The 72089-nt window shown below is 32.6% G+C and overlaps 4 protein-coding genes and 1 pseudogene across 4 annotated transcripts; all 5 read right to left on the reverse strand.

The window, feature by feature from the left end:
* Positions 1-9630: 9630 nt before the first annotated feature.
* LOC125830496 (uncharacterized) lies at positions 9631-10165 on the reverse strand. Its single transcript, XM_049509692.1, has 2 exons — positions 9968-10165; positions 9631-9837 (listed from the first exon to the last, which is right to left on the reverse strand). Exons 1-2 carry the CDS (start codon positions 10163-10165, stop codon positions 9631-9633), a joined length of 405 nt encoding a protein of 134 aa, XP_049365649.1.
* Positions 10166-10716: 551 nt separating this feature from the next.
* On the reverse strand, positions 10717-11288 carry LOC125830379 (putative F-box protein At1g49610). Its single transcript, XM_049509561.1, has 2 exons — positions 10855-11288; positions 10717-10783 (listed from the first exon to the last, which is right to left on the reverse strand). The coding sequence occupies exons 1-2, from the start codon at positions 11286-11288 to the stop codon at positions 10717-10719; spliced, it is 501 nt and encodes a 166-aa protein (XP_049365518.1).
* A 16456-nt stretch (positions 11289-27744) lies between these two features.
* Positions 27745-28822, reverse strand: LOC125830382 (uncharacterized). The gene has a single exon (XM_049509565.1). The coding sequence runs from the start codon at positions 28719-28721 to the stop codon at positions 28077-28079; it is 645 nt and encodes a 214-aa protein (XP_049365522.1). The 5' UTR covers positions 28722-28822; the 3' UTR covers positions 27745-28076.
* A 33897-nt stretch (positions 28823-62719) lies between these two features.
* On the reverse strand, positions 62720-63288 carry LOC125830480 (uncharacterized; annotated as a pseudogene).
* A 4986-nt stretch (positions 63289-68274) lies between these two features.
* Positions 68275-68867, reverse strand: LOC125830472 (uncharacterized). The gene has a single exon (XM_049509667.1). It carries the CDS (start codon positions 68833-68835, stop codon positions 68275-68277), a length of 561 nt encoding a protein of 186 aa, XP_049365624.1. The 5' UTR covers positions 68836-68867.
* Between the last annotated feature and the right edge of the window lie 3222 nt (positions 68868-72089).

The raw sequence follows: 72089 nt of genomic DNA on the forward strand, positions 1-72089 counted from the left end.
ACACCATGATCATGCAAGGACAAAGCATATCGACGTGAGATATCACTGAATTCGTGAAAAGATAGAGGATGGATCTATGCATGTCATAAAGATCCCTACTAGTGAAAACCCTTCGGATATGCTGACCAAGGTGGTATCAAGAGACAAGTTCGAGCTATGCAAAGAACTTGTCGGCATGCACTCAAGCTAGAAACTTAGAGCTACCTCTTTTAGGTGAATGGGTCTGGAGGGGGAGATTGTGGGGTCCATCCCCATTTGCCAAATCTCACAATGTCAAAAGGTTGGCAGATTTGGAAGATATTGGATATATATGTGCAGATTTTTTCAAAGGTTGGTAAGCTGCAAAGAAGAAAACATTGTTTTTCTTCTGTAGCATAGTTGGAAAAATACTACACTTGTTATCTATAAAAGGAAAAGTCTTCTTCATTCTCAAAATGCACCAAAAACAAAGGAGAGAAAAGAAGAGTGAGGCATCACAGAGGAAATTAGTCTATGAGGAAAAAATAGAGAGTGTGAGCGATATTGTAGTGAGGTGGAAAAATCAAAAGAGGGTTATTACTTTTGAAGTTTGTAGTGGTCTTTGGAGTTTTTACTCAGACCTACAAGTGTAAAAATCCTTACTATTGTGATATCAGTTGCTCCTCTTGGGCTGTGGTTTTTCCCTTATTCAGGAGGGTTTCCACGTAAAATCTTGGTGTCATTATTGCTCTTTTTATTCTTGTTGATTAACCGCATTGTTGTGTTCCGCTTTTATTGCTTTTATTACCGCAAATATTATTTCTGTTGCGAGTTTATTCCCAACAAGAATATCTAGATATTTCTGTGCTTGAGGGTCACTGTTTTATCTGGTAGTAGTTTTCAGTTTTCTTTTTCTCTGTTTTAATTTGTTCATCAATAATTACCCTTTGTTTAGTATCTATTACCTGCGACTTGAGAGTTAGATGTGATTTTTATCTATTCTCATGGTGTGAGAATTCATGTTACTTTGCTTCCAATGATTTTCTGATCACTATATGTTACTTTGATGATTACCCGATTGGACTCCCCATCTCTTGCATATTCCTCTCATCGAAATTAATCTCAATCTTTACTAAAATAATGGGTAAGGCCCTGAATAAGATCAATGGTTGGCATGCTAAACTTCTATATATTCTCAGGCCAAAAACATGCAATTTGCTTAATTATTCCCTGGCAAGAGACTAGATTTAGAGTCTTGATGAACGGGCATCTATCGATAACTCCTTGCAATTGAGCATATGAAATACAGACTCCATGAAAACAAAGATGCTCAAGACAACAAAATCTTATGTGAGTGGTGCATCAAATCCAAACTTGCACTTGATTAGCCACAATGTTTTCAACTTTTTAGCATCATAAATAACATTAGGTTAATAAATCGGCTATATGTCAAATTCAACAAGATAAAAGAATAGAAAGTCAATTTATCGATATGAATTTAGATTAATCGTCAAATCAAATTCATATACCTAATGCTTAAAAGGAAAAAGAGAAGGGATTTTTACAAGACTACTCAAACGGGTAAAAAGAATTATGCGTGTGTACTTATTTCACCCGTTAAAAGAGAAATTCACAAGGTAAAAATTTATATTTTTGTATTATAAATAATACAAGTTATGTTTTGTTAGACATAACAAATTATTTCGCTTTAAATCCTAGGGAACTTATGTCCTTAAAGGCATAAATTATATTACAATTCATAAGTAGTTTCTACTGAACTTATGCTGATAGATGCATAAATTTATTTTCAAAATATTATGCATGTCTTAACTCTTAAGAAGTTCATAATCCACTTCTAAAAATAAATTGCCGGATAACTTTTTACCACCGATTTGAGGGGTAAAAGTTAAAAGACCACCTTAAAATAATAGCAATTCGTACAAAAACTTGATATAAATATAAAATAATTATTGAAGTTATTTCATATTGTTTATGTCAATTTTTTTTTTTGAGATGTACCATTAGGGGTGTACAAAATCGAATAAAAAATCGAGCCAAACCGCAAATTGAGTCAGATCGAAAAAAAATATGACTAGTGGTTTGGCTTGACTTGGTTTGGTATTGGGGAAAAAACCCGACTATATTTGGGTTGGTTTGGTTTTAACTAAAAAAAATCAACCCGAGACCAAACCAACCCGACATTATATATGTAATTTTAAAATTTTATTTTATACATAAAAATATTTACTTTGATATAATTTTAAAATATTTCTTATACTATTTCATAGTTTTTATCTTTTAATATATTATTTCAAGTTTAAAACTTAGAATTCGGAATGATCCAATAAAGATTAATATAGTTCATAGATGTTGATAATTATAATAAAACTTAAATCAAAATCAAATTAATACTAATGCAAAAAGAAAATCAATTCAACACTAAGAATGACAATAATATTGAATATTTGTTCTTTAGTTTTACATTGGTTTAGACAATTAAAATACATAATCTAATTTTAATTTTCCTTAAATATTTAGTAAAGTAACTAATACTTATTAAACATATTTTAGCATGATTTAGTTTAAATTATGATCATTTTCATTATGACTTTGCAATATTTATTTTGTATGATGATTTCATTATTATTTTTTATTGAATACTTTAGTGTCATCAGTACTCATCTCATATTTTGTGTTATTTTCTTAAGAAACACCTTAGATAATTGTATTTTGGTTGGACTAAAGAAATATTTGGAGCACAAGTTAATTATATGTTTGTAGGCAAACTTTACCGAAAAAACCCGAGATTTATTAGTTTGGTTTGATTTATAAATTTAAAAATTCAACACAATGGCTTGGTTTGATAATTGAAAAATCCGAACCAACCCGAGGTTGAAAAACCCGAATTTTATTAGTTTGGTTTGGTTGATAAATTTAAAAAATTTACACAAATAATTTGGTTCGATATTTGAAAAACCCGAACCAACCCGATCATGTACACCCCTATGTAACATCTTCAAGTAGTCTTTGGGATTATCTTACCTTTTTCCAAAAAACATTTCCCTAATAATATACTCAAGTTGTCATCTCAAAATGCATCAATTAATTATGATTTTAAATAATAAAGTAGTGCAAATCTCCATTTTTTTTAAAAAACAAAACAATAAAGAGAGAAAAATAATAATTTATTAGTGCAAATCTATAGGTGTACAACAATTGAGTATACCGAGTCTTCCTTTAACCGACTGTGTATCTAGATGGAGCCAAGGAGTTCATTTCAAACTTTTTTCTTTCGAAAGTTACATTATATTAGATTAATTTGAATTTTATGGTTATATTTTGTTCGTTTTTATTTGTTATATTTAGATGTGATATATTTATTAAGAAAATAATAATTAATATGGTTATTTTATCACACTATTTCTATTAATTGATGTTTATTATTATATTTTGAAAAATAATTTGAGAAATAAGTAATTAATGCATTGGATAAAACATAATTTTTTTGTTTTTGTTTTTTCTTGATATGTTAAATGTGATAAGTAAAAGTAATTTATGTAAAATACATTTAAAAGTTTATTAGGTCAATTATCAGTTGTTCTTTTTTCTTACTTGACTATCTCCATCTACTCAAATAAGTGTGTTTCAATACATAAATAGTGATAGTTCATGTAGAAGAAAAAAACCAATATATAAATCACAAAAAAATAGTAATTCAAATAATTTTTTAATCATTAATTATCTTTTATGCTAAAAATAACCTTAGGATAGAATGAAATAACCTGAATGTTAATAATTGTGATTATTTTGCATAAAGGCTCTCATCATATTGTCTTGTAGACTATACTTTCATACCTTATCCTATATGAATTTACTAGTATAATTTTTCGAATGATGTCCACAAAATTCCAAGTAATAAAGACAAAAAATGTTATAAACTTTGAATGAGTAAACGAAACGTATTACTAGTAATAGTAGCATACTTTTCAATTTTCTGGAAAAGGACATAAAATAACATTTATGAAATTATTGAACTTGAAAAATAACCAATGGTGTATTGACAAAGTTTGCCACTTGGCTTCTTCAAAAAATGTAATAATTGCACCTTTAGTTTTTTCATTTGTTTAACTTGTCAATCAGTAAGATTATTGGGGTCAATGATTAGTTTTTAGGACCCTTTAATTTGATCAAATCATATACTCACTTCGATTCATATTAGATTCATATTAGATGGATATTTTTTATTTGATACAAACATACAGTGATAAAAAAAATGTTAATATAGTAATAAATTTTATGATTTTACCTTTTATTCATATTAATTAGTCTCTTGAAAAAAGAAATTTTGAATTATCAAAATTTATTTAAATTTTTAAAAGCCATATTAATTGTAGGAGTAAAATGAGAAAAATAAATTAATTATATCTTGATTTAATAAGTAATCAAGTAATATGAGACAAATATTTTCATTAAGATGCACATTTAATATGAGACGAAAGGAATACTATATTCGTGACCCAAGTAATATTATCTTTTCTCTTTGTGAGACGTTTATCCAATTTTTGATTTTAATCATTACTCATTAGAGGCTTATCTAAACTTCATTTCTCTTGAGTGATTCTTAATCAAACACAAAGTAAGCTTAAAGTAAATGTTTTTTGCATTTTTGTTAGAGAGTGTTTTACCTTTTAATATGAGATTTTTTATACGAATTTAACTTTAGCCAGACTGAGTCTAGAGCTGTCAAAATGGGCTGACCCAACTCAATTCTAACGGGCTAGTGAGTTAAATGGGTTAGGACGGACTGACCCTTTTAATTAAAGGGCCTATAAAATAGTAACTCAACCCAGCCCTAAGCGGGCCACGGATTGGGACAGGTTGTCCCTTCAACCAAAAAATGAACAACATTGGTGTCTTAGAAAGAGTATCTAAGAGTGTCGAACTTTGATGTCTGATGAACACGACATCAATACATATAAATATTCATTTATGAATTACACACTTCAGTGAATACTTACAAAAATACAGAATAGCCAAGATACAACATCTTAAGATTCATCCGAGCAAAAAAAACTACATGATCACTTTTTTTTATGAACAAGACAACAAAGGGGAGATGAAAAATTAGATATAAAAACAAAACTAGACTTCATTTTAGTGGGCTAATGGCCCTAAAACGTAAAAGAACAGAAAAGGAGTTAGACTTGATTTTATATTTTTTAAATATTTATTGACAAAATCTTTACAAATAAAACACAACTAAAATATATATAATAAATATTTTTAATATTCATAACCCACGGACTGGCCTCTAAGGCTTGCGGATTGGGCCTATGAGGCTAGCGGGAAAAGATGTTGGACTAAAAAACCTCATTCCTAAATGATCCAAAAATATTAGGCCCAACCCCCCTTAATTCAATGATTGGGTTGGGCCGACTTAATGGGTCAAACCCATTTTGACAGCTCTCTAATGTTGATATGCCAAACACTAGGTGAAAAAACAATAAATAAGTAAATAAATGTCTTTTGAAACTTAATCACTTAACTAATTGAAAGATGAACTAGGGTAAGGGTCAAATGAACATGTTGGTCTGGATTTAAACAGATTAAAATAAATTAAGTCATAAATAAATTGGATTAAAATTGATCTAAAAGTTACTTATAAATTGAACTGGACTAAAATTGAGTTAAGCCATAATCCATCCAACTTGATCCTATTTTTTTCTGAAGAGTTTTTAACGCTAATTAAAAAGAATGCACTAATTAAAAAAGTCGCTTTAATCAAACAAAAGGTAAGCTTTAAGTAAATGTCTTTTGAAACAAAATTGAAATGTTGGACTAGAGGGCATCAAATGGACATGTTGTGAAAGATGACCTAAAATAAATGAAAATTGGGTCCAAGAATTGGGTCGTCAATGCAAGATAGAAATATTGGCCAATCCACTTTGCATTATATAAAGGAAAAATTATATAATTAGACATGTTTCACTGTCATATATATTATTATTATTATTATTAATTAATAGTTTTTTTATTATATATTGAGGAAAATACATTTAAATATATGTATTTTTGCTACCAGATAAACAAAAATAGGGAGAGATGCAAGCAAGATGGGTATGAAGGCGAGCGAGATCGGGAGGGAGACGAGCGAGATTCGTACTTATCGCAGATTCATATGAATCACATTAGATAAACACTCGATATATATATATGTAAGTATTTGGTGTGATTCACATGTATTTGAGATACCAGATACATGAGAGAATGGCCAGCAACATAGGAGAGAGGCGAGTGAGATTTATTATGTATCCAAGATACATGTAAATTTACTTGGATACAATGTATATCGAACAAATTATACCTAATTTTGACTCCTATACATATCTAGACATACCAAAATCTAATAAGATACGTAATATTGCAAATTAGAGTGTACCTAAATAATTAACTCCTAAACTAGTGGGATTTATTTAGTTTTCCAAAAAAACATATTATTATGCAATTTTTTTACACAATTAGTGTACCTCTATGAATTAATATCTTTAATTTATTGTTCATTATAAAGAAAATCAGTTCAAGTTGTGTTTCTTCTTTGGCAGGTCGTGACTCCATGCATAAATTAAAAAATATAACAACTGTTTGAACTAGTATTAGATGTGCCAAACATAATTAGCTCATAACATCCAACATTATCTCACAATTTCAATAGTTGCCTCTATTTAAGAAAAATGCCCTTAGATAGTCGAATCGAAACGAGATTATATAACTTGAACAATCCTTTTATTTTTGAGCTAATTTCTTGAGTGTAAATTAGGTTCAAGATTCATTTTATTAGGATCGGAAAAATCAAAACGTCATGCATAAGCTAACAATTGTAAATTATAACGGCGATAAATCAAGTAAAAAAGAAATCATACTTAAAAATGCATATAATTTGATATGATTTGATTAATTTAACAAATCTTCAATTTATAGATATCCAAAAAAATTCTTCCAAAATAAAGAAAAACCAAATGAAAGAAATTTGTATTTTCATTTTTAGAAACATAAAGATAATTATGATAATATTTTAATTTTAATTGATATGACGCGTGAAGCATGTTTAACGTTTGAAAAATGAAAAAGTAAGTTCATAAGTTGACAAGTGTCTGCCAACTTTAATCATTTTCATCCTTAGCCAAATGAATTACCTAAATTTTTGGCTTGTATAGTTAATCAATCAATCATGGAATTAAATGCATAGGAAAAAAGAGTTATTAGTAACTTTTAAAAATAATATATCTTGCCCGCAATAACTTAGTTAGAGCTAACTAAAGATTTTGTCTGCCAAAAATCACAATGTCTTAATCACCCACCACACCAGGATTGCGATGGAGTGATAAGTACTCATACATTCTTAATCAGAGATTTTGCGTTCGAGTCTCTTTGATACGAAGTTATCTTTTTTAGAAAGTATTTTATCCCTCAGTATGAAAATTTCTAGCAAAAATTCAAATTTAATCGGATTCACCAAATATCGGATGAGAAACCAACAAGAACAAAAATAATACGTCTTTATCACACATGTTTCAAATTTAAAAAAGAACATCTCAATAATTTTCCAAGTACATTAACAGTAATAAAACAAAGGTTAACTACACTAAACACCCATATATAGAGTTGTCAATATAGGCTAGCCCCCCGTCCGGGCTACCCATATATACTTTGAAATTTGACGGTCAGATCGGGCTAACCCATTTTTGGTGTGGGCCAGAAAATGGTCAGTCCAACCCATAAGTATGTGGGCTACGGGCTTTTCCGGGCCAATCCTTTTTTAAAAAAAGTATATTTTTATATTTTTTTGAATCATATATCATTTTATATAACTTAGGCCCGCCTACGTGGCGTCACCACAAACCAAACTACGTGGCGTCACCACAAACCAAAACTTTCTTTTAATTAATTTATTTAAAAAATTAGCCTTTTTTTTTATGAAAAGTAATGACATTCATGAGAAGTTGCGACTTTTATGAAAAGTTGCAACCTTAATGAAGAGTTATGATGAAAAGTTATGACTTTCATTAAAAATTGCGACTTTAATGAAAAGTTGCGATTTTAATGAAGAGTTGCGACTTTTATAAAAAATTGTGACTTTTATGAAAGGTTATAACCTTTCCGAAAGGTTGCAACTTTTCCGAATAGTTGTAACCTTTCCGATAAGGCACAATAAATATTTGTTCACACTATCCTTTGTTGTCTATAAATAGAGGGATTTCCTTTCATTTTAAAACAACGAAAATTCTTAACATCCTCTTCTTCACAATTAAATATTTGTGTACTTTGCTCATGTTGAGTGGCTCAGTGACACAATTGCTTATCTCCAGATGTACTGGGCCAGAAACTTGCAATTTGTTTATTCCTCGGCAATCGACTAGGGATAGATTCCTGATGGACGGGGATCTATCCATAAGTCTTTGCAATTGAGCATCTGAAATATGGACAGCAAGATGCAAATGAAGAGTCTCAAGACAATCAAAACTTATGTTGTCAGCTTTTTAGCATCATAAATAACATCAGGTAAACTATATGAACTTAAGAAGGGAGGGCAAATGTCCAGTACTGTGACGTTAAGTTTAACCGCCAATTCAATCCAAGTATCCAGGTGGGAATTCACTTTTGGATCACAATATTCAAGGATGAGCTCTTGAAGATGTAAGTTTTGTTCGATATGGGATCGGAGGGATTGATCAACCAACTTGACAAACTTTTCGAGGGTGATATAGGTATATATAATTGGTATTATAGTTTTGTGATTGATGGAATATGAGATTAGGTCTAGAAGACCAACAATAGTACCATCTCTTGGACAAGATACAACTCAACTTCTCGCCGCCGAAACTACTGCGGCATAAGATTTGATGAATGATATGCACAGGTAATTCTGATATTCTGTCTTGTCCATAAACTATTTTCGCCATATTGCTTCGTTTTGCTGGTGCCGTCGTATGTCCTGTTTAAGGGTTTTACTAGTGAGAATTGATGACTAAAAGGCTCCTAGTGGGAATTAAGTCTTTTAACATGACCTATTGTCAAATAATAGCCACTATTTTTATAAGCTATTAATATTCAGTCACTCTTTTGAAACCAAGCCATATTCTTTCTTGTTTGAAAAAAGTTGCTTGATGTGCCTATTGATTGAACAATCCTAGATATAATATCCCAACGAAAGAAATGCCATGGGAGTTTATGTATGAGAATCCAAACCTACTCGAGAGGATCTTGATTCTAAAGAACTTTGAAGAATAAATGAAAACTAGAGTTAATAAGATTTTAATTCAATGGATGCAAAATCTTTTAATGGAAAACGAAAACGACATGTTAGTGTGGAAGCTGTCCTCTTCAGATGAGTTATTGTTGTTTACAGACAATCCATCTGCTTCATTTTGGTTATTTGCATGAGGTCATAACAGAGTGTTACTTTCCATTTTTCAAGTTATGTTCAATTTCCTGATTTCTACATACAAGGAAGGCGTCTATCTGTCTACAAAGCTTATACAACTCCAATTACGTATATCTTTGCAGCCCAGAATATTATATTTTCCAATTCATATACACATTCATAACCATTGATACTAAAGATAGACCGCAAAATATATGCTGAATTCGCCAAGACTCTTTGGTCTAAGCTTGTTATTTCCATTTTAACATGAAATTATTCACTTGGTCAATTACAGATGTAGATTTCAACCAGAGATACCACATGGAGGCGGCCATTCCCTCCTCAGGTGTCCCAGTACAACTGATAACTTCTTTTAAGTTACGATGCCACTTGGTATTGAATGGACATTCTTTACCACAATTTTGCTTTTGTGTACACCCTTTTAGTGTAGACATCGCCTGCATTTAAGCAAAAACATAAGATATATTATACAATAATAATGCTTATGAGACGAGCAATCAACATTTAACAACAAATTTTCTTCTCAAATTAATGTCTTAGTTTATACAAGCACAAGGGACGTTTTACCTGTAGTGCTTTGCTATCTGTACATGGAAGTATGGATATGATATAGGGACTTCCGAACATTATTATTCCAATGATCGATTCAACACTCAGCATGGATGCAATGAATATCTCGACTTTGTGACTTGGTGGAATAACAATTTCTCTTAGATTTTCATAAATAAGGATGCTTTTGGTCTGCAAGAATTTAGTCAATGCCATAGTTTAAACCAAATTCAACAAGTAATGCATAAATCAATGACATAAGCATAAAAAGAATGTAAACTACCTGGCGACAAAATATTATTAATATCAGTCGGGCACTTTCTAGGGAAGAAGTATCCATATATGTGACGGGCATTTTACTACCATGAAAATCAAATTCCAATAAATTTGGAGCTTGAATCGTGAGTTTTTCCAGACTCTTCAACTCTAATAAGGTGAATTTCTTGAGTTTTTCACTCTGAATCTCTATATTTTTCAGGTTATAGCATGATCTTAGATTCAATTCTGAAATATTTGGGAACTTATAAGATACATCTCGAAACTGTTGGTCTGTGATGGTGGCACCAGTGAGCTCGAGTGTTTGTAAAGTATTGTAACCATCCAAAATAGCAATTTGGCAAGGATGAAGATTACCCTGTTCAGTAGGTTCTGTATATCTAAAGCATTGAAGATATGGAGCTTGGACTATCACACTATGGAGTTTGCAATAACTAGCATCGAAATACTTGAGATGTACTAAGCCAAAAATATGACATTTGCTTATACCCTCACAACACTGTAACCTTAGAGTCCTGATAGATGGGCATCTGTTGATAACTCTTTGTAATTGGGCATCTGAAATATGGACATGATTCAAAGAAAGAGACTCAAGACAAGAAAATCTTTTGTCAAATTCCAAATTGCACCTGCTTAACTGCAATGTTGTCAGCTTTTTAGCATCATAAATAACATCAGGTAAGTTATATGATGTTAAACCGAAACGGTGAATTCCCAGCTCTGTGACATTGAGTTTAACCGCCAATTCAATCCAAGTATCCATGTGAGAATCCACTTCTGGATCACGATAACTAAGGATGAATTGTTCAAGATGTAAGTTTCGTTCGACGTGGAATCGCAGAGATTGATCAACCAACTTGACATAGTTTTCAAGGGTCATATCAAATTGATAGAATATCAAATTAGGTCTTGAAGTCCAGCAATCGTACCATGTCTTGGACAAGATACAACTTCTCGCCGCCTCTTCAACGCCGAGGTCAGTGCGGCATAAGATTTGATGAATAATATGCACAGGCAATTCTGATATTCTGTCTTCTCCATCAACACAAACTCTTTTCGCCATATTGCTTCCTTCGTTTTGATTTCTTGGTGCCGTTGTATATCCTCTTTTAATGGTTTCACTTTCATGCTCCATCAAGGTTAATAGCTTAAAAGATCACTGAACTATTAGAAATTATGTAGAAAAGTCATTGAACTTTCTTTTATATCAATAAAATCTCCATTTTTATTTTCAAAAATCATTCTATCATTAAAATAAAATCCTCAACACACAAGAGACCAATATTTATACCTCTTATAACTTGCTCTTTGATCATATGTTACTCAACTTTGGTCTAAAAACGTGACTGTCTTCCCCTCACTCCACAGTTGCCATTCCAGAGATAATTATTTTATATGCGAACAGGAAAAGATAAATCGAACAACTTTTCTGCTTACAGCTCGAAATGTTTAGTCAATTTTTATAGCGTTGGTGTTTTTTTTTTTTTTGGTGCTTAGACTATTGAAAAAATATTTCTTGTATTGCATATTCAGGCGACATATGACCACTGCATTGGAGATTATCTGATTATGCAGTCGGTGTCATATTAGACACAATGACATAATTTTCAAGGTAAAAATGAAATACATGCATAAATTTTGTGGGGTAAATTAATTTTATAATTTTGTTTATTTATGCCATCCATGATTACATGTTATAGAAAAACAATTTAATTTGTCATGGCAAATTTATTTCAATTATAAATATAGTTGAATGATTTTTGAAGATAAAAGTGTTAAGTTGAGAGATTTTATTGATATAAAAAATAGTTTAATGACTTTTCTAGATAATTTTGCATAGTTCAGTGATCTTTTAAAATATTAACTCTACTCAATCATATATTTGGGGTGAGTTAAGTGAATATCCACTTTTTATTTAATTTTTTTACCCTAAATTTAAAAAAAAGGGAAACTAAGTAAATACCCTATAAAAGGGTATAAAATGAAATTTATTTTGAGTCAATGGGAATTAGTTTGAATTCGGCTATGAAAAATTACTTGGATGAGTTCCTTTTAATAAATAATTACTGATTTTAGCGATATTTTTTATTTATTACCATTTATAGCAATACATAGCAATATTATGTTAAATCTGTAATATGTATTAAAGTGAATTATGTATGCAATATATATGTATTATGATTGTTTTTTAAAATATATTATGCTTGTTTGGTAAGAAATTGACACATTGTATTATAAGTGTATTAAAATGTGTGATAAATGTATTATCCATCAATAAAACTTATATTATATGTGCATATAAATTGTTCTTTGTAATATGTATTAAAATTGTATTATAAATGTATTAAAAGTGATCAAGTGGAAAAAAAAAAGTTATTTGCTATAAATAGTAAATATATTTTTAATATGATATATTTATGTAAGTCACTACTAAAAAAAGGTAAAAAAACGACGGACTGCGTTGCTTCAAAAAAGCGACGGCAAATGCAACACTGTCCGTCACTTTTTTCATTTTTAAAAATTTTTTCTACTTTTTTTTATAAAAGCGACAGACAGGGCCTCTTCGTCCGTCGCTTTTTTTCTTTTTGAAAAAGCGACGAACAGGGCCTCTTTGCCCGTCCCTTTTTTTAAAATAAAAAATACGCCAAAATTATGTATAAATAATTTATATTCATATTTAATAAAAGCGACGGACTGCATTGATATTATTTTAAAAAATAATTTTCAGAAAACAACGGTGTCCATCGTTTTTAATGTCAATTGTGTGTGTATTTTTACTGTCATTCTTTTATGGATGTTTTTACTACCTTTCTTGTCAAAAGATTGATGATTTATGTGTGTACATGATTTTGTATGTGGAATAAAGGACTATTAATTAAATGTATGCATATTCTCTGTTTGTATAAAAAAGAAAATGCAGAAAAGCGATGAATTGTCCGTTGCTTTTTTGAAATTTTTAATGATTTTTTCTAGAAAAGCGACCCCGTCCGTCGCATTATTTTTTAAAAAATTAAAATTTAAAAATTACGATGTTGCCCGTTGCTTAAGAAAAGATAAAAAGGAAAAGACACCGCCCGTCACTTTTGAGCGACGCAGTCCATTGCGAGCGTAAAAGCAACGAAAGTGACTGAATCGTTTTTCCGTCGATTTTGACAAAAAAACGACGCAGTCCGTCGCCTTGGACCGTTGTTTTTTGACATTTTGTTAGCAGTGAGTTTCCCAATTATAATTATATTTACAAATATTAGCCACTGTATTTAACAAAAGTGAAATGTGAAATAGATGTGATTTTTATCTATTCTCATGGTTGAGAATTCATGTTACTTTGCTTCCAATGATTTTCTGATCACTATATGTTACTTTGATGATTATCCGATTGGAGTCCCCATCTCTTGCATATTCCTCTCATCGAAATTAATCTCAATCTTTACTAAAATAATGGGTAAGACCCTGAATAAGATCAATGGTTGGCATGCTAAACTTCTATATATTCTCATGCCAAAAACATGCAATTTGCTTAATTATTCCCTGGCAAGAGACTAGATTTAGAGTCTTGATGAACGGGCATCTATCGATAACTCCTTGCAATTATTAGTGGCACCTAATATCAAATTCAAACTTGCACTTGATTAGCCACAATGTTTTCAGCTTTTTAGCATCATAAATAACATTAGGTTAATAAATCAGCTATATGTCTAATTCAACAGGATAAAAGAATAGAAAGTCAATTTATCGATGTGAATTTAGATTAATCGTCAAATCAAATTCATATACCTAATGCTTAAAAAGAAAAAAGAGAAGGGATTTTTACAAGACTACTCAAATGGGTAAAAAAATTATGCGTGTGTACTTATTTCACCAGTTAAAAGAGAAATTCACAAGGCAAAAATTTATATTTTGTATTATAAATAATACAAGTTATGTTTTGTTAGACATAACAAATTATTTCGCTTTAAATCCTAGAGAACTTTATGTCCTTAATGGCATAAATTATATTTAACAATTCATAAGTAGTTCCTACTGAACCTATGCTGATAGATGCATAAATTTAGTTTCAAAATATTATGCATGTCTTAATTCTTAAGAAATTCATAATACTTCTTTAAAAAAAATTGCCGGACAACTTTTTACCACCGATTTGAGGGGTAAAAAGTTAAAAGACCACCTTAAAATAATAGCAATTCGTACAAAAACTTGATATAAATATAAAATAAATATTGAAGTTATTTCATGTTGTTTATGTCAAAAATTGTTTGAAATGTAACATTCAAATAGTCTTTGGGATTAGCTTACCTTTTTCCAAAAAAACATTTCCCTAATAATATATTCAAGTAGTCATCTCAAAATGCATCAATCAATTCTGATTAAATAATAAAGTAGTACTGTAAAATAGGCATATATGCCCTACACTTTTTGTTTGTTTGTTTGCTTATTAGTTGGGATTTGGTTTTGCTTTAGTTGATTTTTCTCTTCTTTCTTGTATGAGTAAAGGAATGCCAGAATATTCAAAAGATCACTTGACTTTTAAAAAGATATATCAATTAAAAAAAAAAAGTTGTTGAACAACAGCTTCATGAAAAAAGTGTTAAAAAATAGATAGTACTATCTGAACTTTCATTTTGTTGATGAGTATTATTAATTATTACTTTTTATTTTTTTAATTAATAAGAGTCCGATTTTTCACTTTGTAATTTTCTGACTATTTTTCCTTCCCAAATCTCCAATTTTCTTTTAAAAAAAAAACAATAAGGAGAGAAAAATAATAATTTATTAGTGCAAATCTATAGGTGTACAATAATTGTGTGTACCAAGTCTTCCTTAAACAGTCGATGTATCTAGATGGAGCCAAGGGGTTCATTTCAAACTTTTTTCTTCAGAAAGTTATATTATGTAAGATTAATTTGAATTTTATTGTTATATTCTCTTCATTTTTACTTGTTATATTTAGACGTGATATATTTATTAAGAAAATAATAATTAACATTGTTATTTTATCACACTATTCCTATTAATTAATGTTTATTATTAGATTTTGAAAAATAATTTGAAAATTAAGTAATTAATGCAATGGATAAAACATGAATTTTTTTTGTCTTTTCTTGATATGTTGAAGTGATAAGTAAAAGTAATTTATGTAAAATACATTTCAAAGTTGATTAGGTAAATTGTTCTTTTTTCTTACTTGACTATCTCCATCTACTCAAATAAGTGTGTTTCAATATATAAATAACGATAGATCATATAGAAGAAAAAAACTTATATATAATTAAAATATAAAATCACGAAAAAATTAGTAATTCAAATATATTTTTAAGCATTAATTATCTTTATGTTAAAAATAAACTTAGGATAAAATGAAATAACCTGAATGTTAATAATTGTGATTATTTCGCATAAAGGCTCTTATCATAATGTCTTGTAGACTATACTTTCATACCTTAGCCTATAAGAATTTACTAGTATAATTTTTCGAATGATGTTCACAAAATTCCAAGTAATAAAACAAAAAATGGTATAAACTTTGAATGAATAAACGAAACGTATTACTAGTAATAGTACGAGGATGTATCACGTCAGGATCCGTTGCTTAAATCGAATCACGCCAACGTTATGGAAGTTCCTGGATTATGTAAAATAATAGTAGTACCAAAGACTTTTCAATTTTCTGAAAAGGACATAAAATAACATTTATGAAATTATTGAACTTGAAAATAACCAATGGTGTATAATTAGGGGTGTTCACGGGTCGGTTTGGATCGGTTATTGGTCAAAATCAAAATCAAACCAACTTAATCGGTTTTAAAATTATCAAAACCAAACCAAACCAAATATAATATACATTTATCGGTTTGGTGGTTATCAATTTTCGTTTGGTTTGGTTCGGTGATTAACCATACACAAAAATAAAATAAACAATTCATTCAAAATGTGAAAAAGTGACAACAATCCATTCAAAACGAAAAATAGTTAGAATGACTTAAATTATTGAACTTTTGATCACTAAATTTACTATCAATAAGCTTTAAAATTCACTATATTGGCATAGAGGAAGAGACAATAACATTTTCAGTCCCACAAAGAATTGTCATAGACACTCATATACTTGAAATCAATAAAATAAATGTTTTCATCTTGGACATTTTTGCTTTCAATAAGTAAATTATAAAGAAATTTTAATGAAAAAATATATAAGTTCTTTAAAGTTGTTTATAAAAACAACATATTAAGTATGTATATTAATAAAATATATGTATATAATTCATCGGTTCGGTTTGATTATTTCTTTGGTTTTTTTAAAATAAAATCATAACCAAACCAAATACTACCGGTTTTCAAAAATCTAAAACCAAACCAAATCAAACCTAAATAAAATCGGTTTTATTTTATCGGTTTGATTCGATTTTTCGGTTTAAATCAATTTTTATCCAAACCGTGAACACCCGTAGGTGTATTGACAAAGTTTGCCACTTGGCTTCTTCAAAAAATGTAATAATTGTACCTTTAGTTTTTTCACTTGTTTAACTTGTCAGTCAGTAAGATTATTGGGGTCAGTGATTAGAATTTAGGACCCCTTAATTTGATCAAATCATATACTCACTCCTATTCATATTAGATGGACAATTTTTATTTGATAAAGTGATTAAAAATTAATAGATTAATAAATTTTATTATTTTATCTTTTATTCATATTAATTAGCCTCTTGAAAAAAGAAATTTTGGATTATCAAATTTTATTTAAACTTTTAAAGGCCATATTAATTGTAGGAGTAAAATGGGAAAAATAAATTAATAATATCCTGATTTAATAAGTAATCAAGTAATATATTGTCTAAATGATCATAGTATTCTCTTGTTATTTCTCAAATATATTGACTTCTGATGTGCTCCTTCATGAAGTGTCTTTATTCAAGATTATCTATTAAATTGTATCTCTTTACTCTACCATTTTGTTTCATTTTGGTCGGATTGTATGCTAATCTTTTGCCATTTTGTTTATCATGTGAAATCTGTCTGAGTCCTCACGGACTCTACTCTTGCATTTTCCTTGGGGCCATGGAGGCCCAATTCTATTTTTATCCGAGTCGGCCAGCTATAAAACTCGACGAACAGGTCCTAGAATTGAAAGAACATTGCAACAGATTAGAGAGTCAAAATTGGGCCAAAGGCCCACTCTTTATTTCGAAAAAAATTGTATTTTGTTATTTATTGGGCCTAAGCCCATTTAGTCATTATTATTATCTCTGTTAGAAGTTTAAGACAGGTGAAAGAATTGGGTCCAAGGCTCAAAGATAAAAAAATATATTTCTTTTATGTTAGTTTAGGACAGGTGCAGATGACTCAAATGGGCCAAAGGCCCAAAACGAAAATGGGCCCAAATACTGGCCCAGGCGGACAGGAAAACCAGATTTGGGCCCAAGTCTCTTTCCCCCTTTGCTTTTATTGTGTTTATTTACTTATCAATATCTGCTACTTAATCTAGAGATTTTTAAAAATTCAAATCCCCGAAAGGCACTCATTTTGAACTAACTACTTAACTAAATTACTCATCTTTTACATGACTTAATAAATAAATAAATAAGTTTACAAAATATTTCGCTTAGATAATATTTCAATATTTTTCTTTTTCTCCCTTAAAATGGTTCTAACTATAAAATTGTTCAATTCAAATTAAGTCAAACGAATTTAGCCAAATAGTTAATTGTCGGATAACCGCATGTTAGCGGGCATTTCGGGTGCTTTCAAACCCTTCCCGAAATGCTAATATGAACCTCGAACCCCTTAATTATTCTTCATTAGATTTTCTATTTTTAATCTTTTGAAAAAATCAGTTTTCTTAATTTCCCTATAAAAATTAAGTGGCGACTCTAAACCAGTCTAATAATATTTTTAAATAAAACATTTGTTATTGCGTAATCTTGTATGTAAGTTAATATAGTATTTTAGTTTTAATGACCGATAGGTTTTAAGTATTATTTTATAAACTAGTGAAACTTGTCCGCGGTTCGCGCGGTTGTAAAAGATGATAAGTCACGAATAATTTTATTAAGTATTGTATAGATGAAGATGTATTTGCAATATAATTGTTAGACCTTAAATTGTCAAAAAAGAAGAATAAAATACAAATTCAATGCAGTCATAATACATATATTGGACCCTAAACTTGGCTTCAAATTTTAACTTTGACCTTCAACTTTCATAGTGCACAAATAGGCACTTTAACTATCCAACCTTTTAATAAATAAGCATGTGAGTCCTACCTGGCAAAACGTGTGATGTGCACGTATTCTGCGCGAGTTAGGAGTAATTTTCGAGGCCCACAACAGTAAAAAAAATGTTGAAATGACAACTCTATCACCCCGAATTTCAGCCAATCTCCGGCAACCCAAAATCCCCATTCATTTTCTTCTTGTTCAGGCAAAACGCCATCACCAAATGACCCCCAAACAAGTGAACAAACACATCCATTACTCCTCATTTTTTCTGGCCAGCAAATACCACTTGAAACCACCCAAAAGCTCTATTCATTTTCTTCTTCTTCCCTTAGCTCACGCCACCACCAACGAGCCGGCTTCAACCTCAAACAACCAGCAGCTCCCAACTCCAAACACCTCCAACCCAGCCGTTCTCCTTCTTCCTCCACACTGGAGCACAACCCATGAAGCGAATGAGCTTCGAGCTCACTAAACCCACCAAATACCCGACCCCAAACCCATCTGATCCACCATCGCCGGCGAGAATCATCACAAAATAACACTGTTGCAACCAGCAACTCGAACCAGACACAAAACAGCAACCAAATGACCCCCAAAACTCCATGAAAACAGGCCCAACAACCACAAACACCTAAACCAAGAAGCCAGCCATCAACAAACCTCTAAGCTCCGTCAAACAATGAGCTCCACGCTCTAAAAACCATTAAGAGGAATTAATTTTGATTCTTGTATATAAATTAAAATTAATTTTGATGTTTTTTACTTCTAAAATCGGCGTGTAAAATATTTAATTAGTTGACAGCCATTGAGTGATTCACTAATACACGTTGGAGCGTTTGCATTTCACGCTATTTGGCTGCAAAAATCGCGTGTTTATTTATTTAAAAGTTGGATAATTAAAGTGTCTATTTGTGCACCATGAAAGTTGGAGGCCAAAGTTAAAATTTGAAGCTAAGTTTAGGGTCCAATATATATATTATTCCTTCGATGCATAATTAATCTTTGGAGTTTTTGTCCACATCCACACTCATAAGTTGATTATAATTCAATTGGTTGCATCTTATTTTTCGAGTCAAACTAAAATATGCATATAATAAGCATAAAAAATATAATTAAAAAAAAATGTGACGATTTCTATAAATTCTTGCAATATCTCTCGAAATATAAAATTTTTTTAATTAAAGTGATGAATTCTATAACTCTGACAATATCTCTATTTATATGACTATGACTATTAATTATTTTAGAAATTAGAATAACAAAAAGTTGTTAGTGTAATGAAAATAAAGATTATTAAAGCTTACATTAAAAATATGACATTTTAGTTTCTTAACATTGTGTAGTTAATATAATTAATAGAGTTAAAGAAGCGGATTTGTAAAGTTTTTAATATTATTTATAACACATAAATGATGAAAAAATAAAGAAAAATCCGAAAAAAAGGAAGAAGAAAAAAAGAAGAAGATTGTTGTAGTTTTGACCAAAGAGAGGTGTCATATCACATTTTCTATTCATAGTATTAATTTATTATTCTATGATTTAAATATTTAAAATACGTTTTGGTTCTTCAACTACAAATGGTTTAGATTAACATTAAGTTGTGTGTTTTTCTTTAATTTTGGTTCTTGCATTGTTAATACATGTGAAACTACAAAAAATCAATCATCAATTTATCAATATTTTACTCTTATTTAGAAATGGGAGTTTGGAGGACCAACATTGCACTTAAGAGTTGGACTAAAAGCTATAGAAATTGTACATTGAGGCCCACCAAAAAGATGAACTAAAGTAACTTCATCTACTTCTACTTTTTCTACACATATTTTTCTTTAATAAAATAATTATTGCCTCCATTTTTATTTTTATTTTTAACATTTATTTTTAATTTTAAAAAAGTGGAAATTTTATGTTAAAAATTTAAACAATAGAAAAAATGATTTATTTAACTTTTATCATCATCAATACTATTAATTTATTTGACGTTTTTTCTTAATCTTCATCTCATCATTAATGTTACTTATATAATTTTCTTAAATCACTTATTTTTTCTTTTTTAACTCTTTTATATATATAAAAGTTGGATATGTAAATGATGATGTCACATTTCTTAGAAGCTAAGATTACTATTTATCTAATTTCTCCAAATTTTAAAAAAAAAATGAAGATATCATACGCAAATTTATGGTTAAACTTAAACTATTTGATTCTCGAAAAATAAAAAGTCTCACATAAAATGGGACAGACGAAGGATAACTCTCAATTAAATTTATTTCACTTTTTATTTTCCATTTTTAACATAATTTTTCAAGTTGGATTTCTAGGAATTCTATAGTAGACCCATTTAAATTTTACTTTTTTGTTTTAAATTAGAGAACTTGGCCGCACTTCGCGCGATCATTTAAATTAAATATTTTTGATTAATTTTATATTTACTTTGTTGTTTAATCGTAATATTATTATTTGTCTTAATAATATGAAGATTGTGAAAAAAAATAAAGCTTCACAAATTTTACATCTATTAAATGAGGAAGAATATATTTTTTATCAAATAAGTTAAAATATATTTGCTAATAACAAATTCTTCCATTGCATGAAGTTCATCCTTTAATATATAATATATATTTCGGTCTACCATTCTCCTTAAATGTCTAAGAAATATCTCATAATGTCAAATAAGACTATAATACTCCCTCTGTCCCTAATTACTTGTCCACTTTTAAATTTACACATTTATTAAGAAATCAATTAATGACATAGTGAGTTTATCATTTTACCCCTATTAATTACGAAGTAGATGAAAAGTTCTGCAATTTTCAAAGTAATTAGTCATTTAATTGAGGGTATAATAGGTAAAAAAATATTCTTTCTTGATTTGTCAAAATGGACAAGTAATTAGAGACAACTATAAAAGGAAAAGTAAACAAGTAATTAGGGACAGAGGGAGTACTAAACAAATGCATCAACAAATGAAATTTATATTAAAAATATATTGAATAATGACGTAATGATACCTTAATAGAATTTCCTATCCATTTACAAAAAAAAAAAACCTTCACCCTTTCAATTTCGTTATATCTTCTTATTTAGTAGAAGAATCATCATTTATTATATTCTACTCCACCTTAATTTGTACCATCAGAGTTTTAAGAATAAACATTAAATTTTAAATCGAAATAAAAATTCATTGAAAAATGACAGAAAAAATAATAATAGTATATGAAAATTAAAATAAGGTGCAAGAAAAGCCTTTTCACGATAATTTTTTGAAATATATTGACAACAATTAAAATGAAGCTGTTATTTTATCTTTAAAATTAAGTTTGATTGAATTGAATTAGTACAATGAGAAAAAATATTAAACTAATAACTTTTTCATGTTATTAAATGCATTTTATTTTTAATTGAGTAGTAGATTAAAAGTTCTGAATTAGGATATTAAAATAATATCTTACTCTCTCCTTAATTATTATGATATTGCAAACATTTATTTTCCTCAAATCGTGATTCATTTTCCATTTACAGTTATATCCAATTAATTTCTAATGTATTGAATGTGGTTATGGGATATTGAAATAATATCTTTATTTTTCCTTAATCATAATAAAATTATAATTTAACATTTATTTTTCTGAAATGATAATTTTGTTTTAATTCCTAGAACATGTTATTTACTATATTGAATGTAATTATAATAAAACATATTGTATTTAGTATGACAAAAGAACTCAAAAATTGGAGAAATTAGATAAATAGTAATCTTAACTTCTAAGAAATGTCACATCATCATTTACATATCCAACTTTATATATATAAAAGAGTTAAAAAATAAAAAATAAGTGATTAAACAAAATTATATAAATAACATTAATGATGAGATGAAGATTAAGAAAAAACGTCAAAAAAATTAGTAGTATTGATGATGATAAAAGTTAAATAAATCATTTTTTCTATTATTAAAATTTTTAACATAAAATTTCCAATCTTTTAAAATATTAAAAATAAATGTTAAAAAAAAATCGAGGCAATAATTATTTTAAAGAAAAATATAACCAAAATTGTCAAAAAAAATTAATAAAAATAAATAACTATCTATTAGTAAGAATGGTGTCACTACATTTTCTATTTTAACTTTATTGTTACGTATGGATAGAAACTTTTACAAGAAGAAATGATCCAAAAAATTAAAAATAATGATTCCTTAAATGGTGATTCCTTTTCCATTTACAGCTTTTCAATTAATTTTTAATGTATTATATATGGTTATGGATATTGGAATAATAATTTTATCTGTCCTTAATCATAATAAATTCTATTTTAACCTTTGTTTTTGTGAAATGATAATTTTCTTTTCATTCGTACAACATATTGATTAATATATTAAATGTAATTATAATAAAACATGTTGTATTTAGTATGACAAAAGAATTCAAAAATTTTAAAAATTAAATAAATAGTAATCCTAACTTCTAAGAAATGTCACAAATATATATATATATCTAAGAAAATGATATAAATTACATTAATGATGAAATGAAGATTAAGAAAAGAAGTAAAACAAATTAATAATAATATTGATGATGATAGGAGTTAAATAAGTCATTTTTTATATTTTGTAAATTTTCAATATAAATTTTTCAGTCTTTTAAAATTAAAAAATGCTAAAAAAATAAAAGTAAAACTAAAAATCGAGGCAACAATTATTTTAAGGAAAAAATAACAAAAAATGTCAGAAACATTGATCAGAATAAATAAGTATCTATTGCTAAGAAGGCGTCACCCCACATTTTCTATTTTAGCTTTATTATTACATATAGATAGAAACTTTAAGATGAAGAATGATCCAAAAATTTTAAAAATAACAAATCAATTATGTAAAAATACATGTGTAATTCTTATAAAGTTATAATAACTAATTTCTTCAAATAAATAATTAAATGAAAGAAAAAAAAGTAATTAAGAAAATAATATAAATAACACTAATTATGAGATTAATAGCATTGATGAGGAAAGGAACTAAATATGATCATCTTTTTAAATTCTTTTTTAAGAAAATATATATAAACTTTAATTAAAGATAAATAAGAAAAAAAACTTTAATTAAAGATACAAAAAATCAAGACAAAATAAAAGAAGAAAGAAATTAGAAGAATAATGAGGTTGAAAGAAATAATATCTAATTTTCTCTCTTTTCAAATCACAAAATAAATTTTTGCTTGTTCTCCTCCTAATTTGATACGAATTCCATAAATACGAATTCTATTTTTTATCCTAATTTATATGGCATTGATACAATTTAAAGTGTCAAAGTATAGTAATTAATATATAATATGTAGTATTTAAGTGTTATATTATGGAATTTTAGAAGTTATTGAAATTTTTATATGATTTTTAAAATATTTTAAATTGTTAGCTATTGTGATTTGTAGTACTTTTTTTTTTACATAGTTTTGAAAATAATATTTATTACTCTGTTTGTTCTAATTTATGTGGCACATGAAGAATTTCAAATATTAACCGTTTTTTATATGTCTCTTTAATATATTAAGTTGTTAATTATTGTATTTTATAGTACATTTTGAACCTAATTTTTTAATAATATATGTTATTTGCCATGTCCCAATTTATGTGGCATTAATTGATAGATTTGTTGGAGTCGAGAGATTTAATTTGTTAATTATTGTATTTTATAGTACATTTTGAACCTAATTTTTTAATAATATATGTTATTTGCCATGTCCCAATTTATGTGGCATTAATTGATAGATTTGTTGGAGTCGAGAGATTTAATTTGTTAATTATTGTAATTTATAGTTTTTTTTTCGTCAATTTCAAACAATATATGTTGTTAATTGATAGAATACTTTTAATGTAATTTTTTTAAAAAAATATGTGTGACTGTCCATGTCCCAATTTATGTGGCACATGTAAAGTTTTGACAATTAACCAAAATTTTAATACATTTAAAAAAATAAATTAAGTCGTTAAATTTTAAGTAATTTAAATTGTTGTATTATTTATTACAATTTATAATGCTTTTAAAGTAGTTTAAATATTGTACTATTTATTATGATTTATAACACTTTTTTTAAAATTTATGTCATATTATGGAATTTGAGAAGTTATTGAAATTTTTATATGATTTTAAAAATATTTTAAATTTTTAGCTATTGTGATTTGTAGTACTTTTTTTTAACATAATTTTGAAAATAATATTTATCACTCTCTTTGTTCTAATTTATGTGGCAGAAGCAGAATTTCAAATATTAACCCTTTTTTATATGTCTCTTTAATATATTAAGTTGTTAATTATTGTATTTTATAGTACATTTTGAACCTAATTTTTTAATAATAAATGTTATTTGCCATGTCCCAATTTATGTGGCATTAATTGATAGATTTGTTGGAGTCAAGAGATTTATTTTGTTAATTATTGTAATTTATAGTTTCTTTTTTTCGTCAATTTCAAACAATATATGTTGTTAATTGATAGATTTTTTGGAGTGGACTATTTTTTTATTAATTATTGTAATTTATTGTTTCTTTTTCGTCAATTTCAAACAATATATGTTTATTATATAAACCATTTTATGTGGTATCAATAGAATTTAGAGAGTCAATTAAATTTTTTATATAAGTTTTAAATAATTAAGTTGTTAATTATTGTAATGTGTAGTATTACTTATATTATTTTTAAATATATTTAAATATTATATGTTAGGTTTTTTATCCTTATTTATATGGCATTGATAGAATTTAAAGTGTCAAATAATTGTTAATTATTGTAATAGATAATATGGAGTATTTAAGTCATTTATAGTATAGTAATTAATATATAATATGTAGTATTTAAGTGGAAGATGATGGGGCCCACTTATATAGTTTGATAAATATATTGGATATTAGTAGTGATTTATAGTATAGTAATTAATAATATATAATATGTAGTATTTAAGTGGAAGGTGGTGAGGCCCACTTATATATTTTATAAATATATTGGACATTAGTAGTGATCTTATTGGAACATTGGTAGTCATTCCTAGACTTTTCTATAATATAGTAATATATAAATCATCTCATTAAGTCACATAAATGAAGATGTAGGAAGTATATACTCTCCTCATTTTAAGTTGTTTGTTTGATTTTGACTTGATACGAAGTTTAAAAAGGTATAAAGACTTTTGAATTTTGTTATCTTAAACTAAAAATATATTGAATGTATCAAAATACTATTTAATCTTGTAGTCTTAAACATGTCATGTGAACAGTTTAGAATTAAAAAATTATCAAAATGAAAGAGATCCTTCTTTTCTATACAAATTTAAAAAAATACAATAAACAAATTAAAACAAAAAAATTAGTATAAAAGCACATCAAATAATTTTCTCAAAAAACTGAAGGAAAATAAATAGTGCAATTATTGAAATAGTTATGATTTTGTGTATGTGTATGGTCCAAGTAGACCACCAACCCAAAAAATCAATGGAGTTGCTTTACAAAACACTATAAATAACTTTATTTAAAGGTTAAAAAAAAAAAGAGAATTATCAAACAAAAATCGAAGAGAAGGGACTATTTTGCTTTTGAAATTAGTGGAATCACATCGGTCAATTTTGCTACATTAGTGCGTTAGTTTTTGGTCAATTCTAAATCGGTATTCTTTTCATTTTAATTTATGTGATGTTATTCAACTTGACATTAAAATTTTTTTGAAAAAAGACTTTTGAAATTTATGGATTAAAATAAATGGGTGAGTATAAATCATTTAATTAAAAATAAAATACAAAAATATGTCGTTCTTTCTGACGTTGATTTAAAAAAATCATATAAATCGAGATAAAGAAAATACTTCAAGTTTCTTTGTTACGACCAGGGTTTATAATCATGATAAGTTTCTTTGCGTTATTTAGGGAAAAATGTTGAAATATATCCGAACTTTGATCGAAATTGCTATAACAATACCGAACTTTGGAAATAACCTTTTACCCCCATGCACTATTTAATAGTGTATTATAAAAGTATATATGTGTCCACACGGACATCATAAATATTGCATCATTATAAATAGTAACGTGTCCATGTGGACACATATATACCTTTAAAATACACTATTAAATAGTGCAAGAGGCAAAAGGTCATTCATAAAGTTTGATATCGTACCAGCAATTTCGGCCAAAATTAGAATATTTTCAGACCATTTTCCTATTATTTGTTTAAACCTAGTATAAAATGATTTTTTCCTGAAACTCATAAAGATCAGTTATTAAAACACCATGAACATATGAGGTTTAATAAACAAGGTAATTACGAAATGCACAATAAAAAAAATTATTCTCATCAAGTGTTTATACCAGACATATTTTTTAATACCTAATTATGGTGAGCGACTGAGCTCAAAGGAATTAAGTAGTACATAGTTATACCTTCATTTCTACTTTGATGGTTTATTAGTTTTTCCATTACTAGTAACTTTTATCACTCTTTCTCTTATAGTTTTCGTGTCTCCTTTTCAGTTTGTTTTTTTTTAAAAAAAAAAAAAAATTCTTTTTAAAATCAGAATTAATTTAAATATTTTTTTCCATTATAGTCTTAGTTCGAAGTTTTACAGTCAAGTGGTTAAAGAGCACAAATATTTAAATAATTATAGTTAATAAAATTATATATTATACATATTGATACAAATTAGGAGTTTAAAAAAAATTATTTTCTTTATTAAATAGTATAATAAGCCAAATAATATCACATAAAAAATGAAAAAGAGAGTAATTATTAAGAATAGTGTACCTTCTTTTACAACCTTTTTCTTTCCCTATTTTCAATAAAAATAAAGGAGGCAGTACTCAAGAAACGAATAAAGACAAAAAGAAGAAAAAAGGGAATTTATTGCCTCAAAATAAAAGGAAATTTTATTTGCCCACTATTTTAAAAATAAATTTTCGTTATTTACTTGTCACTTTCAACATATCAACAAAAGATGATTATTTTTTTTCAATGTTTTACTTAACATTGATTACTTAGTTTTCTTCCAATTTTTTTTTCTCATATCTAATACTAAACACACTGCAATAAAAAAAAAATTAATTTTTTTTTTAGCGACAATAAATATGCACATTCATAAAGAGTGTTAAAATCTTACCAACATTATTAAATGTCTTAGGTCCAATGTCGCTATAGTCTATAAACTTTAGGAACATTTATAAAGAATGTTAATTGCCACTACATAACATATTTAGCGATAATTAAGTTATTGTCATTAATTAATTACCGCTCAAAATCATTTTTGGTTTAGTAACATAAAACATATGGTAAGATAGTAAAATCTCCATATCAATTATTATTTTTTATGGAGCTTACAAAATCCAAAATAAACAAGTAAAAACAAACTAAGAGAGTATTAGAGGAAAAAAAAGGGAAGATTACATTTCATTTAAATACTAATCATATTATTTTCTTTTATGTAAATTCCCAAAATACCCCCAAAAAAAGAAGAAAAAAAAAACTTGAAGAGAGAACGGAAATCATATATATGTACATGCAAACAAGCTGCACGTACACTATTCACAGCTCCCAATCTTCATACTTATATATAATTATATTATATATATTATGCATGCATTAAAACCCCTCGATCGAATATACTATTAAGCACACGGCGAGGCTTGCCACCTCAGATTTCGGTAAAACTTGGAAATGAAGGCTTCAGCCGCCTCATCCACGTGGCTATCTCCTTCCGCGTTTAGTGGAAACGGTGAGTCAGTGACTCGTAGTTGCCTAACCATAGGTGTCCTTCCGAACCCGGGCAAGTAGTTTGCCCCGGGGGAAGCCGTTTCACTCTCATGAATCATCTCTAGCGCTTTCATCACGGCCGCATTCACAACAATCACATCATCCTCATGAGTCGCGGTCCCAGACATATCATATGCCTGGGACTGCGACTTTGAAAAAAAATATTTATTTTTGTTTTTCTTGTTGAAGTTGAAGGAAGGGAGTTGGAAATTCAGGGTGTTGCTACAACTGAATTCATACTCGTTGTGTTGAGGAGAGAAGGGTAAATTTTTATCACGACCGCTACGGTGAGTTGTGAACGCGAACGAAAATTGGTGAGTCATGTGGTGGAACATGAGATTTTGTATAGCGGCTTTACTAACGATTTTGCCACGCTTCATAATTAAGTTGAGATCGAGCATTAGTTTTCGCTTTGATATGCCTTTCCTCAACATGAAAAATGCAATACGTACAATGTTCCAAAACTTCTTTGCTATTACTGGTAAATTTTGTTCAGCCATCTCTCATGTAATATTATTTTTTCTATTTTGATATAAGGCTAGATTTGGTGTTTTATAAGGAGAGAGAAAGAGATTTAGAGAGAAATATGTGAATTGATTTGTGGGAATGATGAATGTAAAATTAGTTTATGGTATATATAGGGGGATTTTGGCATGTAGAGCAACTTTAATGTTAAGTTAAAGTGACTATAATTGAGGAAGGGTCCAAGGATATTTTTTAATTTTAGATTTCAATATTTTATTGGCTCAATTATTAACCATGGTGGTCCATAGCTTTAGGAGAGTTTTATTTTATTAGGTCATTGTCATTCATCAATTTTGTAAATTTGCCTCACCTTTGAGTAGGGAACTAACTTTTTGACCAATTCCAACTAGAAATATTTATATTGCTAATATGTAAAGAGGAAATGAATATTATATTGAACATAACTCTTTGAAGAGTTTTAAAAAATTGTCCTGTTCAATGTTTTAAAGTCATATTGATCTATTAAAGTTCAGTAACATATTTTCAAAGTGATTTGATTTATTTCTATTCTATTTTATGTGATATGATTTTTGAAATATGAGGGTTAAATTATTTAACAGCGATCTATCGTGAATAATGTATATAGGAAAAATGGTATAATTGAATTTGTATGAGATTAAGGACACACATCTTAGCTTAACTTGTTCAATAATTCAATTATTAGAGTACTTGAAAATAAAGCTACTTATCGGATGAATCAGGTGGATAATTTCGCTTAACAGTTTGGCCTAATGGTCGATGGATATCTATTTTTAAATTTACTTATCCGCTAGCCAATCTATAAGATATCGGTTGGTTCGATAACAGATTAGCACTTATCATACTGTGTATCGGCTAACCTCTACCTTTTTTTTTCCATAAGTGCACCTTAAAAAATGACTTTTTTCACTATTTTAAATGTAGTTAAATTATAAAATTGTTTTATATTACAAAAAGTATAGATAATAATAGTAATGTAATAGTTAATAACAGAAAAGTAAATAGGTTTTCAAGTTTTTTGCTTTATGGCCTTAGGACTAAGAGTCTATTTGACATTGTTGTTGGGATGCCAGAAACACTTATTTTGAAAAAAAAAAAAAACTTTTTGCTGAAAAATTAAGTATAATTGGTAACAACAATATTTTTACAAGATTAGAAAAAAGAAAAAAATAACAATTAAAGATTTCAGCCTCCCCAAAAAAATGTATAATATTGATTGAAAATCTAAACATGTACACTTTAATATAATAAAAATAATATTTAATCAATATTTTTAAAATAGATATTTAAAATAATTTCTCTCCATAAAATAATTTTAATATTAAAAGTACATTAATAGTTGACCTTTTTTGTAATTTGACTCTCAAAAACACTTTTTTTTTAAAGATCATCCAAATGCATTTTGCTTGAAAAACACTTTTCAAATGAATTACCCAACCACAAATTATTATTTTTCAAAAATATTTTTCTAAAAAGTCATTTTTAAAAAATGCTTCTAAAAATAAGTTGTTTATAGCAGCAATGCCAAAGAGGCTCTAACAATATATAATTATATATTATGAAAACATATTAAATTATGCTAGTATACCTAAGTTAAAGTGTAAGTATGGTAATTCTTAACGGGTTAACGGTTTATCTGATAAGAAAATTGAATAATTCGCCCTCATACCAATTAGCCATTAATTATAAAATTTTAATCCGTTCACCAACCGTTTATTCAATAACAAAATATCAATAAGTCAATTTTATGATTGGCTTATCGGTTACGGTTTAATTTTGAACACCCCTACTTAAAAATATGATAATAGCAATTAATAACTAATAAGTGCAAAAGGTCCAGATGAAAATAATAATGTGAATAAAGTAAAGCCATATGAAGCATAAGAGCTTTGGTCCGAGAACGAATGCTATAAAACAAAGAGTTAGTAAATAAGGAAAGTTTGGAGCACAAGGATATAAATGTGTTATACTATTGTTTGGGACAAAATCCAAATGTAAGAGATAGGTTACAAAGGCAAAACATTACTCAATAAGAAAACTTTAACTCGAATCCTAGAGTACTACGATCAATGGATGTACACAGAGTTATTCTTATATAACTTATTTCAATTGTTAAAATGAGATTAAGAAAGAAAAAAAGAAATAAGAATTGAGTTCTTCAATAGTAATATTTATTAGTAATAGAATATGTTTTAAAAAAACTAATATTTATGAAAATGCAATTTTTGAACCATTAAATTAAGGAAATTTTCCGAACCAAATTATTAACAATATGGATATTTTGGATCAAACTTTTGAAAATAAAGCATTTTCAGACCAAAATATTAACTAATTTAACGATTATAAATTTTTGGATGAAAAGATTCAAATAAACAGTTGCCCGCCCTCTTAGCTCTGCCCTTGCACAAGCCACATACGTACAAATTTAGGTCTGGCTTCTAGATAAGGCCCTTTTATACATAACTATATAGGATAATTTTAATCAAATCACATAATTTTCAAAAAAATAAAGTAGGCCATAAAAAGAATATACTTGTAGAAATACAATTGTATTTTTATATGCAACTTGTGGATAGATTCAAGTGTCATGTAGCTTTCAAAACTCAAAGAGGTGGTAGAGTGTTGGACCAAAAGAAAGGTTTACTTAGCTAAGGAGGTTTTGCCTAAATTACATTTGTCCATTCCTATCAAAGAATGTGTGAAATTAAAAAAGTTGTGCTATAAAAAAGAAGTCCTTGATTTTGTAGAAAGATTATCTGTGGGCGTACCAACACAATCATGAGTAACGTACTTCTTTTTATTTCCTTTCCATTTATTAAGTTTAATTAATAATTTAATACATTAAGAATGTCAAAAATATACAATCAAATCACTTATTCCCTTTGTTTTAATTTATTTGTTTGATTTTAATTTGACGTGAAATTTAAAAAAGTAAGGAAGAATATTGTTATCGTAAACTAAAAATATGTAGGATGTACCAAAATGTCGTTTAATCTTGTGGTGTTTAACATGTCACATGAAAAATTAGAATTAAAGAGTTGCCAAAAAAGTTTTTTTATTAAACGAACTAATAGGAAAGTAGGACAAACAAATTAAAACAGAGGGAATTCTTAATTACAACTTCTTTTATTGACTTTCCATCCGGTGTCTGATATCCACATTGGGGCTGAACTAAATCCAGATTCACGCCAGAAAGTCTCGCATTGGTAGGTAAAACGCTCTCTAATAAAGGGGGATCCACACCCACAAGAACTCGAACGCAAAGCATCTAGTTAATGATGAAGAAGTACTGACCACTCTACTACCACCCTTTTGATCATCACAATCATACCACATAAAATGTATCTATGCACAAATACATGTATCTGGACAACTATATCTTTCTTCTTCTTCTTCTTCGTTCTCTAAGTATGTATCTATTCATATGTATACTAGATATAGCAGTGAGCATTTGATATTGACTTATTTGATGAATATATTGTCACGCCCCGAGCCTACACCCCGGACGTGGCTAGCACTCGAAAACCATTGATGGCCCCAAGCGAACCCTTGGCCTGACTTACTTACTCAACGAAAGACTCTAAGCATTATTACAATGATCAAATGCACTTTACTCAACTGTTTAATAAAATTACTAAGAATGTTTAAAGGTCAAACATTCAACTTGGACAAAATGGCAACTCAACTCTTAACATATGAAATAATAATGTAAAGACAACTGACTACTAACTGTCTATGAAGCCTCTAAAATAAAGAGGGATGTCGGGACAGGACCCTCGATCATCCTAACAACTGAAAGCTAAACAATTATGAAAAAGACCCTCCGAAAAGCAAGGAGGCTCACCAACTGACTCTGAGTGCTCAACCTGATCAACGAGGCGCTGGATGCTGAACTTGGTTACCTGCGTCTGCATCATAAGATGATGCAGGCCAACTGGCATCAGTACATTGAATGTACAAGTATGCGAGTTGGAATGCTAAACATAACATAGGCTTGAAAAGAATCTGAAAGGAACACTTACCTTGGCTTTACTCAAGAACAACTTAACTCAATATAAAGCAATAAAACACATGCAATATATAGAAAGCTTTTAAAACAGTAGAAAGCAACTCAGTTCGTTAAAGAAATGCAATAACAAACTCAACTTTACTCATGTAATAAAGTAATATAGTTTCTGCGGGAGTTTCTCTAACCGACAACCACCACTATGAGCCTAAGTGGTGATACAACGTCTTGCCCACGCTGCCAGAACTGTCTTATACTTTGCCGTCATATAGAACACCTTAATTAAGTGGATCCACTAGTCTATGCTAAAAATCACTTAAGGAGTCATCTAAAAAGTATGATCCTTTACTACCCATGATGGCTACATGGTTTATGGAGACTTGAATTAATATGAACTCGCATCCCCATATCGGTGCTCAATACTACACCCAAAATATACTTAGCTCATATGTTTTAAAACAAAACTTCTTTCTTTGGTTTGAGATAATTACTCAAAACTTTAACTTAAAAGCTCTCTTGGAAATCGGTGTTTCCCTTTCTTGTTCAAATGCGAAAATATTTTAAACTCTTGGGAATACTTAGTTCCCTTATAGCTTTTGGAGCAATGAACTCAACTCTTTTACTCTTTGCTTAACTCGAAACTTAAGTCTTAAAACAAAGTTAAAATATTTGTGAAGGACTTTTGAAAACTTTATAAACTTCTCTTGACTTGCTTCTTAACTTCTAGACTTGACTCTTAAATTTCCTTAAATTGAATTATGGATTTAGATTCATGATCTCATGTTTATGGATGATTTCCTGATGTTTAGATGTACCTAAGAGTATTGGAATCAACTAGAAAACATAGGTGCATTGCTAAGGAACTAGTACAGAAGGTTGGGGAAGAAATGGGAAAAACTGGCGTCCCTGGCACTCTGAGAGTCACGGGGCGCCATAGGGAAAACTTCAGAGCCTATCCTGGGGAGCGCTGGCTGGCGCGGCGCACCAAGGGTGAAACCTCAGAGAACTCTTTGGGGCACGCTGACTAGCGCGACTCCCCACCCCTTTCCCTAGGTGTTTGACGATTTTTCTTGCTCGTTTTTCAACTCTAAACCCTACAAACTTAAATGGTTCTTTCCCCAAACACTTAGAATCTAATAAACCCCCAATATATGAAAGATTCAACTTGAATTCACACCTAAATACATGAATCAATCTCAAGAAACTTCAACAATAAGAACCCACAAGATTTCAAACGAATTTCATCAAGAACTCATAGGATTTACTTTCAAATCAATATAACTTTACTAAATTGAATCATGATTAGCGTGTGGGTGAACTAACTCAATGCTATGTGATCTCACATACCTTGTAGGATTAAATCCTTGGCGAAATCCACAATCAAACTCAAACGTTCTTGATGATTCTTGATTTTCCTTCTCTTTTCTCCAAGCCCTAGCGTGAACTTCAACTTTTCTAAATTGACTAAAATCTGATTTTACCTCAATTAAACTCCTAAAAATGAATTAAAACAATTGGGTAAGGAAAATACTAAAATACCCTTCCAAAATCCGAATTAGACTTTCCTTATCCAAACAACCCAACTTCCAAAGGGCGTATCTCAGTAATACAAACTCGGAATCGCGTAAACTCAGCGGCATTGGAAAGATAACTCAACAATATTTCCTACGGTATCTGAAAATACACACCTAACTCATCTTGAGTTAGGAGTTATGGTCGTTTGAAGTTGACCAAAACTCAACTTATCCTAACTTAACAAAATTTTCAAATTTTCATTCTTTCCAAAAATGACTATTTCTAATTCTTAATTTATTCCTAGTTATTTCAATTTGCGAAATGTTACAATATCTCCCCCTTGGGAACATTCGTCCTCGAATGAGATTACTCTTAGTAGACTAAGGGTATAACACTTAAAATTCAGCTCAAACATCCACCAAGAAATGCAAATACAACATGCCAACTCATAAATTAAAGAGTACTAAGAAGAGGATTAGTACCTTGGTCTGGAACTTCTCCGGTTTTACAGAGATGTGGATATCTCTTGTTCATATCTTCCTCAACAAATTAGTTCCTCCAAAGAACTTTGACTGATGCTACCTCTTTTGTTCTCAACTTGTGAACTTGACGATCTATAATCTGAACAGAAATCTCCCATAAGACAAGCTATCATTGATCCCAATATCTTCAGTTGGTATGATCAATAAAGGATCGCCCATGCACTTCTTCAACATGGAGATATGAAATACCGGATGAACCATGGCTAACTCTTGTGGTAGCTCCAACTCATAAGCTACATTACCTACCCTTTTCGATATTCTGTAAGGGCCAATATACCGGGGACTAAGCTTCCCCTTCTTACCAAATCTAATAACACCTTTTATGGGTGAAACTTTCAAGTACACCTAATCATCTACTTCAAACTCTAACTCCCTTCTCCTAACATCAGTGTAGGATTTCTGACGACTCTGCGCTGTTTTCAACCTCTCTTGAATCACTTTCACCTTCTCCATAGCTTGGTGAACTAAATATGGTCCTATCAACCCAGTTTCACCAACTTCAAACCATCCAATAGGATATCTACGTCTTCTCCTATAAAGAGCTTCATAAAAAGCCATTTGGATGTTAGAGTGGTAACTATTATTGTAAGCAAATTCACTAAGGGGTAGGTGATCATCCCAATTACCTTAGAAATCAATCACACAGGCCCTCAACATGTCTTCTAAGGTCTGAATAGTACACCCTGCTTGCCCATCTATCTGAGGATGAAATGCAGTACTTAAGTAATTCACCTTTGAACCCAAGCCTTTTTGGAATGAATTCCAAACCTGTGCAGTAAATTGCGCATCTCTGTCTGAAATAATGGAAACTGAAACTCCATGAAGTCTAACCACTTCTTGAAGATATAACTTGGCATAATCCTCTGCTGTGTGGGTAGTCTTTACCGGGAAAAAGTGGGCAGATTTTTTCATTCTATAGACAATCCCCAAATAGAATCGTGCTGCCTGTGAGACCTTGGTAAACCTGTGATGAAGTCCATATTAATCATCTCTCACTTCCATTCCGGAAGTTCTATAATTTGAGCTAAACTGCCGGACCTTTGATGCTCTACTTTAACTTGTTGGCAATTCAGACACTTAGCAACAAACTCTGCAATGCCATTCTTCATACTACTCTACCAATAAACCTCTCTCAAATCGAGATACATCTTTGTAGAACCTGGATGAATGGAATATCTGGAGCTATGAGCTTCCTCCATGATCCTCTCTTGGAGTTCATCTACCCTTGGTACACACAATCTGCCTTGATACCTGAATACACCATTTCCCCCTTGTTCAAAAGTTATAACTTTCTGCTTATAAACATTTGCCTTCAATTCCAGCAAAATTGGGTCTTGGTCTTGTTTCTCTTTAACTTCAGACACTAAAGACGATTCAGCCCCATTCATAACCACTACTCCTCATTCTGTGGAATCCATTAGTCGGACTCCTAAGCGTGCAAGTCTATGCACACCTTTCGCTGACTCTCTCATTTCTTCCTCAACATGGGCGATACTACCCATAGACAACCTACTTAAAGAATTAGCAACAACATTAGCCTTACCTGGGTGATTAAGAATACTGTTGTCATAATTGTTGAGTAATTCTAACCACCTCATTTGTCTGAGATTAAGCTTTTTCTAAGTAAACACATACTGAAGACTCTTGTGATCAGTGAATACATCAACATGAAAACCATACAAATAATGACGCCATATCTTCAAAGCAAATACTGCGGCAGCCAACTCTAATTCATAGGTTGGGTAGTTCTTCTCATGACCTTTCAACTGTCCGGAGGCATAAGCTATAACTTTGCCATTCTGCATTAACACACAACTCAAACCCACTCTAGACGCATCACAATACACCACAAAGCCTTGCGTACCTTCTGGTAAGGTCAAAACTGGGGCAGTAGTCAACCTCTTTTTCAATTCCTGAAAGATTTTCTCACAAGCTTCAAACCATTGAAACTTCACTATTTTCTGAGTTAACTTAGTCAAAAGGGATGAAATAGATGAGAATCCCTCTACGAACCTTCTATAATATCCAGTCAAACCCAAGAAACTCCTAATATCAGTTGGAGATGTGGGTCTTGGCCAATTCTGCACTACCTCTATCTTTTGGGTATCAATTCTGAAGAACTATTCTGAGATGGCTAGCATGATCTTTCTCATTCCTCGAATAGATTAGAATGTCATCAATGAAAATGATAACAAACATATCTAAATAAGGCTTGAATACTCTATTCATAAGGTCCATGAACACTGCAGGTGCATTGGTTAAACCAAATGACATGACCAAAAACTCATAATGACCATAACGGGTCCTGAATGTTGTCTTGGGAATATCACACTCCCTTACTTTCAACTGATGGTAGCCAAATCTGAGGTCAATCTTAGAAAAACAAAAAGCACCCTGAAGCTAATCGAAAAGATCATCAATTCTCGGAAGAGGATACTTGTTCTTGATGGTAACTTTGTTCAACTAATGGTAATCAATACACATCCTAAGGGAACCATCTTTCTTTCTCACAAATAAGACCGAAGCTCCTCAAGGTGAGACACTTGGTCGAATGAAACCCTTTTCAAGGAGATCTTTCAACTGTTCTTTAATCTCTTTCAACTCTATTGGTGCCATTCTATATGGCGGAATAGAGATAGGATGAGTATCGGGAAGAACGTCTATGCCGAAGTCTGTTTCTCTCTCAGAAGGGACTCCGGGTAGATCATCTGGAAAGACTTCTAGAAACTCTTTTACTATTGAAACTGACTGAATGAGAGGTATCTCAACACTAGAGTCATTAACTCGGACTAAGTGATAGACACAACCCTTAGAAACTAACTTTCTTGCCTTAAGGTATGAGATAAAGCGACCCTTAGGCACTGTTGAACTACTACTCCACTCTATGACTGGCTCATTAGGAATCTGGAACTTGACAACTCGAGTTCTACAATCTATTGACGCATAACAGGAATGAAGCCAGTCCATGCCTACAATGATATCAAAATCTACCATGTCTAACTCAACTAAATCATCCATGGTGTCCTTGTGATTGATGGAAATAACACAATCACGATGTACTCGCTCCACTGAATAGACTCCCAACAGGTGTAGAAACACTAAAAGGTTCACAAAGCTTCTCAGGAAGAACATCAAAATTATTTGCAACATAAGGGGTTACAAAAGATAAACTTGCTCATGGGTCTAGCAAAGCATAAACATCAAGAGTAAAGACCTTGATCATACCAGTGACAACATCTGGAAAGTTCTCTTGCTCTTGGCGACTAGTGATCGCATAAAGACAGTTTACTCCTCCGCTAGTACCGGAAGTAGCTCCTCTAGGTGAAGCCCTGTCTGGTGGAGCAACTGATAAGGATTGGGCCCTATTGCCCTAATTTCCACTACCTTGCCGGTTCTTAGGGAACTCTTTCATGAAGTGTCCCTCTTGTCCACACTTGAAGCAACCTGTGGAACCATCCCGACACTTACCTGGGTAGGTACTACCATACTTAGCACATGCAGAAGCCCAATTACCTCCTTGTGCCACAGTACCTTGAGATTGGGCAGGTCTAGCCGTGATGTTCCTTGAATTCTGACCATTATACTCACCTTTGTTTCTGGGTACAAGTGCACTAGCAGATGATGGAGCAGGTCCCTTTTGCTTTTGCTGAAAGGACGAACAGTTCACATTACTTTTCTGCTGCCCGGACTCATTCCCTGTCTTAGCCTTCTTATTTCTAAATTCCTCTCTATCCCTCAGCTTCTCTTCCTCAACTTGTTGCACATATACCATTAACCTCGATATATCCATGTCCCCGAAAGGCATTGCTGCCCTGTCCTTTTTGCTTGACAGACGGGAAAACCCAACAACAAACAAACTCATTTTACTCCTCATATCCGCAACCATCTCCGGAGCATAACAAGATAGTTGGGTGACCTTCAACCCATACTCCTGAACGCTCAAAGAATCTTGCTTAAGTGTGAGGAACTCTTGTACCTTAGCCTCTTTTAATTCTCGGGGAAAGAAACGCCCAAGAAAGCTTCCTCAAAACATGCCCAACTCGCGGTGGTGCTTCCTTAGACCTACACTTCTTCCACTGATCGAACCAAATCCTAGTGACACCCTTCATTTGGTATGCAGTTAGTTCCACCCTCTCAGTATCAGCAACGTGCATGACATCAAATACCTTTTGCAACTCCTCAATAAAGTTCTCTGGATCCTTAGTAGTGCTTGAAACAATGAAACTTGGAGGGTTCATCCTCAAGAATTTGCGGATACTCAAAGTGTCAGCCTTTTCTTGTCGAGGCCCTCTTTATTGCCCAACCTAATTAGTCACAGCTTGACTTAGCATCCTTATTGCTTCTCTGAACTCAGCATTGGTAACTTCTCCTTGGGGTTGCACTTCAGGTGCATTGGGTACCCTTTGTTCTAAGTGTTGTAGCCTCCTAATTATAGATATGGCATGCTTCACACCGATAAATAGGACTCTACAGACACGACTTCATAGACTCCCTAAGACTCTTGAACTCTGTGCTCTGATACCAAGTTCGTCAAGCCCCGAGCCTACACCCCGGACGTGGCTGGCACTCGAGAACTATTATTGGCCCCAAGTGAACCCTTAGCTTGGCTTACTTACTCAGTAGAAGACGCTAAGCATTATTACAATGATCAAATGCACTGTACTCACCTGTTTAACAAAATAACTAAGAATGTTTAAAGGTCAACATTCAACTTGGCAAAAATGGCAACTCAACACTTAACATATGAAAGAATAATGTAAAGACAATTGATTACTAACTGTCTATGAAGCATATAAAACAAAGAGGGATGTTGGGACAGAACCCCGATCATCCTAACAACTGAAAGCAAAACTATTATGAAAAAGACCCCAGGAAAGCAAGGAGGCTTACCAACTAACTCTGAGTGTTCAACCTGATCAACGAGAAGCTGGATGCTGATCCTGGTACCTGCGTCTGCATCATAAGACGATGCATGCCAACTGGAATCAGTATATTGAATGTACGAATATACGAGTTGGAATGCTAAATATAACATAGGCTTGAAAAGAATCTGAAAGGAACACTTACCTTGGATTTACTCAACTCAAAAACAACTTAACTCAATATAAAACAATAAAACACATGCAATATATAGAAAACTTTTAAAACAGTAGAAAGCAACTCATTTCATTAAAGAAATGCAATAACAAACTCAACTTTACTCATGTAATAAAGTAATATAGTTTCTGTGGGAGTTTCTATAATCGACAACCACCACTATGAGCCTAAGTGGTGATACAAAGTCTTGCCCACGCTACCAAAACTTTCATATACTTTGTCATCATATAAAATGTCTTAACTAAGTGGATCCACTAGTCTAATCCTTTACTACCCATGATGGCTACATGGTTTATGGAGACTTGAGTTAATATGAACTCGCATCCCCATATCGGCGCTCAATACTACTCCCAAAATATACTTAGCTCATATGTTTTAAAACAAAACTTCTTTCTTTAGTTTGAGATAATTACTCAAAACTTTAGCTTAAAAGCTTTTGTTCAAATGCGAAAACATTTTAAACTCTTGGGAATACTGAGTTCCCTTTCTTGTTCAAATGCGAAAACATTTTAAACTCTTAGGAATACTTAGTTCCCTTATAGCTTTTGGAGAAATGAACTCAACTCTTTTACTCTTTGCTTAACTCGAAACTTAAGTGTTAAAACAAAGTTAAAACGTTTGTGAAAGACTTTTGAAAACTTTACAAACTTCTCTTGACTTGCTTCTTAACTTCTAGACTTGACTCTTAACTTTTCTTGAATTGAATTATGGATTCAAGGTTCATGATCTCATGTTTATGGATGATTTCATGATGTTTAGATGTACCTAAGAGTGTTGGAATCAACTAGAAAACATAGGTACATTGCTAAGGAACTAGTACGGAAGGTTGGGGAAGAAATGGGAAGAACTGGAATCCCTGGCGCTCTGAGAGGCGCTAGAGGGCAAACTTCAGAGCCTGTCCTGGGGTGCGCTGGCTGGCATGGAGCCCCAAGGGTGAAACCTTAGAGAACTCTTTGGGGCACGCTGGCTGGCGCGACTCCCCATCCCTTTCTCCAACGATTTTTTTTGCTCATTTTTCAACTCTAAACCCTCCAAACTTAAATGGTTCTTTCCCCCAAACACTTTGAATCGACTAAACCCCCAATATATGAAAGATTAAACTCAAATTCACACCTAAATACATGAATCAGTTTCAAGAAACTTCAACAACAAGAACCCACAAGATTTCTAATGAATTTCATGAAGAACTCATAGGATTTACTTTCAAATCAATATAACTTTGATTAATTGAATCATAATTGGCACGTGGGTAAACTAACCCAACGCTATGTGATCTCACATACCTCGTAAGATTGAATCCTTGGTGAAATCCACAATCAAACTCGAACATTCTTGACGATTCTTGATTTTCCTTCTCTTTTCTCCTCTTTTCTCTTTTCTCCAAGCCCTAGCGTGAACTTCAACTTTTCTAAATTGACTAAAATATGATTTTACCCCAATTAAACTCCTTAAAACGAATTATCACAATTGGGTAAGGAAAAGACTAAAATACCTCTCCAAAATCCGGATTAGACTTTGCTTATCTAAACAGCCCAACTTCCAAAGGGCGTATCTCACTCAAACAAACTCAAAATCGTGCAAACTCGGCGGCGTTGGAAAGATAACTCAATGATCTTTACTACAGTATCTTGAATCACACCTAACTCATCCTGTGCTAGGAGTTATGGTCATTTGAAGTTGACCAAAACTCAACTTATCCTAACTTAACAAAAATTTCCAGATTTTCATTCTTTTCGAAAACGACTATTTCCAATTCTTAACTTGTTCCTAGTTATTTCAATTTTCCAGATGTTACATATATTAGTGCATATTCTATACCATATACATGTATCTCTAATACTAGATCTAGTGTATCTATGAATACATCAATGCCCTTTGAGAACAAATCTATTTTATGCACAGATACACTGGATATATCAGTGCCCTCTCAGAACTAATTTGTATCTATGAACAATTACACTTGATACATCAATCCGCACATATTTGATAATGGATACATGAAAATTAATATATACCGAATACACCAGTTATCTGAAGTTGGATACATCGAATGAAATTGATATAGAATGTACTGGATGATATATATAAATATATATATATATATATATATTCATAAAGCATTTGTAATTTAAAATTTATATATCTAGTATCAAATGTGTATTGATACATCTAGTGTATGATCTGTATCGAGTATCAATTTTATCCAATTAATTATGTATGAATTGATACATAATACATTGGATAAAATTGATACTCGATACAGATCATACACTAGATGTATCAATACACATTTGATACTAGATATATAAATTTTAGAATACAAATGCATTATGAAAATAGAAATACATGAGTTGTAATTATTGAAAGTGTCGTTGCATAACTTAATTCCGATGTGTACTCTCATGTTTTTTATGAAATTTACTTAATAGGAAGTCCAACACATCCCCTTACCTGTTCACGATTGTAGATGAGTTTGTTTGGGTCGGGCAAGATTTTTTTTTTTTTGATATATTGCTTCATTATTAAAAGTGACATTCATCACATTAGCTTATAGTAATCTTGATTTTGAACTCTATTTTTCTCTTCAAAACTTTATATAACAAAAATCTAAACTTATATACCAATTACGAGTAAAATGCAAATTAAATAAAAAATGACTTCTCTGAAGAAAAAATTTGAAATTAAATTAAAGAAAACGCATATAGTGGACAAACAAACACAAAGTTAGGGCCATTTAAAGTTTCAACAATTGAAACTTAATTATAACTTTTTGCTAATGCGACTTCACTTGGCTTGTGACTTGAATAACTTTTTGCTATTATAATATGGTTTCTACATTTAGTTTTGTTAAAATAATTACCTAACAACCAGGCTGGTCCATTGGTTAGGCTTTTCACATCATTAAATTAACAAAGCTAAATGCATGATTGGCGATCCTTAAATTTTTACTTGAATATTATATAGATACTCGAACTATGATCTGTTTCAACTTAAGATATGATAAAGTATTCATATTTGTCACGTCTCGAGCTACACCCTGGGCGGGACTGACACTCGAGAACCATTTCTGGTCCCACAACCCTTGCCCTGGCTAGACTCTCAGTGGAAGATTTTAAGCATTATTACAAGGATCAAATGCATCAACTGTCTCAATTTAAACTCAGAACGTTTAAGGATAAAACATTCAAACTAGCCATAGATGGCAACTCAAGTCTTATAGCAAAACATCTTAAATACAAGACTAAAGAACTATGACTACTCGTCTATGAAGCCTTTAAAACAAAGAGGGATGTCGGGACAAGACCCCGATCATCCTAAAAACTAAAATACTAAAGCAATGTAAAAGGAGTCCTCCGGAAAGCAATGAGGCTCACCAAATGACTGTGAGTGCTCAACTGGATCAACGAGGCGCTGGATGTTGATCTTGGATAACTGTGTCTGCATCATAAAATGATGCGAGCCAAATGACATCAGTACATTGAATGTACGAGTATACGAGGGGAATACTAAACAAGACATACGCCTAAAACGAATCTGAAAAGAACACTTACCTTGGTTGTACTCAAATCATGAATAACTCAACTCACATGCAAAGTAATAACAACAATAATGGTGCAGTTTATACAAAGCATTTAAAACAATAGGTGATAACTCAATGTATTAAAGAGATACAATAAAAACTCAGTTCACTAATATAATAAAGTAATATAATATTGTGGGAGTTTCTCTAACCGACAACCACCACTATGAGCCTAAGTGATGATACAATGTCTCGCCCACGCTGCCAGAACTGTCCTATACTTTGCCTTCATATAGAATGCTTCAACTAAGTGGATCCACTAGTCTATGCTAAAAAACACTAAGGAGTCATTTAAAAATAATGATCTTTTCTACCTATGATGGCTACATGATTTATGGAGACTTGAGTTATTATGAACTCATCCCCATATCAGTGCTCAATACTACTCCCAAAATATACTCAACTCATATGTTTTAAAAACAAAACTCTTTCTTTGGTCAAAGATAATTACTCATAAACTAGCTCAAAATCTCTCTTGGAAATCAGTGTTGCCTCTCTTTTTTAAATGTGAAAACATTTATTCTTTGGGAATACTTAGTTCCCATATACTCTTTTTGAAGAAATAAACTTCATTTGTTACTATTACTTAACTCAAAACTCAAGTCGTAAAACAAGATTAAAACATTTGTAAAAGACTTCTTGGAAAGACTCTATGAACTTTCTAGACTTGGCTCTTAACTTTCCTTGAATTTGATTTTTTTGGATTCAAAGTTATGATTCAAGTTTATGGATGATTTCTAAGTGTTTAGAAGTCATTTAGAGTAGTTAGAATCAATAGGAAGTGTTAGTATAATTTAGAAGGACTTAGACGGGCTAAACGATGAAAAATGGGTGGGGGCAGACGATCCGGGTGCGTTCCTGGCGCGCCGCGCCATCCCCTAAGTTACTGGGTCTCATTTCTGGTGCACTGCTGGCGCGCCGCCCCATCCTTCCTGGCGTTATGGGGGTGCGCCGCAACAGCCCCTCCCCAGTCAAACCCGACGAACTTTTCAACTCATTTTCTAATCTAAATTCGACTAAACTCGATCCCTTTTCTTAAATTCTCTTTAGATCCATATACCCAAAACATATACACAAAAATCTACCTCAAACAACTCAAGGAATCAACACTTTAATCTCAAGAAACTCCTCAATCTCAACCCAAATTCAAGAACGAAAGCAATTCAAGAACACCCATCAAGAACATTCAAACTTCCAATCTTTTTAGAACAAATTCACGCTGAATTAAACGTGTTTGGAACGTGGGTGAACAAACCCAACGTTATGAAAGTCTCACATACCTCTTAGGATCAAATCCTTGATGAAATCCGCAATCAATTCCTTACGAAGAAGACGAATCTTGATTTTTCCTCTTCTCTTCTCTCTTGAGTTCTTCTCTCAAAAGCCCTTGCGTGAATTTTTAATTGTGCAAACTGTACCAATTCAGTTTTGACCCTAATTAATTCACTAAAAACAAAATAAGTTAATTGGGTAAGGAAAAGACCATAATACCCTTCCAAAATCCGGTTCAGACTTTCCTTATCTAAACAACCCGACTTCAAATAAACATATCTCCTTCATACAAACTTGAAATTGAGTAAACTCAGTGGCGTTGGAAATATAATTCAAAAATCTTTCCTACGGTATCTAGTAGCACACCTAACTCATCCTGATCTAGGAGTTATGGTCATTTGAAATTGACCCAAAACTCAAACTTACCATAACTTAACCAATTTTTTCTAGATTTTTCACTCTTTCCAAACACGACTCTTTCTAATTCTAGCTCTTTTTGGTTCTTTCAATTTTTGAGATGTTACAATATCTCCCCCTTGGGAACATTCGTCCTCGAATGAGATTACTATTATTAGGCTAAAAGTGTAACATCTATCATTCAGTTCAAACATCCAACAAACAAATCTAACACATCAAGATTTTAGATGAACTTCAAGAACACTTCTCAAGAACTCATCAAGAACTCTAATCTTCAATTGGTATGATAAGTAAAGGATCTCTCATGCACTTCTTCATCATGGAAATATGAAATATCGGATGTACCGCTACTAACTCTTGGGGTAGCTCTATAGCATAAGCTACATTACCAACCATTTTGGATATTCTATAAGGGCTAATATATCGAAGACTAAGCTTCCCCTTCTTACCAAATCTCATAACACCCTTCATGGGTGAAACTTTCAAGTATAACCAACCATCTACTTCAAACTCTAACTCTCTTCTTCTAACATCAGTGTAGAATTTTTGACGACTCTGCGATGTTTTCAACCTCTCTTGAATAACTTTGACCTTCTTCATAGCTTAATGAACTAAGTCTGGTCCTATCAACCCAGCTTCACCAACTTCAAACCATCCAATAGGAGATCTGCATCTTCTCCCATAAAGAGCTTCATAAGGAGCCATTTGGATGCTAGAGTGGTAACTATTGTTAGACGCAAACTCAATGAGAGGTAGGTGATCATCCCAATTACCTTTGAAATCAATCACACAGGCCCTCAACATCTCTTCTAGAGTCTGAATAGTGCGCTCTGCTTGGCCATCTGTCTGAGGATGAAAGGCCGTGCTTAAGTTCACCTTTGAACCCAAGCTTTTCTGAAAATTTTTCCAGAACTGTGTAGTAAATTGTGCACCTCTGTCTATAATAATCAAAACTGACACCCCATGAAGTCTAACTACCTCTTGAGGATACAACTTGGCATAGTCCTCTGTTGTGTGGGTAGTCTTTACCGATAAAAAGTGGGATGATTTCGTCATTGTATCAACAATGCCCCAAATAGAACCATGTTGTCTGCGAGACTATGGTAAACTTGTGATGAAGTCCATATTGATCATCTCCCACTTCCATTCCGAAAGTTCTATCTTCTAAGCCATAACACCGGGCCTTCGGTGCTCTACTTTAACTTGTTGGCAATTCGTACACTTAGCAACAAACTTTGGAATGTCCTTCTTCATACTACTCCATCAATACACTTCTGTCAAGTCATAATACATTTTTGTGGAACCTGGATAGATAGAATATCTGGAGCTATAAGCTTCCTTGTAACGACCCTCTTGGTCATTTCTGCATCTTGCCTTCTGTGTTTCGTTTAGAGCGTTCTTGTAGCGACCTCAAGTCATTTGTTGGGAATGACAGTTTGGTCACCTGGTCGTTCGTTTGGTTATAGTGCGAGTTTTAGTGTTTTGGAGCTTATGAACCTTGAATGATCATTTCCGATCAAAGGTTCAAGAAGACGACCTCAAAATATAATTTTGACGGTTCTATCAGCTTCGGAATGGCCAAATTAGGTTAGTAGCATAGTTGGCATGAATATCAAGGCCTTCGATGCTAGTTTGGATCATTAGGCGTTTTAGCCTTTGAAATTTGACCTAAGGTTGACTTTGGTTAACATTCTTAGAAAACGCGGTCGGATGAAAATTCCGTTAGTGCGATTAGCTCCGGAATGTTGAATTTGGTATAGAACGACCTTTCGTTCGACTCCCGAGGCCTCCAGACTCATTATGTTCCCCTCGGTGGATTTTGGTTAAAATGACTTTTGGAAGTGGGATCCACTTTTTATCGAGATGAACTCTGATGGAAATTTCAACTGCACCATTCAGTCCAGAATGTCGAATTTAGTAAGGTAGCATATCTGTTTTATTTTTATTGAGTACCGAACGAATTTCGAGCACCCCGTCGGGGACTTTGAAGAATTTTGCCAAAGCTGAGATCTGGTGTAGCTCTTTAGCGACCAGAGTTTGGGCCTTTAACAACCAGCTTTTGGGTATTTAGCGATCAGTTTCGCCCTTTATAAAACCCCAACTTAGCTTATTCCTCATTTTCTTTAAAGGGCGATAACTTGAGCTTTGGAGCTCCAATCTGGGCGATTCAAATGACAAAGTTGTGAGATTTTTCAGGGACAACTCATTGATGAGCTCGAAATCTGATTTGGAGTCCCCATTCGAGGTAAATTTCAAAAAATACCTGCTGCCACAACCCCTTTTTGTGAGCTTGATTTTGGGATTTTTTAGACTTGTTTTCTCATCCAGTTTAGGTCCGATTTCAGCGATTTGTGAGTCCATCTTAAGGGGTTTTTCGAAGAGAGAGTTGTGGTGTTGTCGGAATTTACTGTAAACCACTCGTTTCTAGTAAATATGTTGAATTAACTGCTATCCCATTTTTATAATTCTTGAGGAAAATTTGTGTTTTTGGTTGCATGTTGGTTCAGTGTTGTTTTCGAACCCCGAATTGTGTCCCATCATGGAACACAAATTTGGGGAGCTGTTAAGAACTTATTTTTGGGGTTAATTTCAGAATTTTCAGCGCGGGTCCAAATTTTCCCATTTTGACCCCAAAATTGGTATGTCTCCGTTTCTTGCAATTTTAGTGTCTAAATGATCGTAATATCGTTGTGACTATTTTGATAGTGTGTCAGCGTTTCGAGGCCATTCGGAAAGGAAAAGCTCCAGAGGAGTGATTTTGGAGCGCGCGTGATCGGCCTACAGGTAGGCTACGGTTTTCCTCTCTTAGATTGAGCTCGAGAGTGTGAATGTATGTTGATTAGTTGGAATTTGAGTTGGTAGTTACTAAATCATGCATAGGGTTTTAGAAATCATATTTTGGCCTCTTTCGGGAATTATTGGGTAACTGTGAGCATGCTATCTGTTACTAATTGACCCTCATCGCTATGTGGAGTGCTTGTATGCTTAATTAATGTTTCTTTGAAGCATGTTGAGCCTTAGTTTAGGTTTGACTAGGTCTTGTCTTAGAAATGCATTATTCGAAATCGATAGGCCTTTGTTTTAACTCGACGTCGCTCGGCTAACTTAGATCCCTGTAGACTGGTGCAACATACTTGAGTCTGATAATTTGGGCCGTAGTTAGGTGACACGCTTGCTCCAATGATAGTTATCGTTATTTTTCCCCGACGTCACGACTTTATGAGTTAAGTCGGCGACACTAATTCTGCTTCGCGATTTGAATTTGATATTTGATTTTGTTCCAAGGACTTACATTGATTGGCTAAGTGTGGACGGCGTTCCATGGACATTTATGAGCATAGATCAATTAGGACTCTTTCAGCAGCTACATTGGCACCTTTATAGAGCATCCAGTTTAAGGTCCGGCCTCTATCTCCCAGATATTTGTGATTGGTTACTTGGGTACTTTTGGTGAGCATTCGGTTCAAGGTCCAGCCTCCGTACTGTCAGATTATACTAATTGGCATTGAGATTCTGGTTCGATATTTTCCGTTCTTAAGTTCTCATATGCATTTCTCCTTAGTTATAGTTATTTTATGTACTCGTCGGGCTTATGGTGGTCCGTTCGGGTTTTTAATTAAACTTGTGCACGAGTGTACCTTCTGGGCTTGTGGGGGTCCAGTTAGGTGTAGTTAGCTTATAGATTACTTTAGTTAGTTCTTTCTACACTCGTGTGCATTCCACTGTTACTTAGATTTCTGTTCTTGATCTCTGTTTGTGTTATTCCTTCTTTTCATACTGCCTTTACTTTTCAAGTATAGTCGGCCTATGATGCCTACTGGGTACCTGCTGTTTTGGTACTCATGCTACACTCTGTATCTGTTTCGTGATGTAGGTCCGAGCACCAGTGGCCAGCGTTGATTCAGTTTGGAGTATGATCCGGAGACGGGGGTGAGCACACGACGTTTTGTACTATTTCAATCTCCATCTGTACATATAGACTTGTCTTTTACCTTTCGAGACAGTCCGGTCTCCGTAGTTCACTTTTGGGACTTGTACTCGTTTTGTCAGTAGCTTTGTACTAGTGATTTCCAGGTTCTGGGAGGGATCTTTATTTGTATTTATGTTTTGGGTTGCTTCCACCTATTTATATTGTTATCTTAAATTTTGTCTACTCTTGTTTGGTTTCTGCCCTCAGACCCATTACTTGTTCCGGGTTCTGGGTTACGGGTTGGCTTACCTACTGGTGGGTTATAGTAGGTGTCATTATGACTGGAGGAATAGGGTCGTGACAAGTTGGTATCAGAGCCCCAGGTTCACTGGTCTCACTTCTACAGAGCTAACGTCTAGTAGAGTCTTGCAGATTGGTGTGGAGACGTTCGTAACATATCTTTGGAAGGCTACAGGATGTCTTTAGGAAGATTTCCTCTTTTGTTTCACTTTCGTGCAACGTGTCTTATTGGTTCCTTGATATCTCACTTGTTTCACTCTTTCGCAGGATGGCTCGCACGCGAGGCGGTGCGGCCGGGGATGATACACCCGGGCCTGCATACAGAGCCCCAGCCTGAGGTAGCCCCAACCCTGAGGTCGATGCAGGGCCGCAACACCGACCCGAGATAGGGAGGAGGAGCCCCAAGCAGCATATGTACCTCCATAGCCAATGTGGCCGGGACCAGCTCAGCCACCACATACACCAGCTGCAGCTCCTAATTTTCATGCCCTACTGACTCAGTTATTAGCAGCTATTGGGGAGATGCGTCAGGCACCAGCATCAGCTCCCGCTCTAGAGTCGCAGGGTCAACCTGCAGCAACACCAAAGGTTCAAATGGCCCCGTTTGAGGCCTTATATTGTAGGCGTTGTCGCTCTCCAGTTGGTTGGTTTGAGTCTACAGAGCCTAGGCCACGTGGTACAAATTTGCTTCAAGAGGCCTTGGATCAGGTAAGGGTGATTCAGCATAGGCTCAGAATGGCTCAGAGTAGACATTAGAGTTACGCGGATCACAAGCGTCGGCCGTTGAGGTTTGCAGTTGGCGACCAGGTATTTCTCTGAGTATCGCCCATGAAGGGCGTGATGAGATTCGGGAGGCGAGGCAAGCTTAGCCCAAGTATATAAGCCCTTTAAAGATTTTGAGAGCAGTTTTCCATGTTTCGATGTTGCGCCGATATGTTCCAGATGAGTCTCATGTGCTCCAGTATGATTCAGTTGAGTTGGATGATCGTCTAACTTTTATAGAGGAGTCGTTTGCCATTCTAGCCAGAGGTCAGACAGTTGCGGTCGAAAGCCATTCTTGTTGTTAAGGTCAGTTGGAGGCATCGTCCAGTCGAGAAGGCTACCTGGGAGACCGAGCAGGAGATACGGGAGCAGTTCCCCAACTTATTTGAGCCCTCAGGTACATCCTTATCCTTTCTTTCGCGGACGAAAGTCATTTTTAGTAGTGGATATTGTAATGACCCTTCGGGTCATTTCTGCATCTTGCCTTCTGTGTGTCGTTTAGAGCGTTCCTTAAGCGACCCCAAGTCATTTATGACTTGCTGGGACTGACAGTTCGGTCACCTGGTCGTTCGTTTGGTTATGGTGCGAGTTTTAGTGTTTTGGAGCTTATAAACCTTGAATGATAATTTTCAATCAAAAGTTCAAGAAGACGACCTCAGAATAAAATTTTGGCGCTACCATCAACTCTAGAATGGCCAAATTAGGCTAGTAGCATAGTTGGCACGAGTATCGAGGCCTTCAATGCGAGTTTGGATCATTAGGCGTTTTAGCCTTTGAAATTTGGCCTAAAGTTGACTTTGGTCAACATTCTTAGAAAACGCACTCGGATGAAAATTTTGTCAGTGCGGTTAGCTCCAAAATATTGAGTTTGATCTAGAACGATATTTCGTTCGACTCCCGAGGCCTCCGAACTCATTCCGTTCCCCTAGGTAGATTTTGGTTAAAATGGCTTTTAGAAGTGGGATCCACTTTTTATCGAGATGAACTCTTATTGAAATTTTGACTGCCGTTTAGTTCGGAATGTCAAATTTAGTAGGGTAGCATATCTATTTTATTTTTATCGGGTACCGAACGAATTTCGAGCACCCCGTCGGAGACTTTGAAAAATTTAGCCAAAGCTAAAATCTGGTGCAGCTCTTTAGCGACCAGAGTTTGGGCCTTTAATGACCATCTTTTGGGTTTTTAGCGACCAATTTCGCCCTTCATAAAACCCCAACTTAGCTTTATTCCTCATTTTTTTAAAGAGCGATAACTTGAGCTTTGGAGCTCCAATCTGGGCAATTCAAAAGGCAAAGTTGTGAGATTTTTCAAGGACAACTTGTTGGTGAGCTCGGAATCCGATTTGGGGTCCCTGTTCGATGTAAATTTCACAAAATACCTGCTGCCACAACCCCTTTTTGTGAGCTTGATTTTGGGATTTTTGAGACTTGTTTTCTCATCCATTTTAGGTCCGATTTCAACGATTCATGAGTCTATTTTGAGGGGTTTTCGAGGAGAGTGTTGTGGTGTTTTGGAATTTACTGTAGACCGCTTGTTTCTGGTAAATATGCTGAATTAACTGCTATCCCATTTCTTTAGTTCTTGAGGAAAATTTAGGTTTTAGTTGCATGTTGGTTCTGTATTATTTCCGAGCCTCGAATTGTGTCCCATCATGGAACACAAGTTCGGGGACCTGTTAAGATCTTATTTTTGGGGTTAATTTTGGAATTTTCAGCGCAGGTTTGAATTTCTCCGTTTTGACCCCAAAATTGGTCCGTCTCCATTTCTTGCGATTTTAGTGTGTAAATGACCGTAATAATGTTGTGACTCTATTTTGGATAGTGTATCAACGTTTCGAGGCCATTCGGAAAGGGAAAGCTTCAGATGAGTGATTTTGGAGCGCACGTGATCGACCTACAGGTAGGCTATGGGTCCCCTCTCTTAGATTGAGTTCCAGAGTGTGAATGCATGCTGATTAGTTGGAATTTGAGTTGGTAGTTATTGAATTATGCATAGGTGTTTAGAAATCATGTTTCGGCCTCTTTCGAGAATTATCGGGTAACTGTGAGCATGCTATGTGTTACTAATTGACCCTCATCGCTATGTGGAGTGTTTGCATGCTTAATTACTATTTATTTGAAGCATGTTGGGCCTTAGTTTCGGTTTGACTAGGGCTTGCCTTAGAAATGCATGATTCGAAATCGATAGGGCTTAGTTTTGCCCAGACGTCGCTCGGCCAAATTAGATCCATGTAAACTGGTGTAGCAGACTTGAGTCTGATAGTTTGGGCCGTAGTTAGGAGATACGCTTGGTCCGACCATAGTTATCCTTATTTTTCCCCGACATCACGGCTTCACGAGTTACGTTAGTGACACTAGTTTTGCTTCGCGATTTGAATTTGATTTTTGATTCGGTTCCAAGGACTTACATTGATTGGCTAAGTGTGGACAGCGTTCCACGGACATTTATGAGCATGGATCGATTAAGACTCTTTCAGCAGCTACATTGGCGCTTCCGGTTTAAGGTCTGGCCTCAATCGCCCAGATACTTGTGATTGGTTACTTGGGTACTTTTGGTGAGCATCCAGTTCGAGGTCCAGCCTCTGTACTTTCAGATTCTACTAATTGGCGTTGAGATTCTGCTTCGATGTTCTCCGTTCTTAAGTTCTCATATGCACTTCTCTTTAGTTATAGTTATTTTGTGTACTCGTCGGGCTTATGGGGGTCCGTTCGGGTTTTTAATTAAACTTGCGCACGAGTGTACCTTCTGGGCTTATGGGGGTCCAATTAGGTGTAGTTAGCTTATAGATTACTTTAGTTAGTTCTTCTACACTTGTGTGCATTCCATTGTTACTTAGATTTCTGTTCTTGATCTCTGTTTGTGTTATTCCTTCTTTTCCTACTGCCTTTACTTTTCAAGTATAGTCGGCCTATGACGCCTACTGGGTACCTGTGGTTTTGGTACTCATGCTACACTCTGCATCTGTTTCGTGATGGAGGTCCGAGCACTAGTGGCCAGCATTGATTCAGTTTGGAGTAGTCTGATCTGGAGACGGGGGTGAGCACACGGTGTTTTGTACTATTTCAGTCTCTATCTGTATATATAGACTTGTCTTTTACCTTTCGAGACAGTCCAGTCTCTGTAGTCCACTTTTGGGACTTGTACTCATTTTGTCAGTAGCTCTATACTAGTGACTTCTAGGTTCTGGGAGGGATCTTTATTTGTATTTATGTTTTGGGTTGCTTCTGCCTGTTTTTATTGTTATCTTAAATTTTGCCTACTCCTGTTTAGTTTCTGCCCTCAGACCCATTACTTGTTGCTCCGGGTTACGAGTTGGCTTACCTACTGGTGGGTTATAGTAGGTGTCATTATGACTCGAGGAATTAGGTCGTAACATTCCTCCATGATCCTCTCTTGGAGTTCATCCACCATTGGTACACACAACCTACCTTGATACCTCAACACGCCATCTCCCCCTTGTTCAAAAGCCAATATTTTTTGCTTATGAACATTTGCGTTCAATTCAAGCAAAATAGGGTCTTGGCCCTGCTTCTCTTTTACTTCTGACACTAATGATGATTCAGCCTCATTCATCACCACTACTCATCCTTCAGTGAAATCCATTAGATGAACTCCCAATCATGCAAGTCTATGCACATCTTTCGCTAAATCTCTCTTTTCTTCCTTAATATGGGCGGTACTACCCATAAACAACCTGCTTAAAGCATCATCAACAATATTAGCCTTACCTGGGTGATATAGAATACTTATTTCATAATCCTTGGGTAACTTTAACCACCTCCTCTGTCTGAGATTAATCTCTCTCTGACTAAGCACATACTTGAGATTCTTGTAATCAGTGAACACATCCACATTAACACCATAAAGATAGTGACGCCATATTTTCAACGTGAATACTACGGCAGCCAACTCTAGATCATGGGTTAGGTAATTTTTCTCATGAACCTTAAGTTGTCTGGAGGCATAAGCTATAACTTTGTTGTTCTGCATTAACACACAACCCAAACAAACTCTAGACGCATCTCAATATACAACAAAGTCTTGCGTACCTTCTGGTAAGGTCACAACTGGGGTAGTAGTCAACCTCTTTTTCAATTCCTGAAAGCTTTTCTCTCAAGCTTCAGACCATTGAAACTTCACTGTTTTTTTAGTCAACTTGGTCAAAGAAGACGAAGTAGACGAGAACCCCTCTACAAACCTTCTATAATATCCAGCCAACCCCAGGAAACTCTTAATATTAGTTGGAGATGTGGGTCTAGGCTAATTTTGCACTGCCTCTATTTTCTGAGTGTCAACTCTAATCCCATCACCGAAAACAATGTGACCCAAGAATGCCACAGACTCAAGCCAAAACTCACATTTCAAGAACTTAGCATACAACTCCCTATCCTCTAGAGTTTGGAGAACTATTTTAAGATGGCTAGCATGATCTTACTCATTCCTCGAATAGATTAGAATGTCATCAATGAATACGATAACAAACATATCTAAATAAGGCTTGAATACTCTATTCATAAGGTCCATGAATGTTGCAGATGCATTGGTCAAACCAAAGGACATAACTAGGAACTCATAATGACTATAACGGGTCCTGAATGTTGTATTTGGAATATCACACTCCCTTACTTTCAACTAATGGTAGCCTGATCTGAAGTCTATCTTAGAGAAACAGGTAGCACCCTGAAGCTGATCGAAAAGATCATCAATTCTTGAAAGAGGATACTTGTTCTTGATGGTAACCTTGTTCAACTGACGTTAATCTATACACGTCCTAAGGGAACCATCTTTCTTCGTCACAAATAATATCGAAACGCCCCAATGTGAGACATTTGGTCGAATAAAACCCTTATCAAGTAGATCTTTCAACTGTTTTTTAAGCTCTTTCAACTCTGATGGACCCATTCTATATGGCGGAATAGATATAGGACGAGTATCGGGAAGAATATCTATACCGAAGTATATCTCTCTCTCAGGAGGGACTACGGGTAGATCATCTAGAAAGTCTTCTGGAAACTCACTCACAACTGGAACTAACTCAATAGGAGGTGTCTCAACACTAAAGTCATTAACTCAGACTAAGTGATAGACACACCCCTTGAAAACTAACTTTCTCACTTTAAGGTACGAAATAAAACGTCCCTTAGGCACTACTGAACTGGTACTCCACCATATAACTGGCTCATTAGGAATTTGGAACCTAACAACTCTAGTTCTACAATCAATGGAGGTATAACAGACTTGAAGCCAGTCCATACCTAGAATGACATCAAAATCTACCATGTTTAACTCAACTAAATCATCCATGGTGCTCATGTGATTGACGGAAATGGGACAATCACGATAAACTCTCTCTGCTATAATAAACTCACCAACAGGTGTAGAAACACTGAAAGGCTCACTAAGTTTTTCAGGAAGAATATCAACATTCATCGCAACATAAGGAGTCACAAAAGATAAACTCGTTCTTGGGTCTAGCAAAGTATAAACATTAAGAGTAAACACTTTGATCATACCATTGACAACATCTGGAGAGTTCTCTTGCTCTTGGCTACTAGTGATTGTTTAAAGGCGGTTTGCTCCTCTGCTAGTACTGGAAGTAGCTCCTCTAGGTGCCGCCCTGTCTGGTGGAGCAACTGAGGAAGATTGGGCTCTATTGCCCTGATTCCCATTACCTTGCCGGTTCTTGGGCCACTATTTCATGAAGTGACCCTCTTGTCCACACTTGAAACAACCTGTGGAGCCATCACGACACTTACCTGGGTGGTTCCTACCATACTTAGCACATGCAGGAACCCAGTTACCTTCTTGTGCCACACTACCCTGAGACTGTAAGGTCTAGCTCTAAAGTTATGCAAATTCTGACCATTATACTCACATTTGTTTCTGGGTGCATGTGCACTAGCAGATGATGGAGCAAGTATCTTTTGCTTTTGTTGAAAGAAAGAACGGTTCATATTACTCATTTGTTGTCCTGACTCATTCCCTGTCTTAGCTTTCTTGTTTCTAAATTATTCCCTATCCCTCAGCTTTTCTTCCTCAACCTGCAAAACATAAACCATCAACCTTGCTATATCCATTTCCCCTATTAGCATAGCTTCCTTGCCCTTTTTGCTTGACATACGAGACAACCCAGCAACAAACAGACTCATCATACAACTCATATCTGCAACCATCTCCGGAACATATCGGGAAAGTTAGGTGAACTTCAAACTGTACTCATGAACACTTAGTGAATCCTGCTTAAAAGTAAGGAATTCTTGTACCTTGGCTTCTCTCTGTTCACGAGGAAAGAAACGCCCCAAGAAGGCCTCATTAAATATACCCCAACTCAAAATTGGTGCACCCTCAGCTCTACCCTTTTTCCACTGGTCAAACCAAGTCCCAGCAACACTCTTCTGTTGATATGCAGCTAGTTCCACTCGCTCAGCATCAGCAACGTGCATAACTTCAAACACCTTTTGCAGTTCCTCAACAAAGCTTTCTGGATCCTCAGTAGTGTTTAAACCAATAAAGTTTGGGGGATTCATCCTTAGAAACTCACAGATTCTTTAAGTATCATTCACTTCATGTCGGTTCTCCCTCTGCCCAGCTTGGTTGGTCACAACTTGACTTAACATTATGATCGCTTCCCTGAACTCAACATTGGTGACTTCCCCTTGGGGTTGCACTTCAGGTACATTAGGTACCCCTTGTTCCTCAACATTACGCCTAGTAGGATGACCTCTGACAGCTCTTCGTGGAGGCATGATTACTGAAACACACACGCAAGCACGAGTTAGAAGGAAACTTCATAGAGATTAACTCACTTGCACGAAATGAATGTGAAAGAAGTGAGATAGTTCCTAAATGTTACAGCCTCCTAATTATAGATGCGGCACGCTTCACATCGATAACTAGGACTCTACATACACGACTTCATAGACTCTCTAGGACTCTTGAACTCTGTGCTCTGATACCAAGTTTATCACACCCCGAGCCTACACCCTGGGCGGGACTGGCACTCGAAAATAATTTCTGGCCCCAAGCGAACCCTTGGCCTCTCTAGACTCTCAGCGGAAGACTTTAAGCATTATTACATGAATCAAATGCATCAATTGTCACAATTTAAACTCAGAACATTTAAGGATAAACATTCAAACTAGCCATAGATGGCAACTCAAGTCTTATAGTACGCAAAACATCTAAAATACAAGACTAAAGAACTATGACTACTTGTCTATGAAGCCTCTAAAACAAATAGGGATGTTGGGACAAGACCCCGATCATCCTAACAACTATAATACTAAAGAAATGTAAAAGGAGTCCTTTGGAAAGCAAGGAGGCTCACCAAATAACTGTGAGTGCTCAACTGTATCAACGAGGTGCTAGATGTTGATCCTGGTTAACTGTATGTGCATCATAAAACGATGCAGGCCAAATGACATCAATACATTGAATGTACGAGTATGCGAGGGGAATACTAAACAAGACATAAACTTGAAAAGAATCTAAAAAGAACACTTACCTTGGCTTTACTCAACTCACGAGCTAACTGCATAGGCAGATGGGAACTTTCCTAAAAAGTAATAGCAATTAACCGCATTAGAAATGACGAATCACACTCTGAAAGGAGGTTCCCTCCCAATAGATGTCAGGAGGGAGCAAGGTGTGATTGCTCTGTCATCCTTCGACCGCCCATGAATAACTCAACTCAAATGCAAAGTAAAAACAACAATAATGGTGTAGTTTATACAAAGCATTTAAAACAATAGGTGATAACTCAATGTATTAAAGAGATACAATAACAACTCAGTTCACTCATATAATAAAGTAATATAATACTGTGGGAGTTTCTCTAACCGACCACCACTATGAGCCTATGTGATGATACAACATTTTGCCCACGCTGCCAAAACTGTCCAATACTTTGCCGTCATATATAACGCTTCAACTAAGTGGATCCACTAGTCTATGCTAAAAAGCACTAATGAGTCATCTAAAAAGTATGATCATTTCTATCCATGATGGCTACATAGTTTATGGAGACTTGAGTTATTATGAGCTCGTCCCCATATCGGTGCTCAATACTACTCCCAAAATATACTCAGCTCATATGTTTTAAAAACAAAACTCTTTCTTTGGTCAGAAATAATTACTCAAAAACTAGCTCAAAAGCTCTCTTGGAAATCAGTGTTACCTCTCTTGTTTAAATGTGAAAACATTTATTCTTTGGGAATACTTAGTTCCCATATACTCTTTTTGAAGAAATGAACTTCATTTGTTACTCTCACTAAACTCAAAACTCAAGTTGTAAAACAAGATTAAAACATTTGTAAAAGAGTTTTTGGAAAGACTCTATGAACTTTCTAAACTTGGCTCTTAACTTTCCTTGAATTTGATTTTTTTGGATTCAAGGTTATGATTCAAGTTTATGGATGATTTCTAAGTGTTTAGAAGTCATTTAGAGTAGTTAGAATCAATAGGATGTGTTAGTACACTTTAGAAGGACTTAGACGGGCTAAACAACGAAAAACGGGTGGGGCAGATGACCCGAGCGCGTTCCTGGTGCTCCGCGCCAGCCCTTAAGCTACTGGGGCTCATTTCTGGCACACTGTTGGCGCGCCGCCTCAGTCTTCCTGGCGCTACGGCGGCGCGCCGCACCAGCCCCTCCGCAGGCAAACCCGACGAACTTTTCAACTCGTTTTCTTATCTAAATTCGATTAAACTCGATCCCTTTTCTCAAATTCTCTTTAGAAGCAGATACCCAAAACATATATACAAAAATCTAACTCAAACAACTCAAGGAATCAACACTTTAATATCAAGAAACTCCTCAATCTCAACCCAAATTCAAGAACGAAAGCAATTCAAGAACACCCATCAAGAACATTCAAACTTTCAATCTTTTTAGAACGAATCCACGCAGAATTAAACATGTTTGGAACGTGGGTGAATGAACCCAATGTTATGAAAGTTTCACATACCTCGTAGGATCAAATCCTTGACGAAATCCGCAATCAATTCCTTACGAAGACGATGAATCTTGATTTTTCCTCTTCTCTTCTCTCTTGAGTTCTTCTCTCTAAAGCCCTAGCGTGAATTTACAATTGTGCAAACTGAACCAATTTAGTTTTGACCCTAATTAATTCACTAAAAACGAAATAAGTTAATTGGGTAAGGAAAAGACCATAACACCCTTCCAAAATCCGGTTTAGACTTTCCTTATCTAAACAACCCGACTTCAAATGGACATATCTCCTTCATACGTACTCGAAATTGAGCAAACTCGTGGCGTTGGAAAGATAATTCAAAGACCTTTCCTACGGTATCTGGTAGCACACCTAACTTATCCTGAGCTAGGAGTTATGGTCATTTGAAGTTGACCCAAAACTCAAACCTAACATAACTTAACCAATTTTTTCTAAATTTTTCATTCTTTCCAAAAACGACTCTTTCTAGTTCTTTCAATTTGCGAGTTGTTATAATATTAGATACTTCCAACGCATATTCCGTGAAAGTTGATGTACGTATTTTCAAGTGAACATTACATAGCTTAGTTGATCACATTAAATGTACATCCTCCTTTAATTAATTACACACATCAACATCAATTATATATAACAAATCCGAGTTTTTACGACTTATTGAGACTAATTTCTATAATTAAAAGATGTGACATACTGTAAGTGGTTAACTTATCTACGTATTGAGCACGCACTTAGGACCACACAAAAAAAAAAATCCAAAAAATTAAGTCGGAAGTGTCTAATTCGAAACACCTTATTGTATTCAAATACTTAACTAGAAAAAATTGGACTTAAAATATTTTATTTATCTGTCAAATTTAAGAGGATGTCGATATGTTCTAGGTTTCATTCCTTTCAATATTTGGAATTCGGGGAAGTGTGAAAGTATGTATAAGATTTTTCTTCTTTCAGCTCAATATTTATACTTTGACTAGTTTAGATTAATATATACTACAATTACATAGTTTATATGCTACAATTTGAAATGTTAATTAAGCTAGCTAGCTTTTAAACAACATTGACATAACTTTAGGTTAACATAATTACTTTTTTTCCAAGTTCCTGGTGGTTTCCTTCTGTCTACCAAGTACCAAACCATAGGTGTTAACAACAAATAAATAAAGATACAATTGAAATGTAACATAACAAAAAGTTGATGTATGGCATGCATGTGTTCAATATTGTTTATTTTAACTTGAAGACTTCGATCATTTCTCTTGCTTTTTGCTTCCACTTTTTGAAGCTTTTTAAAGTTAATTATTGGCCAAATAGGGTACCCATTGTTTTATAATTATATTGGACGTAGTTGTTGAAAAGGTTAAAAAGATTTGAAATCTTGACATTAGGTTGATTAATTGATTTGAGTGATCATCATTAATTTTCCTCATTCAATGTGCTTTGCATTTTAAAGGGATCATCAGGCCACTACTAAGATATTTCTTCTTGTAAACTTCACGTGTTCTTGTATGGAAAAGTTGTTCTGAATAAATTAAACCGGCTATTTTTTAGATATTAGTAACCTTTTTTCATTTATAAAAAAGGTAGAATTAGAGAAATTATGTTGTATGAGACAAAACGTTGGTTAGTCAAGTACTCTCATAATTAGAAGATGAAAAGTTGTTGAAATAAGGATTCTGAGATGTGTGTGTTGATAAACTAGGAGAGACGGAATAAGAAATGAAGATGCTCGGGTTAAGGTAGGAGTTTTTCCAAACATGGAGGAAGCGAGACTTCGGTAATTCAGGCATGTGACGTAATGAGCATTTGGAAACATACGCAAAAAAGCTCCGAAAAATTAATTCGGAAGTGCCTAATTGGAAACACTTTATTGTGTTCACATATATAGTTAATTTTTTGGTTTCCCACCCGGTGTCTGGAGCCCACATTGGATCTTCGACTAAATCCAGATCGTGCACTGCAGGGCCCATTCGGGGGTGGCGCTCCCAATAGAATTTTCTCCATACCCAAGACTCGAACCGAGACCTCTGGTTAAGGGTGTATATATAGTTAATTGAAACAAGTCACAGTTTGACTATCTAAATTAAATTTACTATATCTCAAGTTTAAAGATTTATCGATGTATTTAACATTAAAAAATGAATATGAAATTAAAGCTTTTAAATTCTTCGTGTTAAAAAAGGGTTTGCAACTTAAATTCACTAGTTGAAATGCCAAAACATAGCAAAATCGTAGTTGTGCCAACAAGTTCCTTAAGATGGATTGTTGTTATATTTTACACTTACTGTAGAAATGTAAGGTAAGAATGCATAAAATAAATCATTTTTTCCTAGTTCCTCGTGGTTTCCTCCTGTCTACCAAATGCAGCTGCTAACAAACAAATAAATGATACAAGAAATGTAACATAACAAAAAGCTGATCCATGGCATGTGTTCAATATTGTTTATTTTAACTTGAAGTGTTCTCCTTTTTCTTGCTTTTTGTTTACACTTTGGCAAGTACTCTTTGAAGCTTTTCAAAGTTAATTATTGGCCAAATAGTCATTAATTTGGCCGTATTGGACGTTGAAAAAGGTTAAAAAGTTTTGAAATATTCACATTAGGTTGACTGATTGAGTTACCTTATTCAACGTGCTTTGCATTTGGCATTGTACTCAGGTTTGAAATGACTATATATAAAAAGGTAACATTAATGTTAATAAGGGGAACATAAGATCAAGAATATCAAGATTATCACATTGCTAATGAGTGACTTTTTGGGTTAGAACGAATTAAGACGTAATGCATGTGTAAGCTTATAATTGCAAATTATAGAGGCGATAAATCAAATGAATAAAAACTATAGTAAAAAACATTATATTAATTATTATATGGTAAAAAGTAATATAAAAGGAAATATTGAAATTGTTGAGAGAAAATCTCGTCTTATACAGAACTCTCTAAGCAACTACATAAAAAAATAAAAGTAATTATGGTAATATTTTCACTTTCCTTTCATGGAAAAGTAAAACTCAAATATGTTAAGAAAATCAGAACAAAACGACCTAACTTGACTTAATCTATTTAAACTTTACTTATCCTAATATATTACTTATTTGCATCTTTTGCAAGTCGTTATTTGAGTTGTTGTATTGAATTAGACAGATTTTGTATTAAGTGAATGATGTTGTTCTGAATTTAGTAATTCTTCTAGTAAGAACCTTCTACCGGATTGTTATTGTAATTTCCATTTTTGATGTTATAAAATAGTGTTTGATTAAATATATGAATTAAATGGAATTCATATATTTCTAAAGACAACTTCAATGGCAATAACATAGGTTTAATTTACCAACACTCTATATAAATGTTGCTGAAGATTAAGGTGACATTGAATCTAATAACATTTAAACAATTCTGCTTTTATTTTAGTAGTCATAGACAAGACATGCACATAGGTACAGATTTTTGCTGTCTAGCTACGAAATTTATTCATCGCCAAATTCTGCTTTTATTTTAGTAGTGGTCTTTGAGCACGTACATAGAGTACTAATATTCATGTACAGCTCCAACAAAAGCAAAAAAACTATAATAGGATTGATTTAACAAATCAAGAAAACATGTATATTTTTTAAATATATTGTTTGCAACATTATGAAGCAGAAAATGAGGATTGTCGTCTCAAATTTCTGTAGAACTTTGAGATAAACTCATCAGCTTTCTCATCTACGTGATTATCCATTTCTTCCGCCTCATCTCTCACCGGAAAAGGCGAGTCAGTAACCCTCAACTGTCTCCCAAACCCACGAAAATAATTATCAGGTGACGTTGTTTCACCCTTAATCATCTCCAATGTGGCTCTCATTACCGCCGCATTCATCACCACAGCATCCTCTTCATGACTAGTAGTGTGTTTTTTCATGTCCAAATTTGGGCTGCTAGTGCAGCTAAACTCATAATACTCATCCTCATGTGGAGGGCAAAATGGTAAATTACCACTCTCGACGTGATCGGACCGAAGGTTTTTGTTTTGGTTGTCGTGGTGGAAGTGGAACATGAGATTTTGGACCACGGCTTTGTAACTACCAATCTTACTACGCTTCATCATTAATTTGATATCGAGCATTATTTTCTGCTTTGATATACCTTTTCCTAACATGCATAACGCCACTCGAACAATTTTCCAAAACTTCTTTCCAACCCTACCAAATTTTGATCCATTATTGTGTGTGTGTGTGTTGGTGTTGTTGTTGCTAATTGAATTGGTAAGGCAAAAAGTATATGAAGGGGTATATATAGTGGACCATTTTAACGTTAATATGTTAAAGTGAGGAGTTAAGTAAAGGGTCCATTTGATATTTTGGAACAAAAATCGAATATTTTATTGACTCAATTATTAGTGGTGTTGGTGATTTTTACACTGTACAACTTTAGGTCACTATCACTCCCAAATTAATTGTGTGATTAATTAGTTTTCCTCGGGGAAATCAATTTTAATTTGGTCACGTATGCCAATTAAACACCTCTTTCTTTTTTTCTGCTCCCCATTCAACAATTTTCTTCTTTAATTATTAATACCTCAAACCATATGAGATATCTAAAATGTCATTTCTAACTTAATTTTCAAATTATTAATAGTTGATACTTGATACTATCAGAATATGTTCGAAATTAAATTATTTAGGACATGTCTTTTGCACTGATGTTATGGCTAGTCTGATAGTGTGTGTTAAATGCTTGTTCATTCATAATCATATATTTCAAATTTTGATAGGAAATGCTTTTTTTTTCATTTTTCAATGTAAGTTCAGACTAATCGAACATCATAGATCAAGTAGTCTCAAACATTCAAGATGGCTTCATATTGAAAAGATAATTATTCTTAATTCAGTCACGTAGCTCAATAATAATGCTATTTAGGTTTGTCTACTTAGTGGGGAGGATATTATCTAGATTTGATCTTAAGATATTATAATCAACAAATAGGAAGCAAACAAACAAATAAATTTAAAAAATAACAAATTAATATTACTACGTTATTGCAATTTTTTTGTTTGGATACAACTGTCTTCTCTCAACTTCTAGAATATGAGTTTAAAGGATACCTCCAAAACCCTAGCAGCTATTTGTTTGTTTGAAAAGTTTACTTAACAAGGTAGGTTTTCCATGGCATGTCCCCCCCCCCCCCCCGCCCGCCCTCTTCTTTTTTTTTACAATAAAGTTTATATTGTGGGCGTACCATTCTTGAGAACCTAAGTTTCTTTTTCTTTTTCTTTATTATATTCTGTTTCTACAATTATCCCATATCCAAAGAGTGTAGTTCACAATTAATTTACTATATACTTCGTAATTTATGTAATGTAAATTGACTGAATATTAAATGTAACAAGTATATGAATACTTTGTAACATTTCAAAATTATTATTTTTTAGAGTTTTTGTCAAATAAGTAGAATCCATTACAAATAAAATGGTAGATAAACTTTACTGTAATAAGGATCTTATTATATTAATTAATCATATTTTTTTTCTATTATTAATGGTCCTGAAAAAATTAGGTACCAAAAAGTATGTAACCAAGTATACAAACCTTGTCTTTGCTTGCATGGCTAGCGCCTAGTTGACTAGAACTAGTTGTTGGTCAAGGTCTCACCCCAAGGTTTATTATAAAAAGCAAAAAGTTTTTTTTTTCCAGTTTTGAGACTCATAATAGATTCAATTATTGTTTTTTCTAGAATTTTGAATTTCGTAATCTTTAATTAAATATATGTTAAATGTATCAAAATGTCTTTTAATCTAATGGTATTAAACATATTATGTGGAAATTAAGTTGAAATTAAAAAATTTAGATGGAATAATAGGACCCCACAAACTTTAGATGTCCACTTTAGAAAAGGAGTATAGCTTTGATGGTTAATATTTTCTCTTTTGACTAATATAACACTACCGCAATAAATAAAGAATTTTTCAGCAATAATATAATTATTGTTATATTATATTTAGGAGCAATAACAAATATGAATATTTATAACCAACACATTCTATATAAATTCTGCTAAATATTTTAGCAACTCTAAATATAATTGCATTAGTTCAATTATCGCTAAATATTTTTACCGCTTAAAATTTTTTCATTGTCATTAAATTTCTCTTTTATTATAATTCATGTATGTATTTTGGTTGTGGTTTTATTTGCTAGATTTTTTAATGTTCAATGAACTCTATCTATCGAGAAGCTTGTAACCATTATAATTAGCTTAACAAACTTTTACAACTTACTACTTTTGAACAAAAATGTACTACCTAACTTAGAAAAAAGGAGTTCCAAATTATATTGTTTCATTTTAACTTGGAAGAGTTTCTCTTCTCATGCTTTTGTACTTCTTTTAATCTCTGAAAATGCTTTTTGATTCGAGTTTTTAATGGAGACATTGAAATTTTATTTGATAAATTCATGATAGGTTGACCAAATTAAATTTTTGGTTAATAAAGATAGATTAATATTTAAATTAAAATTATATACCTTAAATAAAGTCCAATTATATTTGAGTTAGTACTCTGTTAAGTTGACAAGATGAATCCAATTAGTCCAACCCATGTTCTGCAAGCCAAGGTTTGCTAGAATTATTTAGAGACATCCAAATCTTAACTCACGCCTATATAGAAGAATCTTCGTAAAGTCAAGAAGAAAAATTTTTAAAAAAAATTGTTAACACACAAAGAAGTCTTCGTCTCCATTTGATGAGCCGCAAGTTGTTAACGACAAATAAATATTGATACAAGAAATGTAACATAACAAAAAGTTGATCCATTGCATGTGTTCAATATTGTTTAATTTTAACTTGAAGACTTCTCATTTCTCTTGCTTTTAGTTTCCACTTTTTAAAGCTCTTAGAAGTACTCTCTTGAAACTTTTCAAAGTTAATAATTGGCCAAATTAAATAGGGTACCCATTGTTTTGGCCGTATTGATTGAAAAAGTTAAAATTATTTGAAATATTGACTTAATTGATTGAGTTACATACCTAATTCAACGTGCTTTGCATTTGCAATTGTACTTTAGCTTTAAGTTGAAGAATGAAAATTTTTAGAATCAATGGTTAATAAAATGAGTAATCTTCTTGTAAGGTTTGGACAATCCTCCTTTTTTGAATTAATTTTTTCGAGTTAAGCTCAAAATTTGTATTCTTTTAATATTTTGACCCCCCAAAAAAGAACTTTTTCCTTTTTTCTCCAAAATTGTTCTTTTACTCTCAAGTTTTCACTTCTCACCTCCTTTTATGTGTAATATAATTGTAAATTCGATTATTATTATAAAATTAATATAAGAGTAATGCAATAGTACTTATAAATTTTAAATCTTGCATTTGTCTCTGCCTTGGCTTATGTGGAGAGTGACTTCTTCATCACTCATTTACCCTCCAATTTGAACGGTATTACTTACAAGAAATTTTAACTATTAAAATTTTAACAGTTGCTTACAATAATATTTATAAATTTTAACCGTTGCTTACAAGTTTAAAAAAAATAAAATAAAAAAAAAATAAAAAATAAAATATATATATATATATATATATATGTTTTTTGGTGTCTTCTTTAAAAATTTCAATTAGTGCAACAAGCCAACAATCATTCTAATGAAGGATTAATGCAACACCATTTCAATATCATTATATCAATTATTAAATTCTTTAACCAGATATTATCATTTTACTTTATTTTATAGTTTTTCTTGAGAATCTCTATTGTTGACATTCATAATTCATAAGTATGTATATTCTTGTTTGTTTTGTTATTAAAATTTATTCAATTTAAATATCCTAACTAGAAAGTATGATTTCAATCTTATAAAAAAAATTGAAGATTTAAATAAATTCTAAAAAGGAGCCTTTAATAGATTTTTAACAAATAATAAAAATCTTCAATCAAAAACTATGGAAGGATGTTCTTCAAATGAACAAGTCACTAATAGAATTGAGTTAGATGATAATAACATTCAAGTAGAAAATCTAGAATAAGCTGGTGAAAAATGTGATATAATTCCTGAGAATCAAGAACTTCTAAATAATTTAAATAGGTGCATCCCTACAAATAAATATTACCAATTTTTTTTAAAAAAAAAAAAAACCTTGTTTTCCAACTTCCTTGTAGTTTCCTCCTTTCTACCAAACGCAATTGTTTACAACTAATAATATGATACAAAAAAAAAAAAATTAACAATAGCAAAAAGAAGTTCCATGTCATGTGTTCAATATTCATATTGTGTACCTTGAAGAGTTTCTTTTCTCTCTTACTTTTAATTTATTTGTACTTTTTGAAGCTTTGCAAAGTTATTTGCCAAATAATTTTGAAATTAGCTAAATACCTTCGATCAAATATGAGATAAAAATAATTTCAAATATTATTTTAAAATTATTATTCTTATCCATCGTATTAAATGAGTACTTTATTTATGACGGTGGCTTCTTGAGGGGCACGTTGACCAGTTTAATTTTGATGTCCTATTTTGACCAATTTTGATAATATAAGCTGTTCATATTTTTTGTGCATTTAGTTGATCTAACTAAAACCACTATAATTAATTCGATAAGAATACGTATTTTAAAAATGAAAATTGATGTAATATCACAAATAAATTTGATGGAATAAGTAATGCGTGGATTAATAAGTGCACTTTGCCATTTCCGTACAAATAGAACAAGCCTTTCAATTTTCCTATGACTCAAATACTATAGACGCATCTAGATTTGGAGTAACAGAGTTAAATTAACTAATGTTTAGTGTGAATTAAGATAGATTTTTTAATTTTTCTAACAATAAAATCAACATACTGAAAAATTACATAAAAAATATGATAAATCACAATAGTTAACAATTTAAAATATTTAGTAAAAACATGTCAAAAGAAATATTCTTTGACGTTATAAATTTTAACTAAGATAACAAATTGAAACATAGAGTAATTATTTACCGGTCAAAGATTCATTGTTTTATTTGGATTTTGTTGTATTTACACAACTTCTTTTGTGAAAAACTCAATTACATGAAGCAAATAAGCACACACTATCCACAACTTCCAATCCTCACAAGTTTTCTATATTTCTTTGTTTATATTATAAGCTACCCCACACAAAAGCAAAAAATCTAATAAAATTGCTTTTGCAAATGAAGAAAAACATGCATACATTGTATACTACTAACAATAACAATTATGAAGCAGAAAATGAAGATTGTCGTCTCAAATTTCTATAGAACTTTGAGATAAACTCATCAGCTTTCTCATCTACGTGATTATCCACTTCTTCCACCTCATCTCTCACCGGAAAAGGCGAGTCAGTAACCCTCAACTGTCTCCCAAACCCACGAAAATAATTATCAGGTGACGTTGTTTCACCCTTAATTATCTCCAATGCGGCTCTCATTACCGCCGCATTCATCACCACAATATCCTCTTCGGTAGCAGTGTGTTTTTTCATGTCCAAATTTGGGCTGCTAGTGCAGCTGAACTCATAATACTCATCCTCATGTGGAGGGCAAAATGGTAAATTACCACTCTCGACTTGGTCGGTGCGGCGGTTTTGGTTGTGGTGGTGGAAGTGGAACATGAGATTTTGGACCACAGCTTTGTAACTACTAATCTTGCTACGCTTCATCATTAATTTGATATCGAGCATTATTTTCTGCTTTGATATGCCTTTTCTTAACATGCATAACGCTACTCGAACAATTTTCCAAAACTTCTTTCCTACCACTACCAAATTTTGATCCATTTCTCTATATGTAAAATTGAAATTTGTAGTTTTTTTTTTTTGGTGTGTGTGAGAATTGTTGTTGTTGTTGCTAATTGAATTGGTAAGGCAAAAGTATATGAAGGGGTATATATAGTGGACCTTTTTAACGTTACAATGTTAAAGTGAACAGTTAAAGGAAAGGTGATATTTTGAAATAAAAATCGAATATTTTACTGACTCAATTATTAGTGGTGTTGGTGATTTGTGCATTACACAACTTTAGGTCAGTGTCACTCCCAAATTAATTATTTTTGTTCATAGAAATCAATTTTAATTTGGTCACGTATGTCCCAATTATTAAATGCCTCTTTCTTGTTTACTGCTCCCCAATGAACAGTTTTTCAAATGATCTTCGCTAGATATGTTTGTCTAGAGATAATAAGCTTTTTTTTTTTGTAAATTCTCTAATGCTTATAAAAATATTGGATACAATAACAATTAAATAATGTTGATAAAGATTTTACCATTTTTTATTAATGTACATATTTATTGTTACTAAAAGTTATTTTTGTCGTAATGTTTAGTACTTCGAACCATATGAAATCTCTAATAGAAATGATTACTAACTTAATTTTCAAATAATTGATAATACCAGAATATGCTCCGAATTAAATTATCTAGCACATGTCTTTTGCACCGATGATATATCTTCTGGTTTATAGTGTGTAGCTGTGTAGACCATTTAAGTTTTAATCATATATTATGAATTCAATTTATAAAAATGAAGTTGCATATTGATAAAATTGTTTTTTTTTTCTCTTTTCAATACAAATTTAAATAAGTCAAACATCAAAAAAAATATCAAATATCGAATAAAAAAATTAGCGATCAAACAAATCAACCTATTTAGGACTGTCTACTTCGTGGGGGGGATATTATCTAGATTTGATCTTAAGATATTATAATCAACAAAAAAAGGGAGCAAACAACCAAATAAATTTAAAAAATAACAAAATAATGTTACTACGTTATTGCAACTTTTTGTTTGGGTACATTTGTCTTTTCCCAACTTCTAGAATATGAGTTGAAAGGATACCTCCAAAACCCTAGCAGCTATTTGTATTATTGTAAAGTTTACTTAACAGGTAGGTTTTCTGCCACGTGTCCTTTAAAAAAAAAATTAACAATAAAGTTTATATTGTGGGGTACCAATCATGAGAACCTAAGCTTCTTTTACTTTTTTTCTTTATTATATTCTCTTTCTACAGTTATCCCATAATTTTACAGAGGCCCCATATTAAAAGAGTGTACTTCACGATATATTTACGGAGTAGCATATTGTAACTTTTTAATTTAAACTTTTAATATTTTCATATAAATAATTTCTAGAACTTTCAGATATTTTACACCTCTTTTTGGTTTATTTAATGTCCCACATTTTGTTCGTATATATTGTGATATCAGATATATATAAATTCGAATTCGAGATTTCTAATTAAGAATCGAATAATTTTATTACTGCACCATAGCACAAATATACAATCTTTGTCTTTTGCTTGCATGGCTAGCATCTAGCTGGATAGAACTAGTTGTTTGGTGAAGGTCTCACGCCAACGTTTATTTTAAAAATAAAAAGCAAAAAGTTTTTTAATTTTTTTAATTTTGAGACTCATATCAAATAGATTTAATGATCTTTTTTTTTCTTGTGTGTATTAATGCTTATTTATAGGACTAATATTAAATTATTAACAGTTTTTTTTTTTATTGTTGAAATTATTAATGTTTTACGGTAGTTCGATATTAGTATGATAGTATCTGCCAAAATATTATTACAAGTCGAAAGTAATTCTTACGATGCCTATCCAAACCTGCTTTATTTAGAAACTATATGCAAAGTCTCGTGATAAGAGAGAATTGTTAGGATGATAAGTACATTTTACTTTTAGATTATGAGCTCGAGTTATCAAGTGAGCAAAAACGAGGGATAAAAAAAAATACAAAGTCCCGTGCTTGCCCAACAAATTATACAAAAAGTGATTTTATGTATATCTTTTGTTTTAATTTGTGTGACATGTTTTTTTTAATCGTCATTTTTAAGATAACTATATATTTTCTTATTTGACAAATGTTTAATGGCGTTAAGTTGTTATTAACATTTTGCCTATGTTGAGTTTCACTTATTTGGCAAATTTTTTTTTATTGATAAGCGATTAAACATTCAAACTATCAATGAGAAAACATTCGTAAAGTATCTTTATAGTATAGACATTGAAATCCCAAAAATACGCTCGACATAAAGCTAACACGTTAACGAAAAAATTAAAATATTAAAAATACCTTCGACATAAAGCAGACACATCGACGAAGTATATAAAAGTAAGTTCCTAGAGGCAGGTCAAATCACGATTCTAGGGTTTCCTTCCATTGCATTTGGAGTCCTAACTTTATTACTAGTTAGGAATTAACGTGGGGAGAATAAAATGTTTATAGAGTCTCTTGCTTTCACGTTAAACAATGTACTTATTTTGACTAATATAATACGTATTAATTTGGTTTTTGGTTAATTTAGGCAAGATTTTTTAATGTTAATGAACTCTATCGATCGATCGAGAAGCTTGTAACCACTATAATTAGCTTAACAAATTTTCTCCAATCTTTCAAACACAGCTGTTTACGACAATTACTACTTTAGAACAAAAATGTACCTAACATAGAAAAAGGAGCTCCATGGCATGTTTGTTCCAAACTGTTCATTTTAACTTGAAGAAATTCTCTTCTCATGCTTTTGCTTTTGCACTTTTTTGAATTTCTTTTTGAAGATTTTTTGAGTTGTTATTGTCGTAGATATTGAAATTTTATTAGATAGATCGATTTATATTAAATCTTGGATCAAATATTAAATTCATGATATATATGTTGATCAAGTCAAATTTATGGTTAATAAATAGATTAATAAGTAATATTTAAGTTAGAATTATATGAGTTAAATGAAGTTGGAGAATCTTAGTAACTTGGTTGGTTGGTTGCATAAATTTTCACCATATTGGTGAGTGGTGAGGTTCAATTCCCACATTGTAATCCCCTCTCCATTTCAATTCCCCTACCCTCAATTTTTCAACAAAAAAAAAATGACTTAAGTGGTGACCTGCTAGTCTTTCGCATAGATAGAAGTGCAAGTTTCTATATTTACACGATTATGATCAAAATTTGGCTCCGCATTCATAATGAAATTTCAACAAGTATTTCATCAATTACAAAGCGAAGCTCTTGAGTTGGTGGTCGTGAAGAAAAGA

Source organism: Solanum verrucosum, unplaced genomic scaffold (assembly GCF_900185275.1).
Source record: "Solanum verrucosum unplaced genomic scaffold, falcon-dt-bn FXZP01000228.1, whole genome shotgun sequence".
Taxonomy (NCBI): Eukaryota; Viridiplantae; Streptophyta; class Magnoliopsida; order Solanales; family Solanaceae; genus Solanum; species Solanum verrucosum.

Excerpts from the sequence above, each read along its gene's own strand:
- LOC125830496 (XM_049509692.1), bottom strand. The coding sequence starts at position 10,165 with ATGGCATTGACTAAATTCTTGCAGACCAAAAGCATCCTTATTTATGAA. Across the intron at positions 9,838-9,967 it reads CAGATAGCAAAGCACTACAG|GCGATGTCTACACTAAAAGG; the intron begins GTAAAACGTCCC and ends GCTTAAATGCAG.
- LOC125830379 (XM_049509561.1), bottom strand. The coding sequence starts at position 11,288 with ATGGCGAAAAGAGTTTGTGTTGATGGAGAAGACAGAATATCAGAATTG. Across the intron at positions 10,784-10,854 it reads ACAACATTGCAGTTAAGCAG|ATGCCCAATTACAAAGAGTT; the intron begins GTGCAATTTGGA and ends TCCATATTTCAG.
- LOC125830382 (XM_049509565.1), bottom strand. The coding sequence starts at position 28,721 with ATGGCTGAACAAAATTTACCAGTAATAGCAAAGAAGTTTTGGAACATT.
- LOC125830472 (XM_049509667.1), bottom strand. The coding sequence starts at position 68,835 with ATGGATCAAAATTTGGTAGTGGTAGGAAAGAAGTTTTGGAAAATTGTT.